Source organism: Cicer arietinum, chromosome 6 (assembly GCF_000331145.2).
Source record: "Cicer arietinum cultivar CDC Frontier isolate Library 1 chromosome 6, Cicar.CDCFrontier_v2.0, whole genome shotgun sequence".
Lineage (NCBI taxonomy): Eukaryota > Viridiplantae > Streptophyta > Magnoliopsida > Fabales > Fabaceae > Cicer > Cicer arietinum.
This window is the reverse complement of record NC_021165.2, coordinates 58,009,908-58,070,749: the sequence shown is the minus strand read 5'-3', so window position 1 is coordinate 58,070,749 and position 60,842 is coordinate 58,009,908. Positions and strand designations below refer to the sequence as shown.

General features: G+C 29.3%; 3 protein-coding genes across 7 annotated transcripts in view; 1 reads left to right on the top strand and 2 right to left on the bottom strand.

Moving 5' to 3' along the window:
• The first annotated feature begins 16,340 nt into the window (after positions 1–16,340).
• Positions 16,341–20,499, top strand: LOC101508064 (uncharacterized). Its single transcript, XM_004506499.4, has 6 exons — positions 16,341–16,560; positions 16,650–16,858; positions 17,511–17,745; positions 18,682–18,767; positions 19,199–19,290; positions 19,888–20,499. Exons 1-6 carry the CDS (start codon positions 16,486–16,488, stop codon positions 20,127–20,129), a joined length of 939 nt encoding a protein of 312 aa, XP_004506556.1. The 5' UTR covers positions 16,341–16,485; the 3' UTR covers positions 20,130–20,499.
• Positions 20,500–27,086: 6,587 nt separating this feature from the next.
• LOC101507321 (uncharacterized) lies at positions 27,087–33,540 on the bottom strand. Of its 5 annotated transcripts, XM_004506498.4 has the most exons (11): positions 33,274–33,540; positions 32,564–32,654; positions 31,415–31,517; positions 30,361–30,464; positions 29,605–29,673; positions 29,288–29,403; positions 28,912–28,966; positions 28,652–28,772; positions 27,914–27,964; positions 27,698–27,792; positions 27,087–27,510 (listed from the first exon to the last, which is right to left on the bottom strand). In XM_004506498.4, the coding sequence occupies exons 4-11, from the start codon at positions 30,454–30,456 to the stop codon at positions 27,409–27,411; spliced, it is 705 nt and encodes a 234-aa protein (XP_004506555.1). In that variant the 5' UTR covers positions 30,457–30,464; positions 31,415–31,517; positions 32,564–32,654; positions 33,274–33,540; the 3' UTR covers positions 27,087–27,408. The 5 variants fall into 5 exon arrangements, with proteins under 5 accessions (XP_004506555.1, XP_012572921.1, XP_012572920.1 ...); XM_012717467.3 differs by lacking the exon at positions 32,564–32,654 and having other exon boundaries at positions 33,274–33,498; XM_012717466.3 differs by lacking the exon at positions 33,274–33,540 and having other exon boundaries at positions 32,564–32,907.
• Positions 33,541–60,115: 26,575 nt separating this feature from the next.
• Positions 60,116–60,842, bottom strand: part of LOC101506993 ((R,S)-reticuline 7-O-methyltransferase-like) — a 7,110-nt gene continuing 6,383 nt past the window's right edge. The window contains exon 3 of the mRNA XM_012717470.3: positions 60,116–60,706. Within this exon, the coding sequence (XP_012572924.1) occupies positions 60,407–60,706 (300 nt within the window). The 3' untranslated portion in view covers positions 60,116–60,406. The remainder of the gene's footprint in view (positions 60,707–60,842) is intronic.

The window sequence follows — 60,842 nt, the reverse complement described above, 5'->3', positions numbered from 1 at the left end:
TTATATTCATATTAATTTATTATATATAATATTATAATAAAGTATTAATTTTGAATTTAAAAATTTAATTTTTTAATATACTTAATATTTTGTGGCGGCCTAAGCCCTCACAAAATATTAATTTTTTAATCCGGATGATCCTTTGTGGCGGCCTAAACCCTCACAAAGGGAATCATTTGTGGCTGTCTGGGCCCTCATAAAGGCTGAATTTTTTAAAATCAGCTTGTCCTTTGTGGCGGCCTTTGCCCTCACAAAGGCAGGTTTTTGTGGCTGCAAAGGCCCTCACAAAGGCAGCATTTTGTGGCTGCAAATGCCCTCACAAATGGCAACGTGTTTTACAAACTTTGTGGCTGCAAAAGCCCTCACAAAAGTTTGTGATCAGCTTATTTGTGGCTGCCTAAGGCCGCCACAAATAGCCCCTTTGTGGCTGCTATTTGCCCTTTGTGAGGGCTTTTGGCCCTCACAAATTCCTTATTTTCTTGTAGTGTCTGTGTGAAAGTCTTATGATTATGAGCATGCATTATTCTTTACTCCACCAGCATATGAGTCAAGAACTGACTCCATCAACTTTGTTTTCTTCGATTCTGATCTAAGTTGTCTTTCATATTTTGAGCTCAAGATGTTGGGTTCGATTACTATCGTGTCAAAAATGGTGGTTGAGCATACTAATCTTATACATGTTACATTTCCACCATACTCAAATATGATATTTGACCCAAATTGAAAATATTTGATTCTGATTCTTTGCATAAATTTGAGTTTCAATCTTCTTTTTTGTGTATCGTTGTTTGCAGTTGACCTAGAAGAAATCTTTATCGCCGATAAGATTTATAGTTCTTTAGTTGTGATGTGATTAATTTGTTCTTTTCATTCTTTTTTGTATTTTGTTTGGAAAAAAAAAAGGAATATTTTGTATCTCATTGTAATTCAAAGTCAAGTTAAAAATTATCTTACCTTGAGCTTGTGAGGGACTATTAAGATTAGATATTTTAGTTACTAGTTTAGTTGATTAATTAGTTGGTTAAATTTAGTTTGATAATTAGTTTGACTTACTTAGCTAGTTGGTTAAATTTGAGATGTGCTCTATAAATAGAGTTATTGTATTCATTGTTTTAGTATTCTTGTAATCATTAGAATAAAATATTCTAAAAAATACTGATCAATAATGTCTTTTTTGTGGATTTGGAATTTATATACTCATGAGAAGATCAAAACAATTTATCTGGTGTGCTTGTCGTCAATCCTTTCCTACTCTTTTCTATGCAACATCGCAAGACCTTGAAAGTTGGATTTCGTACCCCACCAATTAAAGCTATACCCCCAAATTGTTAAAAACAAAAAATTATCCTTTTAATTTTCATTCAGTGAATGGTAAAATAAAATTACTCCAAAATATGACCCCCTCAACCAAATATCCGGTAAGTAACATTTTTCCCTCAAAAATTTAGCACACAATTTATAACTACCAGAAATTTTGTTTTTACAAACGACGAAACACATACAGGAAGAATTTGAAAGGACGTAGAATTGATATGCAACATCTGTTGAAGTTATTTGAAGTTGAGAAGTATGCTTGTTCGAGTAGGACTCATGGAGACTCCAACATTGTGAGGGACATGTTTTGGACGCACCCAGATTCCATAACTTTGTTGAACATGTTCCCTCTTGTATTGATCATGGATATCACCTACAAAACCAACAAATATAGATTACCATTGTTTAAAATTATTGGTGTAACTTCAAATATGTTGACATTCAACGTTGCATTTGCTTATATGGATTGTGAGCGTCAAGAAAACTTTTGTTGGGCATTGGAGAAGTTAAAAGAGTTGTTTGTTTCACACACCTCATTTCTTCAAGTGGTCGTGACTGACATAGAACTTAATTTAATGAATGCAATTGATGTTGTATTTCCATCTTAAAAAAATTTACTTTGTCAACTTCATATTACCAAAAATGTTAGATCCAAATGCAAATAATATATATTAAAGAAAGATATGCATGAACCCATTCTTGAGTTGTGGAGGAAAATTATTTATTGTTTTGAAGAGAAGGAGTATGAGGAACTTTTGCAAATGTTTGAGCAAGCATGTGTCGATAATATTATTTTCTTTGACTATGTCAGAGACACATGGTTGAGTCCTCACAAGGACTGATTTGTTGAAGCACGAATCAATCAAGTAATGTATCTAAGAAATACTATGACTAATAGGTACGTCATTAAAACTTTGCATTTTGTTTTATATTTATATTTATATTTATATATAATTAAACATGCATGATATAATTTTTATTGAAATAATATCAAATCTTTTTTATGTTTGAATATTATGGTTGAGTCTGCTCATTGGTCATTGAAGAAATTTTTGGGACACAGCTAAGGGGATTTCTGTAAGGCATGAAATGGTATAAATGACATGTTGAGGTTCCAAATTATAAAGATAAAAGATTCATTTGAGATAAGTAAGGGTCGCAAAGAGCATATGCACAACAATTCATTATATGAGAATTTGACTTGGATTGTATCAAGAAAGCTTTAACTGATATTGTTCATGAATACAACAGAGCCAGCTATGTCGATAACAACTAAGTTTTGTGTTGTTGTATACTTAGAAACTCTCATGGATTACCTTGTGCTTATAAGTTAGCACAATACAAGTTGGAAGGTTTTTCAATCCCATTGGAGGAAATTAACTATGAATAGTGATCAAGAAGAAGAAAAGTTGGAAAATGATTCATAGTTGAACATTACACCAGAGATGAATATAATTTGGAAAACACTTAATGTTACTGGAAGGAGGGCATTGAAGAGCAAGTTGCATGAAATAACATATCAAGAGACAACGTCAATGTGTGCACCACCAGATAAGATCAAAACAAAAGGTGGTGTGAAGATGAAAAAAAGTAATAAGTTGAAGGGATTTGACGTATATTGCGACCCTTCATATATTGAGCATGTTGATGCATTTTATTCTGATAATGCAAATACTCAAGCCTCTTAGCAAGAACCCAAGAAAGCATCCTAACAAGTCTCCCAGCAAGCATCCAAACAAGTCTCCCAACAAACATCCAAACAAGTCTCTTAGCAAACACCTATGACGAGTCAAGTTCGAAAATATTTGGACAAATTTCCTCTCTAATTCATCCAAATATTGAGGACATAGTTAATTTTAAAGAACGAAATTGTGGATATTGTGTTATTGTTGCTTTACTTGGCCATAGTAAAGAATATTGGAGCATTATGCGTCGATAGTTGTATACAGAGATTAAGTCTAAACCTGATTTATATGTTGCATTATTCAAGGAACGTTTGCACGAAGTGACAACCTCTTTACTTGTAAATGATTTGGGAAACCAACCCAACGAGAAGTGGATAAACATTCCATATATGGGTTACGTGATAGCAACAAAATATAATATCATTCTTGTAACATTGGAAAAAACTTTTTGTTTGATTTTTTTTTCCATTGATGGGTGCACACAATGGAGACATATCACATAATCGTATTATCAACATTGGTATTGTTGATGAAAGTCATTAGGTTCAAGTTAAATTGAATCAACATGTCTGTTACCTCCACTTGCATGGCATTGGAAGAAACACTGTAGTGATGAATCTACATCATGGACTATATAGCTTATGCAGGACGTATACAACATTGGAGATCATTAGATTTAGAACATACATCAGATTATATATATATATATATATATATATATATATATAAGTACCTTAGTGACGAGTCTACATCATAGGCTATATATATATATATATATATATATATGTTGTTTTCAATTAGTTTATTTCCCATGCAGTTCGCATTCCTTTTTGTAGCAAAATTCATTCACGTAATATACAAAAGATTAAATCATTTCAACTTTTAACAAAATAAATCTTAAGCAATAGAACAAAGTCTGAATAATAAGTCAATCAAGATAAGTCTAAATAAATAAGTCTGAATAATAAAATAAGACAACAAAAATACAACTATAGTACTACTAATAATCCCCTCATCTAGATATGTATAAAGCTCTCTCTAATAAGACACACACATCTCATCTTCAGAATCTAATCTATGTAAATCTAAACTCTGCTGAATAAGACCACTCATTAGTTGACACCGTGTATACCATTCACCATGACTAGGACCATCATCGTGACTAGGACCAGCATAATGACTACGACCATCACCAAAATCATAACTAGGACTAGGACTAGTATCAACATCATAACTAGGACCATCATCAACATCTGCAGCAACGTAAGGGATTATCCGAGGATGAGATATCCAGATATAGTAATCCAATTTTCTATTTGAGCAGGTAATACATATCTTATATCAATGAATTTATCTTGCTTTTTTCCATTTGAAACAACTTTCAAGACACGTCTATCCTCTTTAATTAAAACAACATACCATAAATTATAATCTAAATATACAATTATTTCATTAAACTTTAATGAACTATACTATAAATATATTAAAATATACATATAAATTATACTATAATCAGCTTTGTATAAACTAAACTATACATATCCTATGTTTGAGTTTCTAAAATCAGCTTTGTAATAACCTATACTACAAAAATATTAAAATATACATATTATGCTATATTATAATATGCAATAAAATAAATTATTTACTAACATATCCATTTCACACTTTCACTGCATTGTGGTGGTCATAATCCTTAAGGACGGAATGATCGTAAGGACCTTCAGGACATATAGGTTGTTCAGGATCCTGATGGTGATGCTCGTTATGCTGGTGTTGTTGATCTTGTTCATCATCAAAGGCAAGGATCTTGCTAAAACTCATGTTGAATATTATAATCCTCCTACTGCATTTCTTCGTTCTTTTTTCTCCTTTTCTCAACGACAACTCTCCTATTTGATTGTGTAAGAGGTCGAACTCGAGAATGTTCAATGCTGTTTTTTACTCCTCTAGTCCTCACTGAAAAAAATATAAAAAAACAAAAAACACAGTTCCAGAAATTTCAGTGATGAATGAAATTTTCGGTAGTCACTTTCAATATTTGAAATTTCATTTCTGAAATTTCCGAGAGTTTCAACCGAAAATTTGAAATTTTTAATATTGAAAAACAATTACCGAAAATTTCATAAACGAAATTTCCGGTTAAGATATTTTGTGAGTAAAACTTACTTTTCCAAAAAATACAAATGGTGGGGTATGATGACACTTTTTATTTTTTAGAGTCTTATTAAGGCTATTTTAAGATAAATTGAGAATACAAAATTCAACTTTCCAAAACTTTGTATCCTAATAGCCTTGGTAGATAGTTCTAGATGTTTGACTAATAAAGAATCTATTTTATACTTTGTCGGATATTATCTTTATACAAAATGTTAGTTTGATAATAAAGTTGGTCACAATCATAGTTAATCATTTTAATTTTGACAAATTTACTATGACACTACATATACATTAAGAGACTGTATAATCTTTCGATTTATTTTGTTTAATATAATTACTATAGCAAAATGGTGTTCTAGCAGGTCCTGCTAGTAATTTATTCCTAGCTGCTCTTTGGTGGAGTTGGAGGAATAGAAACATCGTTTGTATGAGAAGTGAAACCATTCAAATGTTTCAAGTGGTAGCAAAGGTTAGAACACGTCATGTTTCCCTCATCTCTGTTTGCTTCCCTAAATTGCCACGTGTTGGTAGTAATGAAACATTACATTTATTTATTTGAGGAGTTGTAGCGTTTAAGGTAAGAAGTAAAATAGTCAAAAAATTAGAGTTAAAATTCTCACAAAGGTGTAAAAAGATGTTAACATAATTAACTATTAACAAATTGCCAATAAAAATTAATTTTTTTCTTAAAAAAAAATCTGTCTATAGAAAAATAAATATTACATTTATTTAAAAATATTAATTTAAGCAACATAGTTGATATGATGTGCAGGGTTTTGGATGTCTCTTAGGCCTGTTTACACCAATAGAAGGCCCAGCTCTGGAAACAGTCTTGTGGCTGTCCTCTTATGTCAAAGGACCATGTGTATCAGTGCCTCTAAAGATCACATGCTCAAAATTTTGGAGTCTCCCTTTTTAGATTTCTAAGAGTTTTTTTTTGAGTAAATTTTGTATGATTATAAGACTATATATAATTTTTTTTAAAAGCAAAAATAGAGTGTATAATGATCATAATTAATAGGCTAAATTACATCCGTGGTCCCTTAACTTAATTTCAGGTAACGTTTTAGTCCTTTATCTTTTTTTTTTCCCGACTTAGTCCTTTATTTTAATTTTAAGTGATAATTTGATATTTTATGTTTTAAAATTTCAACAATGATATCCTTTTTTATACAAAAATTCAAAAAAAATTTCAATCAAAACTCATAAAATTAATTATATTCTTCAATGTAATACAAATTTCATCAAATTCGTAACGCAAATCTTCAAATAAACTTATATTTTCATACTTTATTTGATATTTTTAGGAATAAAGGACTAAATCGGGAAAAAAAAAAGATAAAGGACTAAAACGTTACCTGAAATTAAGTTAAAGAACCACAGATGTAATTTAGCCTAATTAATATGATATCTCAACTATCTTAGTATCCAAAATATTCACAAGGATAAAACTACAATAAACACGTACAAACATTTGCAAAATCAATGTTTAGGAAGATAAAAAATATTTCTGTTTGAAAACATCATAAATATTAGAATGAAAAATATCACATGAGTAACTGTTAACAATATAAAGTTCTAAATTAGCAATTTCATCCACACATTAATTCTCTTCCTTAAAAATATGAGATATAATAAAACTAACTCTTTTAATCATCTTAATATAATTAAGCCATCTATTTCTAAAAGACCAAAGAACAAGGATAGTATTCTTTAAAGCTAGATTTGTAAACTCTTGGTCATATTCAATCCATAGAAATCTCCACTCATTCTTGAAAGCTATTTCAAAAGCAATCATAACTTTTATAAGCTCAACATATAGTGCAGTTGTAATATCCAAATTCATAGCAAAACAACGAAGAAGAAGCATAACTGACTCTAAAAATACATCCACAAGAAGCAAGACAAGGACATCTAGATGTAGCTCCACCAGTATTACATTTAACATGATACTCTTTGGGAGGCACCTGATCACTTCCTTGATAATAGACGTTTTAGGAGGATAAACTCCAATTTGAAGGTACTTGAGAATTTGAAACTGTTTAATAGAATTGGAGATTGTACTAAAAGTGTGATTAACAGATAAAGATACATTGACAATAATTCTAAATATAAATTATTTAGACACATTTATAAAAATACACATATTTAACTTTTTCAATAATAATAATAAAATTCTTTACATTTTCTTTATTTATGTGTGCCTAAATATTTTAGATTTGTGGTTCTTTATGGGTGTTACTCCCTTGAGCTTAGTTTTCCTCGTGTTTTTCCTTTTCCTTTTACTTCAACAATGTACAAAAAAAACTTCATTTTAATCAAAACAATTCTGCAAAATTCAATTCATTCAAAATCTTGTTTCAAAAAATTGTAATTAGTGAAATTTCCAAGGGTAAAAGGTGACAACATATTATTATTAAGTTTTCGTTCAATTGACAAACATCGATATTATTAGATTGGACGCATTGTCTCGAGTTTGAAAATGAAATATTAACAATTGAATATGAATTTATAGTAATATTTATCATACCTTCTAAATACAAAAAAGTGACAAGCAACATCTTTTTTAAAAAATGATTATTACATTTGAGTGATATCCCAAACAGAAATAAATTATCATTTCAAATAATTCTTACATACAACATCAGATGTTTAAATTTTTTAAACAATTAAACCCTTACACAATTACCACAGATTGGGTTTTGACTAAAGAACTTATTTGAAATTTATATTCTCATAAACATACTTGACCTGAATTATTAAAAGGAATAAATCCACAATTAGTCTCTAAATTAACACTATTTTATTAGTTTAGCCTTTAAACAATTAAAATCAACTAAAATGTCCCTAAATTATTTCTACATCCATCAAATTAGTCCATCTATTAGTTATTTTTGTTGAGTGACCGTTAGTAGTCCCTAAACTATTATCATACTTCAAAATAATCCTTAAACTATAATAAAAAACAATAATTTAGTCTTTTACAGTTCAATATTTTTTGTTATACACCTTATCTCCTCTCTTCTTTAATCCATAACTCATCTAGATAAAACAACATTTGTATTTAATTTTTACACTAATTTTAAATTGTCATATTGGATATACGATTAACAACCAACAAAACCACATCGTAAAATTATATTTTGAACATAAATGAATGTGTATTTGTTATCTACAATGCGTCACCTAGAAAGTCATCCTTAGTATTGAAGGTTAAACAAATACAATAAAGGATGTGTGAATTGTATTTTAATTGAAGTAGCAATTTACAAGAAAAGGAGTTTGAATTGTAAATTTACCTATTTAAAATTTCCTGAAAAAAATTAACTCAAAATTGATCTTGGTTGTAAAAAGCAGAAAACAGAGAACGTTCTTGGTTCTAAAACTAGAAAATGGATAACGTTTTTGGTTAGTTGAAATTAACAGTTTTAGCTTATTTATTTAACTTGATAGTTGAAAGACTGAAAGTAAATAGATAAGGGACGAGATATGACACACATATATATCTTGGTTCACCCAATATGGGCTACGTCTAGTAATCATAAATGTGAGATTTTCTACTAAGTGTTCAAAGCAAGAACGTTATTGGTTTTCACGCAACTTTTGCAGATCAATCTTGATCTTGTTACAACTTACTACCTTTCAACTTAGAAATGGTTTCCACATATCTACTTTTCAATCTTTAGAAAGGATTTACACACTACCTTTCACACACATAAAAGGATTTTTAGAAAAACTTCTCAAGCTATTTCAACACAATAGTCTTGAGTTTACAATGGGATGATTTAAAGGGTTTGACAGAATATGAATATGCTCAACTCGTGTTTGAGAACTGATTCTAATTTTGGAACTCAACAGTGATTGAAACTTATAGCTAATTGAAAATTGAACTAAAAGATGTTTGGTAATCTCAAAGAATTTCGAATATGATTGTAAATGAAGTATTGTTTGCTTTCTTAAGTTCTAATTTTTCCTTCATCATGAAGCCCCTTTTATAGGCTTCAAGAGAGCTTATGATAGCTCATTTTTCCGTTGGGAGTTGTCCAGCTGTCATATGGCAGTGAATGGATAAGATCAATCATAAAGCAATAATGTTCTTGGATTTGGACAGTCTTGCTTTTTGAAAATCAAGAACGATTTTCGTTCTTGCTTTGTGGTAACTGACATATGTGTGAAGTATTATTCATGCTTTGCAACATATGTACAGACTGTTAAAAATTGCATCATTGTTCTGTCCAAACATGTCAATTTTTATGCTTCTTTCTTGCTTTACCTTCAGAGAATGATTTTGTTTTAATGACGTATGAATTATAGTCTTTGCCTTGCCTCTTGGAGTGATCTTCATGCTGAAATCTATCCTTGTATATTTTGAAGAACATACTAAAACGAATCTGCAAGTTCTGAATCTGATCTGATTACTTTTTGAAATTCTAGAACTTATGGAGAACTTTCTTCATTTTCCTTTAAAAAATGTCAAGAACGTTCTTCATTTTTCTAACTTGGTTTTGTTTCTTCTTTATTATGATCTATTTTGATTTTCTTGGTACCTATCTTGATTAACAAACTCAAGCAAACATATCAAATACCAACATGCATATAATCATAATTATAATATTAATTACCATTTGTTTATCATCAAAACATTAATTTGAGATTTTATCTCAACATATATCACAAAACTAATTTATCCTGATTCACCGCCAACATGATAGCTATGTTCAATCTCTTCTCTCTAAAAGATTTAATCCACTAAATGAAATTGATTTTCACAAGCACTATAACATCTACTAATCACCTAACTATGTTATAATCTTTCAAACTTCTAGCTTTGTACTGTCAAGCTTTTGAGGTTGCAGCCACTGCTGGTGAATTTATAGATATCAAAGATTGTGGTGCTTCTGAGTAACTCTTCCAAGAGGATTTTGTATTATAAACACTCAATAAAAACACGAAGGTTATCTCAAGAAATTTTTCTCTTTTATGTATACAAGGAATCATTACAATGAAATTTAAATCATTTATTGTGTATGTTTGAATTGCGGCTCGAACTTCTTTATATAGATAAATTTGAAGTCATTAGGGTTTTCGACCGTTGCAAAAATTATTGCACAAATCTCTAACAACATCTAAGGATCGTACAATTAATTGGATGTCTTGAATCTTCATATTTATTGTGTGTTCTTTCTTGGCTTTATGATGATTAAATGTATCTTGATCATTAAGTTAGGAACATCAGAGGATGTATGCATCAAAGGATCACATTGTTGTGGATTCTTAAATCAAAGGATAACTTCTACTAGAGGATAATAGATTATTTTGACTTGAGTTAGTTGAGAAATAGAGAACGTTGAAGTGTTGACTTCTTATTTAGTTTGCACTCAAAGGATTAATTTTTTATTGAACGTTGAGTAGAGGATCGGTTTTGGTTTTAGTTGTGTTTAACAGATGTAGACGGATCTTAGTAGGCATTAAGGCACATTGATCAGAGTAACAAAATGGCATGTTGATCAGAGTCTTGGCAAGGTTATATAGTGGAAGAATGAAAAAGCGTTTTATATTTAGATGAATATTATTAGACCTTTTGTTGAAAAATTTGCACATCTTAAAAAATTCATTTAAATATTATGTTGAGACAAAATCTCTCTCAAATGGTTTTAATGATAACAAAATTATTTAAAAGATTATAATTGTGATTAATGACTAATATGTGTTTTTGAGTGAATTCATATTAGAAAACAAATTACTCATCATGAAGATAAAAAGGAGAAAAATATGACTGGAGGATAGATATACATGAGGATGAACCCTTAGGAGGATGAACCTTCAAATTTGCAAAATATTCATCATCACTGAAACAATGATTTTTAGTCATAAAGAGAAGATAAATTAGTATCAAAGAATAAATAAATAAATAAAGCAATTTAAACAATGAGGTATGAGACCAGATTTTACATGTACGAGGATGGACTGTACGAGGATAGACTGCAAGAGGATGGATCTATAGTCTACATCATCCTTAGATGTTGAAAATGATCCAACACATCATTCTCAGATGTTGAAAACGACCCAACATATCAACATACATAAAGGTTGTACCTAACAAGATAAAAATATAGTCTTACATGTCTATAAGAATGAAAGAAGAAAAGGATTACTCATGTCCAAGTTTCTATGAGGTTTGAACCTCCTGTACGAGGATGGACTGGATTAGTCCAAGGACAGCTGGATGGAAATTCAGTAATTATGATGAATGACCTTGGACCTTTTAATTAAAGTCCCCAACGATCATAAAGTGTTTAACACATGGAAAAAGCATCACAAGATCTCTATAAAAGGCAGAAAGCTCTTCAGTATGATATACACAACAACATTGCATAAAAAGATCAAGATACTAAAAGCTATAAAGAGCAAGTTCCATCCTTTCTTTATACTTTCTATAGTCTTACACAAGGTCTTTGAAATATCTTTTAGAAAGTGTAAGTAAAGAGAAACATCATACTCATATAATTTTGTAATTTCCATGTGAATTACACTTGGAAATAGTTGAAACTTGTAAGAAACAAGGTTGTAAGCTTGGTGAGCCTAAAGAATACACAAAGTATAACCAGCCTCTGTGAGAGGTTAATCTGTTTGATCCTTAGTAAAAACTCACAAGTGTGTGAGGACTGGACGTATCTTTCATTGGGTGAACCAGTATAAAAGTTGTGTGTGTCATCTTCTATACTTTTTCTTTTATTTATTCAGCTCAAATTTAAAGGCTTAAATTTTTATCCTCTTACTCTCATCCTCTCAAAGGGGATAGTGATTCAAAACACATGAGAAAATTTTTAAACAACAATAAAGGATGTTTGAATTGTATTTTTATTTTAAAAACTTTTTCGTGAAAACAAGTTCTGATTAGAAACTTAAAATAATTATAACAAAAGTAAGGAGATAAGGAAGAGATATCATAAAACTAATTTATCCTGATTCACCACCAACACGATAGCTACGTCTAATCTCTTCTCTTTAAAGGATTTAATCCACTAAATCAAATTAATTTTCACAAGCACTAGAACAATTGCTAATCTCCTGACTATGTTATAATCTTTCAAACTTCTAACTTTGTATTGTCAAGATTTTGAGGTTGTAGTCACTATTGGTCAGGTTACAAATATCAAAGATAGTGGTGCTTCTAAGTAAGTCTTACAAGAGGATTTTGTTTTATAAACACTCAATAAAAACACTAAGATTATCTCAAGAACTTTTTCTCTTTTATGTATACAAGGAATTGTTACAATGAAATTTCACTCATTTGTTGTCTATGTTTGAATTGCTTCTCAAACTTCTTTATATAGAGAGAATTGACGCCATTAGGGTTTCTAAATGTTGCAAAAATTATTGCACAAATCTCATACAATTGTACAATTAATCGGATGTCTTGAATCTTCACATTTATTTTGTGTCCTTTCTTGGCTTTATGATGATTCAATGTATCTTGATCATTTAGTCAGGAACATCAGAAGATGCATGCATCAAAGGATCATATTGTTGTGGATTCTTAAATCAAAGGATATCTTCTACTAGAGGATAATAGATGATTTGGCTTGGGTTAGTTGAGAAATAGAGAACGTTGAAATGTTGACTTCTTGTTTAGTTTGGACTCAAAGGATTAATTTTTCATAGAACGTTGTCTAAATGATCAATTTTGTTTTTAGTTGCGTTTAAAAGATGTAGACGAATCATAGTAGGCATATTGATCACAATATTGACAAGTTTATATAGTGGAAGAGTGAAAAAAACATTTTATATTTAGATGAATATTATCAGAGATTTTGTTGGAAAATTTGCACATCTTAAAAAATTTATTTAAACATTAATGGTTCTCACATATATTTTGTTATCATCAAAACAAAGATTAAGGGTGTTGTTTTTCAAACTAACTTGATTCTAACAAGTTTGTATCTTCACCAATTACTCTAAGATAAAATGAAGAACTATTGTCTGTAATTTTGAAAATGAGACACACGTTTACTATTTTTTCTTCTTCTAGTTTATTGGTTTTTTTTGTTTTTTTCTTTCTTTCTATTTTTAACTATTTTTCTGGTTATTGTTACTTTGTTTGAGACCAAGATGTAAAATTCATTTGCACTATTTAATCATTGTAAATAAAAAGTTATAAACCCTAATGAACCAAAAATTACAAACTTAAATCTAATCGAAACATTAAAGTCATTAAGTAAATATCAAATAGATATAATTGTTCTTATGGTCCCTTAACTTAATTTCAAATAACACTTCACTCCTTTATCGTTTTTTTTTTCTTTTCGATTTAGTTCTTTATTTAATTTTAAGTAAACAATTTGATCTTTTATGTTTTAAAATGTTAACAATGTTATCATTTTTTACAAAAGTTCATCAAAATTTTCAAACAAAACTCCTAAAATTAATTATTATCTTCAATTTAATGCAAATTTTATCAAATTTATAACTCAAATATTCAAATAAACTCATATTTTTATTCTTTATATTTTCAAATTTTTGTAATTAAATTAAGGACCAAATCGAAAAAAAAAAAAAAAAATATAAAAGACTGGAGTGTTATCTGAAATTAAGTTAAGAGACCACATGAGCAATTGTGTCTCTTGAATATTTAATATGACAATTTAAAATAAGTGTAACAAATCAATATAAATGTTTTGTCTCTAAGATGTGTTAGGGATTAGAGATGAGGTGCTTAACAACAAAAAATTGAACCTTGGAAAACTAAAAACTAAATTGTTGTTTCTTATGATAATTCAGGGATTATTTTGAAGTATTTTTATAGTATAAAGACTTCTAACAGTCACTTAACGGATACAATTAACGAGTTGAGTTAATTGATGGATGGAGAAATAATTTAAAGATCTTTTAATTAATTTTAATAGTTTAAAAACTAAATTAATAAAAAAAAATTAAATTTAGAGACTAAATTAGCTGTTTATTCTATTAAGATTTAATCTTTAAAAATTGTTTTTATAAACAAAGGTTCAACGATGGGATTAGACATCCAACACACTTTTTTACATGGGCATCTAACAAACCTTATCCTATAGGCTATAACAATATGCAAGAAGAATCTCTCATTAATTAAATGTTGGTGTATGCAAAAAAATCAATCTTTAAATTTACATAGAGAGGCTGTTGTTAGCAAAGAAATTTGGATTCACACCTATTAGATTAAATACATAAAAACATGCATTACAAATATGGTTCGAGTGTGTGCCATAATATTCTCTAAACCGGTGACCCGCATAAAATTTATATATTAACGAATAAAATTTATTTGAAATCTTTGATCTTTTTGAATAATAGTTAATTTCATTACAATTAACCACAAAAGTATCAATATTTCAACTTTCAATCGAATAAAGATTTTTGAATTTTTATTTTGATATTTACACATTTGGTATGCTTTGAATGTTGAATTAGTTAGATAAATTAGTTTGTAATATTTTATGATATTTGATTTTAAATTTTTCTGAGGATTTTTAATTTAGATATAATTATATTTTGTTATTTATTAAGTTAAAGTACATATAACATCTACAAGTACGAGTACGAATATTGAAGTTTGTACAGTTTTTTCAACTCCGATATAATTTGTTATTTATTGATAAAAAATTCTTTTGTATGCAATTTGTTTAAATCTAATCAAATATTTGAACTTAATTCTAATTTTAAAATTAATTTAATTCAAATTTAAATTTTAAATAAAATCTTGATTCAAATTTGAATTAAAACATAATAATAATATTTAAAACAAAAGTTAATAATACTAAATAATATAATTTTGTTCAAAATCTTAAATTTAATTTTTGTTATTTTTATCTAAATAAACTTAATTTGTCATTATTATGGAAGTTGACTATTATCTTTCCGTCTCAAAATTCGAAAGACAGATGTATTAGTATTATATGCATATTTTTTTAAAAAATAATATAATTAATATTGAAACTAAAATGTCAAAATATCTTTTAGATACAGTATATAAGTTTTATATTTAAAATATGATATTATTAGAGTATAGTTTATCTCTAAAATTTGATTTAGAGTATTTTTAACACTTTCTTAGATTTACTCCTTAATTTAAAGATTATATATATTTTTTAAATTATAAAATAAATCTTATGGTAAAAAAACTTTCTCCACAAAGAAATATTATTTTCTCATAAAATATATCTCATACATTTTCAAAAAAAATAAAAACACATAAAAAGATATCTTTCAATTTTAATTCGACCGATAAATACTGATATTATTAAATTAAATATCATATTTTAAATTTAAACAAAAGATCTTACAATTATATTTAAGTTTCTGATAGTAAATATATCATTTAAAAAAGTATTAAAAAAATCTCATAAATTAACTCATTAAATAAAATAAAATTAATTACTATATAGTTACATATTTTGGCTTATTTCCGAGACAAGTTTTGTGTTGTGACTTTCTTGACGCGGTAATAGTTATTGACTTCTTGCTTTGTTGTGCACCCATTCTCTTCATTTTCATCAATAATAAAACACTTCCTTCTTTCTAGAAACAACAAACTCATTTTTTCCCTCTTTAGATGTTTCTCAACTTTTTCTTTCATTTCCTCAATCACAAACATCATTCCCAGGAAACACCTTTTTCTTTTCACTTTCACTCAGACAACACCATAACCTCATAACTCTCTTGCATTTAATAAAAATCCCAAAAAAAATATAATTTAATTCCCTCTTTTTTATTTTATTTTAGCTAGACTATTTTTTTTTTACAAGGTTTAAGGTTAAAGCGTGAACGTGTTAACCTTTCTTAAAGGTTTGAAATAAAACAGGGTGGTAGTAGGTTTGAGTTTTCTTCAAGGTTTGGTTTTTATTTTATTTTTTATTTTTTATTTATTTTTTTTATTTTCAACATTGACAGAAAGAGAAAGTTTCCATTTGTTACGGAATAATTTTTGTGTCTAATGCAGAAAGGGAAATATTGTGTTTTGAATTCATAACATTGCTTTTTAAAGAGACAGAGTAGATTGAGATTTTTCCGTAGAAAAAAATATGGGTATCTAAATTCTAAATACTACAAGTTTTTGACTCTTTCTTCTAAAAGGGTCATTTCAAGATTTTTTTTTTCTTTTCTTTTTCAATTTCTATAATTTCTCAATCTCTCTCACTTTTTTTTCCCTTTATTTGGGTTCTCATTGTCTTCAAAGTTGAGATAGAAGCTAAAACTCTTTCTCAAGTTTATTTTTCTTCTTTCATAAAAAAAAAAAAAAAATAGTTGATTTTTCTTATTTGATACTACGATTTTTGATAAAGGGTCAATGCAATCTAAGTCTAACCTTGATTGCTTCCTTCGGTGTACAACACCTATGGTACCATCAAAGTTTCTTCAAGAGGTGTGTTTTTTTGTTTGTTTTATTTTAATTATTTAATCTTGAATTTATTGTGTTCCATTATTTATTTTATTTTATTTTATTTTTTACAGCATGAGATTAAAAAGCTTAATCGTTTATGGAATCCATGGGATAGAGAACAAGTTGAATATTTCACTTTGGGTGATTTATGGAATTGTTTCAATGAATGGAGTGCCTATGGAGTTGGAGTTCCAATTAGTTTGACTAATGAGGAGACACTTGTGCAATACTATGTTCCTTACCTCTCCGCAATTCAAATATTCACCAGCAATACTTTTAGGTATTTTATTAATTTCTATATAGTTAAATAAATCTTTTTCAAGAAAATGTTATTTATTTTAGAGTTTCACCGTTTTAACCCTTAATTTTTTTTTTTTTTTTCATTGATTTCGTCGATTAATGTGTGATCACTCATAATTGTTAATATCGTAGATAATTACAATCAAATATGATTGATGTGATTTCAATTACGGGTATGTTATATTCACTAAATCATAAATAAAAAATTGCATACAAGTAAAGTGTATTAAAATTCCATAAATTTGGCATCAACATCGCTTATGCGGCTTTAATAGTTGTCGCTTTGTGTTTCTAAAACATCAAAATTCATGATGTGCATGATAAAAAAATTGTTAAAAACTAGAATAATTAAAATCAAATACAATTTATGCAGCTTTAACAACCATTATTTTTTTCCTTTTAAATATTAATGTTTTGTAATGAAATGCACCCATAACTTACACTCAAAGGCAAACTTTTATGATATTTGTGATCAATTAGTTTTATTTTTATTTATTTTAACTCTCTCATATCCAAAGAGATAAGTAAAGTTGGATTAAAAATTATGGTCATAATTTTCATCTATGAATTAAATTTAGGGTGATTTTATATAAATTTTTTGATTGGATGGATTTGAATATGTGTGTTTTCAGGGAAGAGATTGAGTGTGGTGATTGTGAGACAAGAGATTCATTGAGCTTGAGTGATTCTTACAGCGATGATAGTGAATGTGATAATAAGCAATGGAGATGGGATGCAACAACTTCATCAGAAGAAGGAACAATTGAACAAGATAGTCTTTGGCATTTGAATGATCGATTGGGTCATCTTTATTTTCAGTATTTTGAAAAATCAACTCCATATGGAAGAGTTCCTTTAGTGGATAAGGTAACTTCTTTTTGTTTTTTTTAATTAATTAATTTTTATCATTTCTTTAATCTAAAAGCTTAGACACAATTTTATATTTATATATGACTATTTTTATTTTAATGTTCCTAATAGGATAAGAATCCATAGATTAGTAGCAATAGGGAATTGTGTATTGTTAAGGGAAAACTGTTACTTTGGACTTTTTAATGTGAATCCATAAAACTCATTTTCCTTTACCTAATAAATTGGCACTTTCTACTCTCATGTTGCTCTTATCTTTTTCTTGAGTGGAAACAGGAACATAATATACATATTCTCTTTCCTTTCTTATTTTTTTAGTATAATTAATATTTTACTTATTTGGGGATATGTTCTTGGATATGGATTTGCTGCACACATTTATATATTTAGTGTAAATTTTAAAAAATTAAATATTAAATGAAATTTGAACTATTTAATTTTGATTCAACATTTACTAACACGTTAATAGTGTGAATTTGCTTAATAGCAAATTTTTATTTCCAAATTTTTTCTATTTGATTTGATTACTAGTTAAGTTTTTATATTGTTCGAATATTTATGATTTCCTTTAAACAAAAGACTAAAAATACCATCTTAGGATATGTTTGATTATACTTTTTAAAAACAGTTTTCTATTTTTAAAAATTAACAAAAATAAAATTTATTTATTTTAAGCAGTTAGTCTTAAAAAGCTAATGAAACATACTAATTAGTCACCCTAGTTGTGTTTTTAATAAATAAATTGGTCTTCACTCATTAGTTGTCCAAATTTCGTTATGAACTTTTTTAGTTAAAAGTTTGTTCTCGTAATTTCAAGAACTTTTTTTTTCTCCCATCTTGTAATCAAAAGTGATACATATCTTCAAAATTCAAGACAAAAAAAAAAGTATGAATTAAGATTCAATTGCTAACAAATTTGTTGGTCCATTTCAGATTAATGGGTTAGCAGAAAGATACCCAGGATTGATGTCACTTAAAAGTGTTGATCTTTCACCAGCAACTTGGATGGCAGTTGCTTGGTAATTCTTTTTCTCTTCTTGTCTATAATTACAAGTACTTCTTGATGATTCTTTTCTTTCTTTTTTATTTTTCATTTTTCTATAATTAGTATAGTTATGATGGTTAAATTAGTACATTTGGATTCCACCCAAAAAAGAATTAGTACATTTGGATTTGATCAAAGTATGTACTTATTCTTCATGTTTGGCTATTCTAGTGAATATGAGCATTTAAGGAATTATTTTTACTTTTTTCACTCTATTTTTTTATAAATTACATGTTTTTAGAAGTATACTTCTAAACAAAATATTTTGTCTAAAAATGTAGTTAGGGGAACACAAAATTCAAGTTTTTTTTCTTCTAATGACATCCAAAATTATATTGAGGTGTAGAAAATTTATCTCATCATTTGATTGATTGATCAAAACTCATGGTTAGTTAATATTTTCAGGTACCCAATATATCATATTCCCATGGGAAGAACAGTTAAAGATCTTTCAACATGCTTCCTCACTTACCACACACTTTCATCTTCATTTCAAGGTATGCCTTCTCCATGTTTGACATTAGATATATATTGTAAAGCATTCACATAATCACAAATATTAGTTGTTAGATTAAAATTGAACGTCTCATACGTTAAGTTTAAAGTCAATTTGATGACATTAAATTACAAACCATTTAATTATTGTCCAAAGGTTGAGATTTCTTTATTGTCAAACGGTTGAGATTTCTTTATCGTGTGACTATTTAAATCAATATATATTTCACATATACCATTATGTACAATTATTATGTCTCTTAGATTTCCACATATTTTTGGTGTGGAAAAAGAAACTGAATTAAATTAAATGGTTCATATGTTACGCTTCACTATATTGTAAAGTAAAATAAAGTCAATTGGATGAAATCATACTTTACAAGTCATTTGATTATCATCCAATGGTCAAGATCTCTTAATTGCGTGTCTTGATTTAGATCAATATATGTTTCACTTCTACAATTATGTATACAACTAGTATGCCTTTTAGTTTTTCGCACTTTTTCGGTGCGGGGAAAAAGTATCTTCAAAAACCCACTAAAAAATTAAATTTTAAGTAATGTGCACTAAATGGAACTTGTGCTTAAATTTTTGTATAGATATGGACCTTGATGATGGAATGGAAGGAACCCAAGTGAAGAGGAAGGAAGGTGAAGGAATCTCTCTACCACCATTTGGTTTGGCCACATACAAGATGCAAGGGAATGTGTGGGTCTCTAACAAATATGGTAGGGACCAAGAAAGGCTAGTTTCACTATGGAGTGTGGCTGATTCATGGTTGAAGCAACTAAAGGTCCACCATCATGACTTTAATTACTTCATGGGCATTAGGCATGGGTAAAACAGATTATTGCACTCCTACTAGTACTTTACAATTTGACCTCTTAAATCCACTTTTTGGGATATTTGGTTGTTGAGCCCTTGTTTGGACCATTAATATTTTGCATATTATTTTAGAGTATGTGTGAGGAATGAGGACTTTGGTAGTTGTTTAACATTTGAGAGCATTTTAGGACAATCCCTTGTGAGATTCCAAAGAAAGTGAATTGACTATTTTTAGTAGCTTATTGTCAAGAGGTCTTATTGTGTAGAGAGTTAGTTGAGATTTGAGACTTCAATATGGGTTGTCACTTTGTATGTTGACCATGATTTTAGTTAATGGATGAAATGAGATATGTGGCATATTTCCTTAATTGCCACCTTACAATTGACTATTGCTTGTAGATAGATAGATAGATATAAGCATTCTATTATACTATTACTAGCTAGTAACATTTCATTTCATTGTTTTCTTTTCATTTTTTAAATTTTTAATTTTTAAATATAATAAACTTATTAAGAAAAAGGAATCGTTAAATTCCTTAAAAAAAAATCTCTTTTGTTTTTAATATAAACAAACTTTTAACTACTTTCCTTCCTTCAATCAACCAATTCTAACTTTTATCAAACGAGTCTTGTAAATATAACTAACCATCTTAATCTTGTTTTAAAAGATAGAAAATGAAATTTAAGTATCCAATTTCATAAATATATAAAATTAAGAGAATTTAATAAATTATGAAAATTATTTTGTGAAAATGGATAAAGAATGTTCCGATGGAAATATTTTGTTGAACTTACATCAAATCAGATGTTTAAAGATTTAATATATTCCATAAAAAAATAATGTATGTTTGAAAAGTCATATTTTCACAATGATAATTTGATGATAACATGAGTTAAGTTAATTTTTAATTTATGGTATCTACATTTTGAAGATTAATACATATGGAGATGCAAAAACGACAAACCAATGTACATTTAAAGATACATTTAAGAAAAATAAATACATTCATTAAAAAAACACAACAATACAAAAAGAATCAATATTAATATATTCAAAATATAAATTATTTTACTGTTAATTCAATTTTAATCAAAAATCAATTATTTTACCCTAAAATCGGACACTCTAAGACTTCTTTCATCAATCTTTTCATTTTATCTCTTTTGGCTTAACAAAATGTCTAATTCTCAATGCATTTCTTGAGTATATCCTCCTTGGAGTTGTAACAAGAGCTTTGTTGGATTACCAAAACTTTTCTCCTCTTCCTTGATGCTGATTCCCAAATTTCAGGCATGGGTGATCACTTGGGTTATACTTCACAATAGTAAATTTAAAATGCTAATTTCCCAAAATATTACAAATGATCAATTAAATTACAATGTTGTCTCCATTTCTAAATATTATTTTAATAATTCTATCAGCGAAAAATAAATCATGGTTGAATAAATATAAATACCAAATCGTTGTGAGTTTAACTTTTATCTATTTTTAGTGTAAAAAAAATACAATATTAATCCATCACAATGAATCATGTTTGTGATTTTAGTAGTAATCAAAGTAAAAATCAAATATTTTTATTGATTCAATAATTGTAATTCACAACCAACTTAAAATATATTTATATAATCCGTGCATATAAATTAAATCCTATTTAAAAATAAATAAGTTATTTTTGTTCACTTTACTCTCTAATCATTTCAGAAGACTAAATTCATTTTTTGATGAAAAAAAAGAAACTGAATCCATTTCTTTTTATAGCATTTGAAAAAGTTTTGACTGTAAAATTTACGTAAATTCTAAAAAAAAGTAATATTGATTTTATGTTTTGAATTTAAATTTAAATTTATTTTATTTATTAAATTTATATAGAAATTATAAGTATATATTGTATAAAATAGATTTCATCTATTTAAAATTTAACTTAAAATCAAATATGAAACTATAACTCATTTCGTTCTAAAATGAAAATTACTTTAGAAGAAAAAAAAAGTTTTTCAAAATAAAAGTTATTTTTTTTCAATTTTATACTTCACAATAGTAAATTTAAAATGCTAATTTCCCAAAATATTACAAATGATCAATTAAATTACAATGTTGTCTCCATTTCTAAATATTATTTTAATAATTCTATCAGCGAAAAATAAATCATGGTTGAATAAATATAAATACCAAATCGTTGTGAGTTTAACTTTTATCTATTTTTAGTGTAAAAAAAATACAATATTAATCCATCACAATGAATCATGTTTGTGATTTTAGTAGTAATCAAAGTAAAAATCAAATATTTTTATTGATTCAATAATTGTAATTCACAACCAACTTAAAATATATTTATATAATCCGTGCATATAAATTAAATCCTATTTAAAAATAAATAAGTTATTTTTGTTCACTTTACTCTCTAATCATTTCAGAAGACTAAATTCATTTTTTGATGAAAAAAAAGAAACTGAATCCATTTCTTTTTATAGCATTTGAAAAAGTTTTGACTGTAAAATTTACGTAAATTCTAAAAAAAAGTAATATTGATTTTATGTTTTGAATTTAAATTTAAATTTATTTTATTTATTAAATTTATATAGAAATTATAAGTATATATTGTATAAAATAGATTTCATCTATTTAAAATTTAACTTAAAATCAAATATGAAACTATAACTCATTTCGTTCTAAAATGAAAATTACTTTAGAAGAAAAAAAAAGTTTTTCAAAATAAAAGTTATTTTTTTTCAATTTTAAAGATAACTTTAATTATTTATTTTTAATTGTACCATTTAATTATTATTATATACACTATTTTCTAAACAATAATTTTAGTTTATATTTATGATTATGATAATATAAAGTTAACCAATAATTAATAAACATAGTATAATAAAATTATTATTTTTTAAAATTTTTACATTTTTTAATATGTATGTATAAAAATCTTAATTGATATTAATTTTGAAACGGATGGAGTAGAGATTAAGACAAGTCACATAAAGTCATAAACAATGTGACACATAATTGTCTTCCATTTTGCCTAAACCAAACTGTCTTCCATTTATAGTTTTAAACATCCTATTTTCTCCTTCACAATACTACTATTTGAAAAGAGCAGGTTGTTTTCCACTTTCATGTTACTATGCTAACAAAGCGACAGATTTTATTTTTTATAAAAATCCAAAATGGGACATTAGAGTTAGAGTTTTGCATAGTCAAACCAAATTAGATTTTGCAAGACTTGTGCATACAATGTCTAAAAATACAAAGCATAAACTTGGTAATTGTTATATTTTAGACATGAGCATGATTTTTATGAAAATCTAACGTTGTTTATGAAAATCTAATATGATTTATTAGTCTACTTAAAAAGAATTATTATATAATAATATTTTTAAATAAGTAATTAGAAACATCTTTAAATGAGTTAATGAAATCAATATTTTTTTTAAATTCAACATGATATTTTAGAAAATGAATTTTATATATGACAACTCACTTTAATTCTATTTTATAATAATACATTTAAATAAATTAAAATTTTATGTAAGCTAATATATTTTAATTTTCAATTAAATTTAAAAAAAAGACTTATTTTCATCTATTTAAAAAAATATATAATAGGGTCTCATTTAAACCTTACACAAGTTTGTAAGCCATTTCGACCTGTCATACATATTTCAATGGAATAAATTGCCAATTTTGTAACCACCAACCACCAACAATCCCATCACCTTTTCAATCACAGACACATGGGTTCTAGTCCTCAAAAGTCAATGCATCACATGAAATTGTTGTTTGGCACTTTGACTTGTTTTCATACTTTAGATTGCATTTTATCCTTGACAAGCACTTGTAATCCTTACACTTGTTTTGATCTATCTAAAAAAGCAAGCACTTGTAATCCTTGATAGGCTAGAGATGACAATTGAATTCAGATTTTATTGGCATATGCATAACTCATAATAGTTAAAGTAAAACACAACATTACGAATATACACTCTTAAAATTATCTAAAAATTGAGTTGTATTAGTGGAGTAAACGGACACTTTAATACCGACCCGCCGTACACATATACATATAAGATTATGTATATGATTTTAATTTATTTTATGTTTATTGTAATATGTACATTTTTTTTATTTTGCCAAATTCTACCGGTTCTTAATATTTTATGAAATGATTTGAAATACTTTTTGGTCGTACAGTCAAATTATAAATAACAGATGTGGATGCAGATACAAACACTCACGTGTCGAAAGGATACAAAAATAAATATTAATGTTAGTTATTGCTCGTAGATACGAATTTAAAAATAAAAATAAAAAGGTATAGCGACGGATACTAGTGCGTTGACAAGAGGATGTGGATTGTCGGTGTCTTAGACACGTGTATAAATTAACTAATTACTCTATACGCCTAAGTGAATATTAATTACAATTAATTTATTTATAGACATTATTTTTCTATATTTTTCTGATACAATGAATAAAATATTAAACTGTTAATATTTTATTTATTCGTTATTTTATAATTTTTATCTCAAAAATTATTTTGTTATTTCAATTATAATATATCTTCTGTAAAAGAATTTTTCTTATCAACATACAAAACCTACTATAAAAAAATATTACTCCTAACATAATTAATCTGGTGCATCACTCGGATACATCATTTAATTTTTTTAGATTAAATAAGTTTTTATTTTTAATAAAATTTCACAATTTTGTTTATAATATATATAAAAAATTTCGTCAATTTTTAATCTATTAAAATTTTTCATTTTTATTTTTAATCGTTGATTTTAATCTAACTATTGCATATCATTCAAATTTTTTAATAATTATTTTCATTAATGTTTAAAACACTATAAGAAATTTTTAACGAGTGATAAATAAAATGTAAAGTTTTAAGTATAAAAAGTTTAAAAATTCATATTTAATTCATCATTTGTTAAAGAAATTTAAATTTTTACAAGAAAGTTGTTAAACATGTCCTGAATATTACTAAAAAAAGTTATTTAAAAAATATATAATAGTTAGATTAAAATCAGATATCAATAATAAAAAGGTTAAATAATTAAAATTTGACGAAATTTTTTATAAGAACTAAAAATAAAATAGTGAAATTTATTGAAACTAAAAAATTTAACTGTTTTTTTATTTTTAATTATTTTAAGCTATATTTTTTTGCGAGTCTAAATTTCTTAACAAAATAAGCAATACAATAATTTATCCAAACTGTTCCATCCCTATTGCCTTTTTTTTTTGTGGTCAAATTTCAATTTGCAAGTAATGTTTTTGTTGGCAATTTTATAATTGTGTTGTGGAAAAGTTTGAATTCTATCTATCACAAATATACGTCACGAGTTCTAGCACAAACATTAGATGGAATACCAAATATAATAAAATGGTATGATGATATTAGATGGAATAAATGCAATGTGTTTCTAGTGTCGTTCAAAAACATTTATTTATAGTAAAAGTTTAGAGAGATCTATTCTTCTTCATTTTTCAAGATAAAATGGAGACTCTTTAATCAAAATTACAAAGGAATCAACTACTAAAATAAATATTAGTTATATCATGACATCAAAGATTGTCACAACCCAGTGGCAGGTGATCAAACAAATGAATACCCGTAAGTAGATTAAGAGAGTAACTTGCAAACCAGTAAGCAACCTAATTTATAAATGTGTTTGATGTTGACATGTTGTTACCTCATCGTAAGGTGGTTGATGAGAGTAATGATTTATGCTTTCATGAAAAGGATAAAATAGTTTTAACTCATTTCATTATACGAAAAAATTCTTTTGTGAGCGATTCTAATGTATTGAGATGGAAAGAGTTTTTAGAGTATGTTTACTTTTGGTTTAGTTTTCTTTTCAAGTCTATACTTTCTCATTTGATGTTTATGTGTACTTTGCTATGTATTTCGGTTGACATATGGATCTTTATGACCCCAATCCAATTAGTCCAAGTTACAAATGGGGTTCGGCCGGATCGGCCGTTTGTGCTTTGGGCCGATTTGATTTTCGAGGAAAAAATGAGGATTTTATTTGCCACCGCTCACACCACTCATCCCTTAAGACATATTAAAAGACTATTTTACTCTTTTATTATAAAAATTTTAAAAAACTTTACTTCTAACTTTTTACTCCTATAAATTCAAAAATTTAGCAACCATTTTTTACAATTTTCAAAACTTTTGATTGATTATCAAACTTTCAAAATAGAAATTGAGTTAATTTTCGAAAATTTTATTTTATTTGAAATTTTTTATATGTATTTTGTAAAAAAAATTGATCCTTTCAACTTTAACAAAAGCTTCGAAATGGATAATTTTTAAAAATTTCAAATTTTTGAAATAAAGACATTTCGAAAGTTTCAAAAGCCAAAGCTCTGAAATGTAATTATACACTTCTAAAATTTACAATTTTACTCAAATATTTTAAATGTAAATTTTATTTCAACGTTTCAAGTTTAGGAAAAGTGAGAGTAAAAAAAATCAAATTTTTATATATAGTAAAAAGGATAAAATAGTCTTTTAATGTATTTTGGAGGTACAGGTTCGGGATGGCAAGTAGAACAATTTCTTGATCTCTTCACTGTGAAAACAAAATAAACGCTCTTTCTTTTCTAAGTCCAACCCACTAACAAAACAAAACAAAAAATAGAGAAAAAAAAATGTAAAACCTAGAACTAGAAGACACAATTACTACCATCAATGACTCAGCACTACAGCAGCATAATCAACACTATGCAGTAACACTCCTCATGTAGCAGCAACGAAGGATTCATCACCAATTAGGTGATAATGTTCTCATACCGGAACACATTTAAATACATGTTATAATCAAACTAAATCAACTAATGTCTTCCATAATTGTTGACAGAAAGTGTAGCAAATGCATAAAGGTGAGATTATGCAGCTATAAGTGTTTGTGTTAGCATAAACTAAAAAAAAACAAGAGGAAACAAAAGAGGTGTGCAAAAGTTAATCTCAAGATTTTGAATCCAATTAACTTTTTATTTACAATTTTATTTTGGACTCTTAGATTAGATAGGTTCCCATTTCTCATCAAATCATCAATTGCTCCTCAACAATAAAATAAAGTCCCTTTCAAAATTCCCTTTCATTGTTAGTTATAAACAACTTCAAATTAAGGTGACTCATACAAATCCATTAAGAGGAGTGAATCCCTGAAGTTCAATGAGCATAGACATTGTAATGGAATTGTCTGCAATACTCACAAATTTGTGTCCCTTGGGAATTTGTTGTTATGGACAGAAGAGGTAAAGATTAAAGCTATTGGTACAACAGATTGTAAGCAGGCAAATCTTGTATTCTGTTGATGTCTTCTAAGGATAGCTCTCTCTCCAATTGCATCCTTGTTGTTTGTAGAACCTCCTAAAGCCAGGGAATCATTTTGAGTCAATAAATTAAAGTGCATTATAAGAAGGACTATAGGAGGATAATCTGAAGAGGAAGAAAGGAAAACTATAGGCCATTTTATTTAGAAGGATTTGTCTCAAAATGAAAGTCATTTTCAGTTTCCAATGTAGGAAGCGTGCAAGAAGAAAGAAAGAAAGAATACGTTAAAATTCATGTAGGAAGCATGCATGGCCAGCCATTGTGCATCCACCATCTCGAAAGCTATACAGTATAGAACATCAAATGCTTCTTCATCTTCTGCGGTAACATGAAATAAAACTTATAAGAATTTCAAGGGCTAATACATAAAAAATGAATTTGGATTGATCAAATACATGATACCATATAACAGAGATAGATTAAGATGTTCCATGCTTACCTCCTAATAACTTGAGAAAATTCATGCCAGGACGACATCGAGGCTTTCCTTCTAAAACATTCAGTAGAAAAATAATTAGAAAATGTAATTTGCTTTAATGACGTTCTGATAAAGAGAAAATTGTACAATTACAAAAGGTCATCCAAACTTCATTTACCAAATGCAATGCATATCATTACAAGAAACTTCATTTACCAAATGCAATGCATATCATTACAAGAAACTTCATTTACCAAATGTTCCATAGATAAAACTTTATAAAAAGAAAGCAATGTTCAAAGTCGTCTTGAAACTATACAACAAAAATCAAGCCTTAAGTAGGGTCAGCTACATAGATCAAACTAAGGCATGACACCATAATGTCTCTATCCAACTCATTAATCTTCAAGTCTTTCTTTATAGTTTTTCTAGGTCTTTCTCCGCCTTTAACGATTTTGACTACCCTCCATCTAATATACTCTCCTTACTAAAAAATCTACAGGTCTCTTCTCCACATGTCCAAACCACCTAAGCCGATTTTCCACCATCTTTTCTAGGATAAGTGCTACCCCAACTCTCCAATGCTATCACTCTTAATCCTATCTCGTCTAGTCTTTTCACATATCCTACATAACATTTTCGTCTTTGCTACACTTATTTTAATCTCGTGTTGGTTTTGAAACTATATCAACATGTTTTATAAGAAAGCATATGATATCCTATTGTTATTTTAGTTCTATAGTCACATTGAACACAAACCTGAGCATAAATCCAACATCTGTATCAACATAAATGATATATTAATGCCAGCAACAGCAAATGGATATTCCCATTTATCTCGCGTTCCATCTTTCTTCAACAACAGCCTGTGAAAAGATGCCTTCATTTGAATTTCCATAAAAATTAGTAATAACTCATCTTTTTCTGCCAACATAAATATCAAGAGAAACTAAAATGAGAGAGCACATAAATGAAGATCAAAATTTTTCAGGCATGCAAATTAGAAAACACATGCGTACCGGATATTTCTTCGCGAAAAACAGCAGATTTTCAAGGGAAATGAAGCCACATCCCCTGAAGAAATCAGTTTATTAGATTTACTACCTCTGAATAGAAATTTTTGAGGTAGTCGAAATGTGAAACATAATGCCGCTTTCTTAAAGTTTGTGCAAGTTATGAACAAGTGCTTTTGTTTAATGAGTTTACGAAGCATAATCACCGATCCGAAACTATCAAGCTGCCATGTTAAGGATTTTGAATTCGCTGTGAAAGATATTGAGAAAATTTGTACAATGATGCCCTCGATCTCTAGTCCTGATAGATCTTATCTTAAAATTTTGTTTAAAATTTGAAATGAATTATAATAAATAAAAAAATCATAACATATTTGTATACCTAAAGTCAGTTGATGGATTAGCACCTTGCCATCCCATATCTTTCCATTGGTCAGATATCAAGCCTTTCAGAGAAACATTAGGAAAGGAACATTGCCACAAAGATCTCAATGATTCCTGTTGAATGTTGATGATATTTTTAGATAAAGTTAGTATGAATATAACAATTCAAAAGTGTTTTCAATTATGTTCCTTTCTTTTTTATTGACCTGTGAACAAGAAATGAAGCTTGTATTTTCGGAATGATTACTAAGAGAGGACTTTGGGCAAAATAAATAGAAAACAAAGAAAGTTAGCTTCATGAAAAAACAAAAGTACTTGATGATCGAGGCGAGTTTCATCGTACGGAACTTGCAGCCGTTCGTGAAGCCGTTGAAGTCTTTCCTCCTGACAGAAACATGAAAACAAGTTAAGCCCACTGAATCTAATAAAGTAAAAAACTTACTCAGGTAAATAATTGCAGATTCTGATTTCCTATCTAGTACAAAAATTAAATTGTTGAACCAATTAAAATAATTTTTTGCTCTTTCAACTAGTATCAAGTAATAGAAAAAAGTCTGTGTCTAGTTTCATGGTGGCGTAGAGAGTACCGAAATTGATTTTGACTCTTCTGAAACGTGATTTTAGCAAAAATACAAATATTTAGTAACAGCCAAGAAAATCGATTTTAGCTCTAAAATCTCTGTTTGACTAGAAGCCAAAAAAAAGTAGTTTTAGCATTGGTTGCAAATATTCACACCAAGTTTGATACCAACTTGGCTTTCAGAGTAAAAACATCAAAACATAAATCATTTTACTTCAAACACAATTATAACCAAATAAAAGTTAGAAATTCAATTTCATACAAAAAAAAACTTTAATGAATCAAATACACACCTAAGTTGTTTGAAGGGAACATTGTTTTGTATACTATTGACAGCATATGGAGGATCATATAAAGGATAATCAACACACAAAATCAAAATAAAAATTCAAAAGAAAATCAACACTCATGAATATAAGTAAAAAGTGACTAAATCACACAGAAAATCAAAAGAAAAATTCAACAAATCACCAACTTCCATTTCCCTTTACCTCAAGAGGACTCAAAGGATAGTCAATAAACTTATCATTCTGTTTAATGTTCGTGCGGTGAAAGAGTCCTCCTATCCATGATCGTGATCCAACCATAGCAGTAGCTATGTGCAACAAAATACGGATCAGTAATCGAAGAAACTTGGAGGATAAATAAAATTATATAGCACAGAATCATCAAACTGCAATTTTGTTAAGTCATTGTTAGAGACTCTGTCACATTAAAATTCAGAACTGAAGTATGTTCTTCTAATACACTCTGCATATTCTCAATGATATGATTGCTAATATATAAAATAGAATTAGAAGATGCATTCCCTTAAATTTACTTTTACAATAATGTCCTAAAAGTAAGAAGTCCCAAACAAGTAAATAAGTTTGTTTTTCTCAGTTTGTAAAGAAGCTTTTGACTCTAAAATTGATTTTTTAACCTTCAAATTTATTGTTCAACTCACTTTTACATGAATGCATTCAAACATAATCACTTTCATTCAATTCACTTTAGTGAGAATCAATTTTACAAAATCTAATCATTCAAAATCAATTTTTGTCACCACAACCAAACACACTTCATGTTTTTTTGTCACACTTGTTGGTAGGCTTGCAAAGCAAAGTTTTGTTTTTCGTGTGGACCCTCAATATTTGAAATTCACATAAGACTCGCTAATCTAAGTCAAGCCCGATTGACCTATATAAGCGGGGGGAAATCTCCCAAGACCTATTTTTTCCACTCACGAAACTCAAACTTGAGACCTTATTTAAAAGAAACTTTGATGTGAATAAAAAGAATAACTTCTTATATATAAACTCCAATTGTTAACAATGCTCCTGAAATTAAAAGGCCAAACTTAAAAACGTATCTAATTGATTGTTGATAGATGTAAGTAGGTAGCTATATCACCATATTTAGAAGTATAATGTCCTAGTGAAGGCACTCAAATCTGTTAAGTATTTGACAAAAACTTCCTGCAATTTCTTACAATGCGCAGTAATCCTTCATATTCTCATTGAAACAACAGAAGACAGAGATATCAAGACAGAAAAATGTACTCACAAAAACATTGAGTCAACTGAGTTATTAAGTGAGTGGAATTATGTGACCATTCCAACTCTTCATCTTCCTTTCTATGTCTCCAATAAATCTCATCCTCATCAACCTGCATTTGAAATTTGAAAGCATCCTTAAGCAAAGAGTAATAGCAAAAATAGAATATGAACAACTGGTGAATCTACCAAAACCACAAAGATTTCAATTTCATGCATATTAGATATTAATTATAACTTTCTATCTCAAAGTGCTTAAAACAGTAGGTCAGGGAAGTGAAGGAAGAATTAAACTTTGTGATAGAAACCAGAATTTACAGATTGAAAATGGAATTCTATTGAATGAAAGTGATGAGCAGCAAGCTCTACAATGGTGAAATCAGCAAGAAAAAGAAAACAACCAGAGTTCCAAGAACTCCTACCAGAGCATAATCTGCTCCTAATCCAGAGAGAGACTCTCCTAACTGCCTAACAATATCTTTCTCAATGCTTTTCTAACTATCCTTCCCTCTCTTTTATAACAGAAATCTGTAATAGAATTATGTAAAGTCAGTGAATATACTAACTTACTCTTGTTCTCTAATCAACCTATCTATTGGGCCAAGGCCCAGTATCTGGTGTCCTATCACTTTGAGTGAAAGAAGAATGAACTAAATGAAAAATAAAAAAACACCTAGAAAACAATTGAGACTAGGGTTTTAAATAAAGGTCTGCGTAGTCTAGGCTGCAACATAAAGGTTTCTGATGTTGCCGAAACCGCAACGCAGTCGTGATTGAGACCGCATAGGTCACATTTGACTGCAATTCTCCATGATATCTAGGATCACGATGCGATCACAACCGTTACCGCAGCCGCTATTTAAAACCATTCTTGAGACCAAGGAAGCACTAACACAGACACAAACATCGAACATGACACTAATACATGATCAAATTTTTCAGTATTATATCCGAAGGAAAACATCATTGACAATGAGTTTATATGAAAAAACAACATTGAATTTACTTTATGAAGAGAGGAGCAAGAAGGAAAACATCTTTTGCGCTTCCTCAATCTCATGAGGATGAAAAATCAGAGAAAAGGGTCTTTCATTTCATCCTTTTTTAACCAAAACCAGAAAGAGAGAAAACAAATATATTTTTGAAAGAAATGGGTCACCTATGATTGTACTCAATTCATGCCCTCCAACAAATTCAACTTCCCCATCATTTCCACTGTGTTTTTCCACTGATTTTCTCTGTAACAATTACTAGAGAGAGAGAGAGAAACTTAAGTGGCAATGTATATAATTGATGGCCAAATTAACCTGAAGCTATATAAGACATGATAACATATGTTGAAATATAAGCACAAACATAAAAGAATAATGAATTAAAGGCATCTTTTTTGTTTTATTGCTTAACTTTATGGTGTAAAAAGATGAAAAAGAAGAATTGAAAAGTTATGAGTAGTGCGGTGGGTGTTCCTGCTCTGCCAGCATTGTTTTTGTGCTTTTTCTAGCTCACCAACTTTACATACAAGACAAACATGATATCCTTTGGATCAATCAATCTTGCAGATAAAAAACACTTAAAAGCTAACAGCATTCACAACCACCGTGATAAAGTTATTGTTGTTGAAATTAAATGATATAAAATTATTGGAGTGAATGAGACTAATTTAGTAAAAAAGAAATTAGGTGCTTATTAACAACAAACATTTCAAAATTATGTGTCCATGTAGGACCGTATAAGCAATCAAATGTGTAAACTACTAAGCTTCATTGTGAATGCTCTAAAACGTAGAAATAATACAAAACCTCACATCGATAAACATGGTCTCTTTTACGGTGGTTATAATAATTGAATTAATAAAAATATTGAAAATACCTGGTATGTTAGGGACGATATGTAAAAGAGAAGTGTGAAAATGAATGAAAGGGAGCGAGCAACTGGCCGGAGAGTAGAGGGAAGTGGTGGGGCCAGAAAGAAGATGGAAGCAAAGAAATGGCATTTTGTTATTGGGAATGAGGAAAGTTTTGCAATGAGGAGAAGGAGGGAAGATTGTTGTGATGGTTTGGTCTGTTTCTGTGGCACTGGAAGCCATACATTTTCCCCAATGCTAGCCTATACCGTAGTTCTCGCTCCTGCTACAATTTCATTGCCTTTCTTGCCTCTTTATTCATTAATCATTATTATTCATGTCTTTTATTTTCCACTATTTTTTTAAAACTCTCCATATTCTTTTAGTTATTGTTTAGTATATAAAAATAAAACATTTTGCATTTGAAAATTTGGATAATATTTGTCAGATTTTTTTTACAAAAATAAAAGTTGTTTTTGTATTTATTTACTGTAATAAAAATTATTTTAAAAAAATATTTATACAATAATTTTTATGAAAAGATACTCAAAATAGTTTCTTATTTGAAATAATTTTATATTATTACGAGAATCTATTTTGTTTTTTCAAAAGTTGTAACAAATACAAGAAAACTACTAAAAGTGGTTAATTTTAAAAAGTGTAAAACCAAATTCTTAATTGGTTCAACCAACGGGATTTCAATTTAATTACATTAAAATAATTAAGTGATTGAACTTAAGTGGTTAATGAATTTCAGTTAGAGACAAATCATTCAGAAGAATCTGTGTTTGAATCTTGATTGAAACAATTATTTAGTTACCTATCGTCCAATCTTCAAAACTCCGAATTACTAAAGATTCATTTCCCTAAGAACTATGGATTAAAACAAAAAATATTATATTTCAAATGAGGTCGAATAAATAAGTCAACTAATCGGTTTCCAATTCAACTCGCAAATCTACATCTAGCTTGGGAGATGTGAATATCATATCTTCAAGTTAATAGTTATTCTCGGGTGGTCGTGAATCAAGTTAAAGGAGAATATCAAGCCAAAGAAAAAACATTGATGAGTTACTTGAATAGGTTCAAGTTAGCCACATTCCTTGAGGTAAAAATACAAAGGTCGGCGAACTTACAAAGCTAGCCAACATGGAGGCGTATAATCACCACAAAGCAGTGGTTTTCCAAACCATATAAACAGCTAGCATATCAAAATTAGAAATTTATGTCATCACTATCTATCTCACATAAAAAAAAGATATCAGGGTATACATCTTAAATTACAAATCATTTAGTGTTTTTTGTCCATAAGCGCTATAAAAGACTTTTAAAAATTAAATTACAAATCATTTACATCACTTGTTCTATAAGCGCTATAAAAGGCTTTTAAAAATTAAATTACAAATCATTTACAACGTTTTTTGTCCATCACTTGTTCTATAAGCGTTGTGAAATGCACATATAGCGTCTTTTACATAGTCTTTTAAAGTGTTTTTTATATAGTCTTTTAAAGCGCTTTTTGTGGAAGCGCTGTAATAGGTTAGGTCTTTTAAAGCGCTTTTTTGGAAAAGTGTTGTAAAAGGGTTTTTAAGTAAAATGATAATAAGATACCGTTTCATTTTCCTCTTCATTACGTACTCTACATCTTCGTTACTCTCCATATACTGACCTTCTTCTCCCTAGTGCAAACCCTCTTCACTATTATCTCTACGAACCCTCTCCATACGGACCCTACTAATACTCTTCTAATTAATGCGCCTTATTCTCATTAGGGGTGGGAATAGGCCAAGTCAGGCCAGACCAAGCTTTGAAAGGCCTGAGTCTGGCCTACAATTAATTTTTTAGGCCTAAGCCTAACCTACGGCCTATCATAGGCTTTTTTTCGGTTTGACCTGACCTTTTTAAAAGTCTGTCCTGGCCTGGAAGCCTATTTAAAAGCCTTATTCATATTAAAACATTTAAATGCTCTACTCATACCACATGATGCTCTCCACATACCAATATCAATATACATATCTATATATATTAAACAAAAAATAATTTTTCTAACAAAATAATTTTAAAAAAATCTAAAACAAACATCCTTTAAACCCTAAAATATAATTTTTGGTTTCAAAGAATATATATTTTTTTTTTCTGAAATAAATGCACCCATTATTACCTCTCAAAATAATATGGAACGACTACTGAGTGGTTAACTAATTGAATGACTACCGAATATGGAACGACTATCAAATATGGAACGTCTGCCGAATATGGAACGACTATCAAATATGGAACGTCTGCCGAATATGGAATGACTACTGAGTGGTTGCCTAATTGACAGAATTTAAAATAAGAAATAATATTATTAATATAATAATAAAAAATAACATTAATAAATAATAAAATATTATAGGCCGACCTGTTATGCCTAATAGGTTTTTTTTATAAGACTGAGTCTGACCTATTTAAATAAATAGGCTTTAAAAGTAGCCTGAGCCTAGCCTTTTTATTAAATAGGCCAGGCTAGGCTAGGCCATAAGTAGGTCAAGCCATAAGCCTCTAACGGACGACCTAGCATATTCCCATCCCTAATTCTCGTTGTTCCCTGTCATTTCTACTTAAGCGAAGTCGTAACCCTAAACTCAGCGATTGTTGTTGTCAGGTATTGTATTTATTAATTTGTTTTCGTCACTAAATTGAATGTTGAACTTATGATGCTACTTAGACTACTGCGTGTTGAACTTGTTGAATTTATACTGAACTTATAATTATAATGTGTGAAATTTGTAGATAAATGGATTCCAATAATGATTTAGATCGTCAAAATGATGAAGTTGTTAATACTAAGAGTTATGAAAACGAAGTTAAACGTACGACAACTATTATGCAAAAGGTCATCAAAGCAAGAAATAATGGAATTAAATTTGAGGTATACTATACTTTGTTTAGAATTTATTTTTTATCTTTTTTGACAACATGCACTTACTCTATGAGTTTATTAGGTGGGATAGAATCAAAGTGGTCAGCCAATTGAGTTCAACAGTTCAATGATGGTAAGTTACATTGGTGCAGTTATTCGTCAAAATATCCCAATAATAATTGATGATTGGAGAGATAAAGCTTTGAAGGATGCTAAAGATATATTGTGGAATAATATACAAGTAACTTTTTTACTCCACTTTTTTGTTACTTAGAATTTTTTCCATTGAAATACTTTTACTCAAACTCTATCTTTATTTGATTTGCAGTCGGCTTTTAACGTTGATGATGTGCGAAAAAATTATGTGCTTAGAGTTGCCGAAAAAATACACAGAGGATTTAGATATCATTTTTCAAAGTTCTACTTAAGAGATCGTGATGGAAATTTGAATGTTGAAGCTCCGAAAATATACAAACACTACATATCAATTGAAGAGTGGAGTGCTTTTGTAGATAAACATGCATACCCTGCTTTTGTGGTAATATTAATTTATTAGCATTTTTGTTTTATTCATATTCATAGCGTATTTTTTTTTATATAGAGTATAAGTACGACAAATCGCGAGAGAGCAAAACAACCAATGTATCCATACAAAAAATCGCGTATGAGGTATGCACGTTTAGAGCAAAAAATGGTAAGTTGAAGTAGCTAAAATATCACTAGAAATGGAGTTGAATAGAGATATTGGAGTTTTTATATTTTCTTTTGAATATGTATCCTCTACGAGAGGATTAAGATCAGAGTATGATAATTTAAAAACTTTAATAAACACTTAAATATAGGGAAAAGAGTATAGAGAATGACACACCAAGATTTATATTGGTTCATCCAATGAAGGCTACGTCCAGTCCTCACCAACTTGTGAGTTTTTACTATGGCTCAAACTGGCATGTCCTCTTTACGAACCTCTTTTCGAAGTGTATGTTCCTAGCCTCACCAGGCTTACAATTTATTTTCCTTTTTTTATTACAAATGTTTCCAAGTGTAGAGCAACTTGGAAATTACACAATAAACGATTGATGATTAAAGTATGATCTTTCTCTTTACAATAACTTTCTAAGAGGATATTCTAAAAGATATAGTTTAGGACTATAGAAAGTGTAAATAGAGGATGTGATTGATCTTCTTAGCTTTGAGAAAAATAATATTTGTAAGTAGTTGTTGTATTTTGAGTTGAAGAGATCACTTCCTTATATAGAGTTCATGAACCTCTATCTATGAACAAAATGACTTTGATCACCATTGGACCTTTGAGAAAATGTCCAAGGTTCTTGGTGTGATTTACAATAATGCCATCCACCTGTCCTTGACAATATGACCTCAAGAGGATGAGTTTGCAATTCATCCTCTAATTGGAGGTTCAACCTCCCTTGAAAGTCGTACATGAGTTGTCTTTGTCTATTTTTCTTTTTCCAAGCTTTTAGGGTATGTCTTTTCATGTTTGGTGACACCTTTTTCCTTTTTGACTTTTCCCTAGGTAAGAGAGGTAAGAGGATGAATATTCATCTGTTCATCATCTTCTTATCGTTAGCTTCTGACTTGTATCCTCCTTTTCTTGAATTGTTTCTCTCATAATTGTTTGTTCTTAGTTTTATCTTCTTCTTATTTTGACATGGATTCATTGCTTCTGTGATATTGTATATTCTTTAAATGGTTCATCCTCTTTGGTGATTCATCCTCTTGAATGTCTATCTTCCAAGTTAAAAAACATGTTGGATTAAATCAATTTCTTCTTCTTTTTATCAAGATGATGAGGAACTTGTTTCTTAATTTGAATACACTCAATAGCACATATTAGACATTTAACATAATCATAATCATTTAAATAATTTTGTTATCATTAAAACTATTTAAGAGAGATTTTTTCCCAACATAAGTAAACATCACTTTTATCCAATATGGTAGATTATAAACTATAGTTTCTAACTAATATTTTTATTATCTCTTAACGAATAACTTCAAGAGACGAAAATCCAATCAACCATTAGGTCGTCATATTTTGTGGAAGGAGGTTCGTTTGAATAAGGATAGACTAGTTGATAATGAAAATGTTCAACAAGTGATAGAACAATGTGTAAGTATATTATCACTTTAATATTTTTTAATATTATCTTTTAAAAATGATATTGAACTTATCTTTTTAATACTACATGTATTTTAAGAGAATCTAGAACAATGTTCTGAAAATCCAGAGGAGAATAAACAAGTTAGTTGCAGGGACATACTTGTTAAGGTATTTAATGTTCCTGAATATTATGGTCGTGTGAAGGGCAAAAGATTCGGTGTAACTCCAAAAATATATTTTTCACATGAGAAGCATACAAATCCATCTAATGGGGAAGTACTAGATAAGCTGAAAATCCTAATAGAGCAAGTTGCATTTTTGGTGAAAAAGAATAAGAAAAAGCAACTTCCAGTGTGTCAACATAAAATACAACTAGAGAGTGAAAATGATAGTTGCACCATTGGTCGTAAAAGTCTTCCAGAGTCAATTAATTACTTAATGAAATAAGAAACTCATTCAACCTAGTTATCTCACATACTTATGTATTAACCATTGATTTAGGGTGTCTCATCTTGCGTGTTATATTTATCCTCCCCTACTCATCGCATGGTTGGAAAAGGAACATTGTACAATACCTTGGGAGAATTATTACACCATAATCCGATCCTTGTCTGCCATGTAAAAGTTTCACCTATGATTACTTTAGAACCACTTGCACCATTGCCTATACCTAACAACGATGGAGATATGAAGTTTTTGGGAGAAGCAATAGGTAGTTACGTGGCATGACTCAAAAATCTTGTAGGCATAGATACAATATGTTTAATTTCTATGCATGTTTAATTGTATAATTAAGATTGATTATGTTTAATTGTTGATTTTTCCGCTGTTAACTTTAATTTCACATTTATTTAGATTCTTACATAGTCTAAAGGGAATGATAAGAAGATTCCTCACAACAAATTAGTTACTTCACCAGAAAAGGTTTGACATATACATCAATTATATATGAAATGATTAGCTTACTATAATAACTAACAAACTGATCAACCTCATTTTTTTCATCTTCAAGCAAAACCTACCGAAAATGTTAAGAAAGTTGATTCAAAAAATAAATCCGCCACACCGAAAATGCAGGTTCGTGGTAAAATATTTATTCAATCACTAATTTATTTAGTTGTTTCTCCTAAAATCAATCTGCTTCTCCTAATCCTAAATATATTTCTCCTAAATCTTCAAGAAATCCGCCGCACCACAAATGCAAGTTCGTGGTAAAAATAAATCTGCCAAAATTCAAAAACTGGATTGTGGAAAATAAGTTGCTTCTCCTAAAATAAGTAATCCACGCCTTTCTCGATTTGAGTCATATCTTGACATACAAGCAAAAATGAATATAGAAATCAATTATGCACGTATCATACACATGGAGAAATATATTTTCGGAAATGAGTATGAAGAATTACTTGATAAAGAGAACATATATGAACTTCTCAATCATAATGAGTTGAGTGTTACTGTCATTAGCATATACATTGGATAATGTAAAATACTTTATTTAAGATAAAATTACTTTTAATTGCATCACTGCCACATTTATTGGTAATTAATCTAATTTTATATTTTCATTGAAGGTATTTGTATAAAAAAGTTGGTGTGCATGCGCAATTTGACAGATAGATTTTCATTCTTATCTCCCCATAAGCTATTCATGTTTAAACGTGATCCAATTAATGTAAAAAAATATGTCGTTGATATACTTTTGGAAAATAAAGAGAAGGATAGTTGTTCCTTGCCCCATATAATTCAAGATAATTATATAATCTTTATCTATATCTTTTTTAATTTATGATACTTTATGAGTTGTGTAAACAAATTTGTCAACCAAATTTGTGTTGTTGTAGGCAACATTGGGTGTTGTTTTCTATCAATGTCACATCTGAAATTATATACTATTTAGATTCACTACACAATCATTATAATAATCACTCAGATATAAAGAATATCTTCGATACATAAGTAATGTTCATTTACTTCTTACATATATAAATAATGTGTTTGGTAATTGAATAATAATCACATTTATTTGATAGTGTTTTACAAGTTTTCTGCGCTCAAATGAGTGCTAAAATGTCGCAACATAAGTCAAACAACATCACATAGATTCCATTAAAATTTCACAGAACTTAATTATATGACATTAATATTTCATTTACAATCAATGCATAAATATTTTTTGGCATACATGTTTTATTTTATAGTGCCCTCGCCAAACTAACAACATATAATGCAGATACAATATATTGCAATTCATGAAGGAGATTGTTGATATGAATCAAAATATAATTCAAGAAACAGTACACTATTTTCATTATATTTTGATTTTCATATATAAATTGTATATATATTTGATTCTAACTTATTTATGTTTAAATATTATATCGCATTTTACTTTAACAACTTCAATTCAACATACTCTGAAAGTGATCTAACTTTAATAAGGAAGACTGGTGTCAGAATGTGATCGAACTAAAAGTTATATAATTTGTAAATATGTGAGTTTCACATTGTAAACTATTATTGTATATTTTTGTATGAACTGATCATTATTCTAATTAGTTTATTTTATTTTTTGTTACAGTAGGGTAAAGTAAGAAATTGTTGAGAAATTGGCATGCTGGAAATTGCTACTGACATGATATTGTTGTTGTGAATATGTAATTGATATTGTGAATATGTTGCTACTGATGTTGATAATAGTACTGATGTAATTGAGCTTGTTATTGTGAATATATAGTACTGTTGTAATTGAACTTGTTGCTGTGAATACATATTGTGAATATGTTTGAATTAAAAAATTGCAATTGTGTCAATATGTATTTGATGAATATGTTTTTCGAAAAAAATTGAAATCTCATTTAAAGACAACGCTTTTTTAAAAAAATGTCATTAAAGACCTATTTATACAAACCAATATTTTACATTGTTTTTTAGAATAGATTTACAACACTTTTAAAATGTACCTATTACAACGCTTTTTTTGAAAAAAGAGCTATAAAACTAGTATAAGAATGCACCTAATACAACACTTGTTTAAGAAAAACGCTGTAAAACTAGTCTAAGAGAAACATTTTATATTGCTTTTTTGAATAGATTTATAGCGCTTTTTAAAATATAGCTATTACATCGTATTTTTTATTTTTAAAAAAACGGTGTAAAATTAGTATAAGGATGCACCTATTACAATGTTTTTTTAAGAAAAGTGTTGTAAAACTAGTATAAGAAACGCGATATATATGCACCTATTACAACGTTTTTTTAAGAAAAGCGCTGCAAAACTAGTATAAGAAGCGCGCTATATATGCACCTATTACATCATTTTTTTTAACTGTAAAACTAGTCTACGAGAAGTATTGAGCGCTATATATTTATACCTATTACAACATTTTTTTTTTAATTTTAAATAGTGTTGTTGTATCTTTTAACAATACTAAATACTACATCGCTTAAAAATATTGTAAAAGGCTTAAAAAAGTACTGTAAAATGTTATTTTCTAAATGGATAGAGGTCAAGCCTATATCCACTATTACTGCCAAAAGAATATGGAAGTTCATATAGAAAGATATATTTGCCGAAATGGCTATTGGACTCTAGAATGTAGTTGAATAGAGTCCTAACTTTTTAGAGATTTATAAAAACATAGAGTAAACTTTTCATAAATGTGATGGTAAAGGTTAATTTGTATAAGAATATTCACATTGGAAAACTTAGAGATATGCAATCAACTCAATTTTGATAAGATAATTTAGACACAAAAAATTTGTTTGATTGATTCAATCAAATTAAGTAAATGTGGAGTTGCACTTAATTTGAAATGCAACAACAATATAAAAACTTATAAATAAAAAAAATCAAATCACACAGATTTTATGATTATTGATATATTTAAAAAACGGTTGTTCGTATCAATTACAATAAAAAGAATTGTGTTTGGCACAAAATTCAATCTTGGAGTGTTAGGTCTCTATCAAAGGTGGGGAAAGAAATATTTATGAAAGCAATGGCACAATTAAATTCCATCATACTATATGAGTGTGGTCCTAATCCTTATCCCACGTTGACATATGACATTGAAAAGATGTTGAACTCTTACTTGTGGGGCACTAAGAGAAATGTTTGAATTGGTTAATATGGGAAATGATTTAATCTCCGTAGTAGGCTTTCGTAATCTCCGTAGATTTAATCTAGCACTTCTTTGGAAGCAAGGTCGAAACCTCAAAGTTAAATATTTCCCTCCAGGGGATTTCTTGGATGCACTTTGGGTCATAATTCAAGCTTCATTTGACATAGTATCATGGCTTCTCAAGATCTTCTACGAAAAAGGTTACTGATGGAGAATAGGAGATGGGTATCTCATCAAAATAAGAATCGAGCCTTGGATTCGTCATCACCAAAATTATAAGCCATACATACACATGAACGGAAGATACATCTCCCTTAATGTTTGTGACCTCATTCACTTGGAATCTAGAACTTGCAATCTGAATATGCTCTCAATGGTGTTTGATTTACAAGAGGTACAGTCCATTTTACGTATCCCAATGTATCCTTATCATCATCAACAAAAGCTCTCTATAGAGGCAAAATGAGAATATTCAAAACATAATATTCTCACTTGTAATTTTTTAAATTTAAATACGTTTTTAGTTATTGTAAAATAGTTTTACTTTAATTTTAGTTCCGATAAATTTGGTTTTTATTTATTTTTATCCTTGTAAAATTCAAAAACTTTTAAAAAGGTTCTTTATGTAATTTTCTATTTTATTTTATAATGCTAATGTGTCTCAATTTTGATTACGTGACAATATAAATAAATGATGACATGATTTAGTTTATGTTGACCCATTATTTATCATTAATAAAAACTATAAAATATTTAATTAAAATTTTAAACAATTATTTTATTTTAATTATAAACTAAAAACCATAAACTCATTTATGGAGTTAAAATTCAGAAACTTCATACATAAACTCAAGACGAATCTTCAATCTTAAACAATTCACGTTCAGTAAAAAAGAATTCAAACACTTCACACATAAAAATTAAAATTTAAAATTCATTTCTCTATTCATTCAACCCCTTTTTTTTATTATTCATTACCAACAATCCTTTGCACATCACACCTACATCTTCATCAATCCATGAAAATTATGACTATTATTTTTGTGAATGTATTATTGACCAACTCACTTATTCAATTCTATAGTGCATATTGCTAACAACCTTATGTTTATAGTTGTAATAATAATAATAATAATAATAATAATAATAATAATAATAATAATAATAATAATAATAATAATAATAATAATAATAATAATAATAATAATAATAATAATACCGTGTGTAATGACCGTTCATTTGATTGACGATTGTAAAGTGTCAATAACTACCAACTCCTACAATATTTTTTATAAAAAAATTATGATGTAAATAAAATATTTAATATTTTATACATTATAGTTTAGTGAAAAAATAATTTTTATTGGTGAAAGTATAATAGGGATATTTTTGTACCTTACTAATTATAAATCTTTCTTTCTTTCCTTTATCACTTCTACCAAACACCAAATAATCAACTTACTTTCCACTCACTTTTCTCTTATTTTCTTTCCTTCAACAATCTTTTCTCTTAATTTACTTTCATGATCCAAACGAAGTCGAATGGTGGAAGAAACAAAGAGACTTGTTGCAATGGTTAATTTATTGAGTTTTGACAGATGATCTGCGAGTTCAAAACCAAAGAAGTTGGAAACATTTGATATTGTGTTGTTAAGCAAAACTCAAGTTTTAACTCTGAACTCATTCTTCTTGTTGATGTTAGAGTACAGTTCAACCTTGCATCATGATCAAAGCTATTCACTCATCATATGGGTAGGGGTGAGAGAGATGTGGTTGTTTGAAGGTTATGGATTTGATGATTTTTTTTTAAATTTTTAGATTGAAGGAGAGGTAAACTTTTGGATTCGAGATTAATTTTCTTTTAATTTAAATGATTAAATTAATTGTTACTTCGTTTTTAATAATTAAAGGCTAAAGGTTAAAATGTTTACTTAATAACTTAATTGAATTACTTAATCAATTGTTTTTATTTTTAAAATAAATAAGAAATATTTGGTTATAAAATAAAAAAAAAAACACATAAAAGACCTTTTTAAAAGTTTTGAGAATTTGCAAGGGTTTAAATTAAAAAAAATAAATTGGTTGGGATTAAAATCAAAATGAAGTAATTTTGCAAGGACTAAAAGTATATATATAAGCTAATTTTTTATACCATTTTAAAACAATATAACATAATTTTTCACTTCCAAACTCCATTATAGAAAATATAATGAATATCAAACAATAAAAGTAAAATGATTAAAGAAAAAAAAATCACATCGTGATTTTATATTGATTCATCTACTTAATCCTTGCATGAAGAGTACAGTCAGTTCCCATTCAAATGATGAAGAGTTTTTCTCTTTATTATAATGAACATCTAAACCCCTATAAACCAGATTTCTTGAAGCAAGACGAAATATAAACCATTATTTTCAAGAGGAAGACAGCCCCTCCAATCTTACAAGATAAAAACCTCTAGAGTTACTACCACTTTAGAACTTGAAAAGACACATATTTTCAGACCTTCAACGTGTAGATAATCGAAATTCTCTCAATTGCCCACATTTGAAAAAATCACTCCAACAAGTGATACCTCACCCTTGTTAATTATCGCTTAATAACTCAAAATCACACAAGACTTGAACTATAAATTTTTTTAATCTTGATTATTATCTCACATGAATGAATGATGAGGAATAATTGAAAGTTTTCTTCCTCGGAATTATATAACATATCAATATTTAAGGAACATGAGTTGGTTAGTGAAATTACAATGCATCATAATTGATTTGTAAATATCAAAAACTAGTTATGTAGATTGTGTGAATCAACTTACAGTCTTCTGAATTGATTCATAAGATTCTTGAAAGCTCAAAATTTGATTCTAAAGCAATGTGAGTCAATCCATATGTGTGTGAGTCGATTCACAAAACCTCTTAAAACTTGTTTATTCATATGTCAGGTGAGTCGATTCAACTGTCACAAATAACTTGTTTGCATGCAAATGTCTTAGTGCACGTCATTGTTGTGTTTTGAGAAAATGATTTGGAGAAAACAGAGTTGAGAAAATGAAGGGTTTGTTGTGGTTCAATTTACAACAGAATTTTTTATTTTGAAGAGAAAATGGAATGATGATTTGAACCTTGGGAAGGAGAAGAAATTTGGGGGCAGAAAGTCACTCGATAGCGTGTCAGTACCCTTTTTGAAGACAAGAAGACACATGAATTAAATGCCAAGATTTGCCTTTTATGGGCAAGAGAGAAAGTGATGACGCAGGGGAGAATGATGGTTGAAAACGGAGAATGATGTCTGGAAAACATAGATTGATTATCGTTCTCCGTTTTCTACAGAAACATATTTTAACTTGAATTTTTTGGGGTTTTTCACAATTTTCAATTTTTCTTTGATGAAATTGAAACTATCCTCAACTAGAGGCTTTGTAAAAATGTCAACTAGCTGATTTGGAGTATCAACAAAGATTAATTCAATATCTTTCTTGTTAACATGATCACGAATAAAATGATGTTTTATTTCAATATGTTTTGATTTAGAGTGCTAAATTAGATTTTTAGATAAATTGATTGAACTAGTATTATCACAGGAAATTGGAATGCTTGAGTAACTTACAGAGAAGTCTTCAAGTTGATTTTTATTCCAAAGAACTTGTCAGCAACAGTTTGCGGCTGAGACATATTTAGCTTCGGTGGTTGATAAAGCTATTGTACTTTGTTTTCTACAAGACCAACTTATCAATGCTTCACCTAAGAACTGACATGCTCCACTAGTGCTTTTTCTTTCAATTTTATCTCCAACATAATCAGCGTCGCAATATGCTATAAGATCAAAATGAGAACCTTTTCTATACCAAAGACCAATATCAGTAGTCACAACAAGATATCTAAAATTCGTTTTACTGCAGTTAAATGAGATTCCTTTGATGCTGATTGAAATCTAAAACATAATCCTACTGCGAATACTATATCAGGCTACTGGCAGTTAAATAAAGCAAATAACCAATCATTCCTCTATATTTCTTTTCTGAAACAGATTTTCTATTTTCATCTTTGTCTAATGAAGAGGATAAATGCATGGGAGTAGACCTAATTTTGTATTCATTCATTTTGTACTTAGTTAACATATCTTTAATGTATTTTTCTTGAAAAATAAAAATACCATCTTCATATTGTTTAATTTGCAAACCAAGAAAATACCTTAACTCTCCCATCATGCTCATTTCAAATTCACTTTGCATGAGTTTTGAAAATCCTTCACACATTTTTTCATTTGTTGATCCAAAGATGATATCATCAACATATACTTGAACAATAAGTAAATAATTTTTCTCAGTTTTCTTGAATAACGTAGTATTAATTTTTCATCTAGAAAATCCATTTTTAATTAAAAAAGAACTTAATCTTTCATACCAAGCTCTTGGTGCTTGTTTTAATCCATATAGAGCTTTGGTAAGTTTCAAAACATGATTTGGTTTTGATTGATCCTCAAAGCCAAGAGGTTGTTTTACATAAACTTGTTCATTTAAGAAACCATTTAAAAATGCACTTTTAACATCTATTTGAAATAATTTAACAAGCTTATGAGATGCATATGCAAGAAGTATTTGAATAGCTTCTAACCTTGCAACTGGAGCAAAAGTTTTGTTGTAGTCTATACCTTCTTGTTGGTTATAGTCTTGAGCAACTAATCTTGCTTTGTTCCTTACAACCTTACCTTCTTCATCTAATTTGTTTCTGAAAACCCAACGTGTACTAATGATTGTTTAATCCGTGGATCAGGTACCAACGTTTATACCTCATTTTTCTCAAACTGCAGCAGTTATTCCTTCATGGCCTCAATTCAAGATTGATCAACTATGGTTTCTTTAATTGTTTTTGGTTCAATTTGAGATATCATTGCCATGTTTTTTTCATCATTCTTGAATAATTTTCTTGTTCTAATCCCATCAGTTGTGTCTCCAATGATTTGTGTTTGAGGATGATCTTCAATTGTTCTCCAGCTTTTTGGTGGAGAATGAAACAAAGATTGTTTATCAATCTTTGTTTCTTGCAGATTGTTCTGTTGTTGCAAACCAGATTGAACTTCTTATTCCTCATCTTTTTTACTCATATCCAAATCATCAAACTCAACAAATAATATATACATACTGATTTCTACAACTTTAGTTCGTATATTAAACACTCTATAGCCTTTAGAATCAGTTGAATAACCTAGGAAGATTGTTTTGTCTGATTTTGCATCAAAATTTCCAAGAACATCTTTGTTGTTTAAAATATAACAATAACATCCAAAAATGTGAAAATAAGAAATGTTTGGTTTCCTGTTTTTTCAGATTTCATATGGGGTTTTGTTGATGATTTTTCTTATGGTTACACGATTTAAAATATAACAAGAAGTGTTAATAGCTTCAACCCAGAAATGTCTTTCAACATTAGATTCTTCCAAGATTGTTCTTGCCATTTCTTGTAGTTTTCTATTTTTTCATTCAACAACTCCATTTTGTTGTGGAGTTCTTCCACATGATAGATTATGAGAAATGCCTAGTTCATCAAAAAAGGTTTTAAAAGAGACATTTATGAATTCTCTTTCATGATCACTTCTTACAGAAATGATGTTGGATTCTTTTTCATTTTGTACCTTTTTGCAAAAGGTTTTAAATGCATCATCTTTCTGTTTTAAAAATAATACCCAATTGTATCTTGAGAAATCGTCAATAATAACGAAACCATATTTTATTCCTCCTAGACTTGTTGTTTTGATTGGCCCAAAAAGATCCACATGAAGCAATTCAAGAGTTTTGTTTGTAGTGAAAAAATCTTTGAGTGAAAATTGCTCTTGACTTGCTTTCCTTTTGTGCAAGCTTCACATATTTTATCTTTATCAAAATTGAGTTTGGGTAATCCTCTAACAAGATCTAGTTTTGAAATTGTTTTCATACTTATATGTTCATCCCTTTTATGCCATATCCCTTTATCTTTATTGATTGACATAAAACATGATTCATCAAATAGTTTTTCAAGATATAGGACATATAAATTTTTCTTTCTATTTCCATAAAAGAAGATTTCTCCAATTTCAGTTTTTCTGATTTCACATACTCTTGGTTAGAAAATAAATTCAAAACCATTTCACATTGCTAACTTATGCTTAGAAGATTATGTTTCAAACCTTCAACATATTGAATATCAGTTATTTGAGAAGAGTTTGTCTTACCAATAGTTCATTTACCTTTCATTTGAGCTTGATTGTTGTTTCAAAAAGTAACCGATCATCCATCTTTCTTGATGAATGACATGAAGTAGTTTTTATCTCCTGTCATGTGTCTTGACAGCCACTGTCCAAAAATCAAGACTTTCTCTTGACATTTGGAAATCCAACCTGCATAAGATGTTATATCAATCTTAGGTACCCATTTTGTCTTGGGTCCTTGAGAGTTAGTTTTAAAATTTTTATTCCTCTTAAGATAGAAGATTTATTTTTTATGACCAATTTTGAGACAGTAGGAGCATTTAATTGTTGATCTTAGAATTGACTTCGTAATTTGGGTTTTAAAAGGTGTTAATCTTGATTTTGATGCAATTTTTTTGGAGAAAGTTCTGCTTTTATTTCAGAACATTCTCCGTTTTGAAAATAGCCTAGTGAATGTTCCCCTTTTTGCAGATTTCTCAAAACTGGTTCAACTTTATTTGCATAATGATCTTTCTCTTTGAAAAGCCTATAGCCTTTAATCTTTTCATCTGTTTTCTTAAAGTAGCAAGCAAATTCCATATGTTCAAGTTTTTTACAATATGAGCATCTAGTTTTACATTTTTCTTCCTTTCTTTCTAGAACAAAAAAGTTTTCATACATTTTTGTTTTTTGAGTTTGATTAAAACCAAGACCAGCTTTTTTGAAACGTTTATGTGGCTTTAATAACATTTGACAAGTCATTTTTAAGAAGATCATTTTCAGTTTTAAGGAGAACGTTCTCCATTTTTATTGCAGAACGTTCTTGACATTTTTTACTTTCAAAATTTTGTTGATGTGTTCCTTTAGTTCTTGAATGATATTGTTGAGGACATTTTTCATAGCCTGAGCTTTTTCCTTTTCTTTTTTTTTTCTTTTAAAGAACTACATTTTTGAATAAGAAGGTTTGAATCATTTAACAAGTTATCAAATTATTTTCCCATTTGTTCACATAAATAGCAAGGTTCAAAATTTGTTACCTCATTTTCTTCTGTATTTGCCATCAAACATATGTTGGCTTCCTCTCCTTCTTCTGTATCTGATTCTTCTGAATCATCCCATGTGGCCATCATTGATTTCTTTTTGAAAGGAAATCATTTTGGTGGCTTTTTATTAAAGGGACATTCTGCTTTGTAATGTCCTTATTTATTACATCTAAAACATGTGACTTGGCTCTTGTTCACTTCTGATTTGGGATTTTTGTTTTGAAATCCCTTTTTGATTTGATATTTTATTTTCATCATTCTCTGTATACTTCTAGTGAGAAGAGCAATTTCTTCATCAACATCTTCTTGTCCAGTTTCATTTGCTTCCTCCTCTATTTGCATTGTGACGCTTTCTTGAGATGCCTTTAGAGCTATTTCCTTTCCTTTCTTGATTGGTTTGTCTTCTTGCAGCAATACTTCATGGGCTCTTAAAGTTCCAATTAATTATTCCAATGGAAGTGATTCAAGGTTCTTGACCTGGCTTATAGCTGTTACCATTGGTCTCCATATGATTGGAAGATACCTCATGATTTTTCTTACTCTATCTTGTACTGAGTAAGCTTTTCCAAGAGAACACATTTTATTCACTATTGTTGTGAACCTTGAGTATATTTCATCAATAGTTTCTCCTTCTTGCATTTCAAACAGTTCAAATTTTCTTATGCCAATGTCTATTCTTGTTTCTTTGACATGGCTTGTTCTTTCATCATAAGTTTGTAGTGTATCCCATATGTCTTTAGCCGTTGAGCATTCATCAATTCTTTCACTTTCTTTCCTGCTCAAAGCACACGATAAGAATAATTGAGCTTTAGAGTTTAGGAGTACCTTAGTTTTATCGTCAAATGTCCAGTCTGCTTTTTTATTCACATCAAAGGTTTAATCATTTTGATCAACTTTTGGTATGAAATCTCCATCTATAATGATGCACCACATTCCTGTATCTTGAGATTTTAGAAACAGCTGCATCTTATTCTTCTAGAAGTAATAATCAGATCCATCAAAAGTGGTCTATTTGATGATCGTCCTTCAACAATGTATTTTGCTTTCAACATCTTTTTCCTAGATCTTTACTCTAGCACTTGTTAGGTGTTTAATCTTTTTAGAGGTCGAGCTCCTGAAAAAGTTCCTATTTAAAAGTTCCTGAAAAAACTTAAGAATTTAACTCAAGAATGATCTTGGTTAAGAAAACATAAAACGGATAAAGTTTTTGGTTTTTACCAGATAACGGAGAACGTTCTTGGTTAGCTTAAAATCAGAAATTCATTATTTGTTTTTAACTTAAATGATTAATCAGGCTTAATAAATAAGGAGATAAGAGAAAGAACACCATACACAGTTGATTGAATCATTGCAAGTAAGAGATAAGTTTCGAAAGTCAAAAACTTGATAGCGTTTCAGCAAGTGTACTGAATCGTTGCAAGTAATAATAAAACGGTAGTACCAAGTGTCGAACTCAAGGATTGCATTTTACTATCGAATTATATTTAATTACTAAAATTGAACAAAAAGTTCCCAAATTGATTGAAACAATATTTAGAATTAATAACAGAAATAAAATTGACCTTTTATAATAAGAAAAATATCACGGATGAGTTTCACTTGGAATCCAACCTTGGTGTCTAATTCGATCTTAGTTATTGAATTCCTTTATTGAATTATTACGGAATTCTCTTTATTATTCTTGCCCTAATATCTTAGTGACAAAACCTTTAATTCCAAAGTAATCTCTAATTCCTTAGTAGATTTAAGATTAGAATTAAGCATTACCGTATAGGAATTCTCTTTTTAAACTACTGCATCTGCAACTAATTTAATTGGTTTCATGACCTACATCTATGTCTAGACTACAATTTATGAATTTCTCATCTCAAGAATTCGTAAAGTCCACTTCCATTTCAAAATACAAATCGTAGAACATTTTAATGTTGATCAAGCAATAAAAAGCATTAAGCACAGAGATGAGAAAAATAATTCAATAAACTCATTCATATAACTTGAAATCAAATCATAAAAATAAGGGTTTCATCTTGTTACACTCATCCCTAACAAATATGGTTTAGTTACTCATGACAGAGATAGAAAAGATAGAGATTAGAGAAGAATTACAAGAATGATTCATGAATGATCCTTGATAAAACTGCTCCAATTCTGTTAGAAACGGTCGTCTTTGAGTTTCTATGCTAGGGCACAAGTCCCCCAACTTCCAAAGAGTCAAAAAGATCCCTAAACAGTGAAAAATTACGTTTTTATGAATGCTGAAGCGCGTCGCACTCCCTAGGTGCAGGATTTGCGTTCCGGGCGCGCTTGGACAGTGCTGAAAGGCAAGAAATGCGCCTCAGGCGTAGCTGGCACACTTCAGGCGCATATCATTTACTGTCTGACGTATACTGCATTTTACGCCTCTTTCGAGTCTGACTTTGATTCTAGTGTTTTCAAGAAAGTTGTAGATATGGATCTTAGCTTTCATTTGCACTTGGTTTGACTCCAATTGGACATCTACAACTCCAGATATGGCTGAAATACTCTACATAGGTCATGTTGATTTCTCACCAAAATTCAACACTGCACTAAAACAAAGTAACAACACCAAACTCCGAAAAATCCCTACTTAATCAAGCAAATAATAACATAAATATTTCATTAAATCAAAGAAATAAAATTAATAAAATATATTAAATAACTCCTTAAATTAACTAATGGTTAAAGATAAATACGACTAAAATCAATGAAAAAAATGCATATGATTAAGAGTCATCACAACCCCAAACTTAATCAATTGCTTGTCTCCAAGCAACAATTAATTTCATATTTGGTACAGTTAAAAGCAAACTTAAACTCAATTTCTCAAATCAAATCAAACTCAATTTTCAAAGTTCTAGCTACTACAAAACATTCATCATGCTCCATGGTTGCTTACAAAAAAACAACACAATTTGTACACTTTAGTGTTCATTCATCAAGTTCAACTCTCCCTTCACACAATCTCACCAAAATTTCTCTCAAGTGTTTAGAAAGGGTTGCGAATTTATCACTCAAACCCGAGAACATGCATCACGCTACCGTAGGCTTGAAAAAATTCTAGTCAGCAATTACAATGCAGCAAACACGTACACTTTTGCAGGACTTTCGGGTTGTAATGGGGATTAGGTAAAGGTAAGACATTTTGGGATAGTAGGCTTTACTACTTGGAGTTAGACATACATTTCCAAATTATTCTACCATTTTTTAATTTTCTTCACCTTTTCATTCTGGAGATTCTCAAACATTGACAAAAGAACTAAGAAGATATTATTTACCAAAGTACACAAACTAATTTTTTTTTCTTTTTTTTTTCTTTTTGTGAGAATCACCACCCCAAACTTAAAAGGTTGCTATCCCATGAGAAACCTCAAACTTAGAACTTTATCAAGACAATAAAATTTTTTTTCTACCTAACTCCAAGTAAGGTGATTTAATTAAAGTCACGTGTTTGGCTTGTAATATGACTAGTAACCGAAATAAAAGGGCAAGACACAAAAGGGCTAGCAAAGGGTAAAATTTTCATAGGGTAGTTAGAAAGGCTCAGACGACCAAACAAAATTGTCTCAATGTATGCATAAATTACAAGTGATGCAAGTCTGAATTAGTGCAAGCTCTAGAGGGATAACACATGTCTAGATAATCACACAACAAAGAATTTAAGTGTTTAGGCTCAAAAGCTCACAGCTATGATAATAAGAGAGAGTATGAACAATCAAAATAATGTCAAACATGCCACTACAAAATTTATTTAGTTTCTTTTTTTTAAAAAAAAAAAAATGCGAGTGAGACTTCGACAACCAAGGAGTAATCGACATTGCATGAATTAGTGAAACTTATCAAATTGAGCAATGATATGAGCAAAGAAATAGAGTTCAAATTTCAAAATCCCAAACATAAAACTTAAGATCAAATGCAAGTTGTTAATTATTCTTCATCATAGTGCACGTTTACACACAATTAGAAAGAGACAAATTCACATAACCAAAATAAGAGTGCAAAAAATAAAAGTTACCTCTACTTGTGGGTTGCCTCCCACAAAGTGCTTCTTTAAAGTCATTAGCTTGACGCCTCAACTATTGTCAAGGTGGCATATATGACAAGAAGAACACGTCATCCTTCTTCTTCTTTTTATTTGGTAGAAATTCCATGAACTTGAGAAATAAAAGATGTTGCTTTCATGTCCTTCTCAACTAGACATTGATGAACAAGGCATAGATTGAATCTCGAACTTTATCAATCTCTTTTTTTTTTCCTCGTTTGTCTTTTCCTCTTGCTTATCTTCTTCTACCACAACAATGAAATTATCTACAATCCTCAACTACTCCTCCATCTTCTCAAACTTAACCACTTGCTCAAATAACCTCTCACATCGATTTTCAAATCTTTCAATTGAAACCATGTTATTCTTCATGAATTCAACCAAAACGTCCATAACGTGAAAGTCTTTGTCATCTAATTCTTTGGATAGAATTTTTGAAGGTAGAATTTGTTCCCAATTGATCTTTTTAATGTAACACTCGTCATTTTCTGTGACTTTGAAAAAAAATAATTCATATTCTACTAGTTCGGCAAAGTACTCAGTACAATTTCTATTCTTATGTGTTTCTCCGCAAAAGTCACACCTGAGAGGCTGCATAGGACGGATCTGCGGGTGATATTTAAAAAATGTATAGCTCAAGATTTGCCCCTCAATCATGCGACATATACCCGATATAAGACAAGTATCACACTCTTCATATAATTGTAGTAGAATATCATCATTATAATCTTCCATGCTCTACAGCGAATAGTTATCTCAAACAAAGAAGAGACAAACCATTAGACATGACATTAGCAAGTTCAACAAATAAAAAAATAAAATAAAATAAAATCAAAAATTTTATTGCAGAGCAAAAAATTTCAATTAAGTAAATAAATTAAATTTAATAGTGATATGACAATCTCCGACAGCGGTGCCAAAAACTTGATAGCGTTTCAGCAAGTGTACTGAATCGTTGCAAGTAATAATAAAACGGTAGTACCGAGTGTCGAACTCAAGGATTGCATTTTACTATCGAATTATATTTAATTACTAAAATTGAACAAAAAGTTCCCAAATTGATTGAAACAATATTTAGAATTAATAACAGAAATAAAATTGACCTTTTATAATAAGAAAAATATCACGGATGAGTTTCACTTGGAATCCAACCTTGGTGTCTAATTCGATCTTAGTTATTGAATTCCTTTATTGAGTTATTACGGAATTCTCTTTATTATTCTTGCCCTAATATCTTAGTGACAAAACCTTTAATTTCAAAGTAATCTCTAATTCCTTAGTAGATTTAAGATTAGAATTAAGCATTACCGTACAAGAATTCTCTTTTTAAACTACTGCCTCTACAACTAATTTAATTGGTTTCATGACCTGCATCTATGTCTAGACTACAATTCATGAATTTCTCATCTCAAGCATTCGTAAAGTCCACTTCCATTTCAAAATACAAATCGTAGAACATTTTAATGTTGATAAAACAATAAAAAGCATTAAGCACAGAGATGAGAAAAATAATTCAATAAACTCATTCATATAATTAGAAATCAAATCATAAAAATAAGGGTTTCATCTTGTTACACTCATCCCTAACAAATATGGTTTAGTTACTCATGACATAGATAGAAAAGATAAAGATTAGAGAAGAATTACAAGAATGATTCATGAGTGATCCTTGATAAAACTGCTTCAATCCTGTTAGAAATGATCGTCTTTGAGTTTCTTTGCTAGGGCACAAGTCTCTCAACTTCCCAAGAGTCAAAAAGATCCATAAACAGTGAAAAATTGTGTTTTTATGAATGCTGATGTGTGTCGCGCCCCCCAGGCGCAGGATTTTCGCTCCAGGCGCGCCTGGACAGTTCTGAAAGGCTGGAAATGCGCCTCAGGCGCAGCTGGCGCGCTTTAGGCGCACAACATCTGTTATCTAACGTATACTGCACTTTACTCCTCTTTCGAGTCTGAATTTGGTTCCGGTGTCTTCATGAAAGTTGTAGATATGGATCTTAGCTTTCATTTTCACTTGGTTTGACTCCAATTGGATATCTACAACCCCAGATATGGCTGAAATACTCTACATAGGTCATGTTGATTTCTCACCAAAATTCAGCACTGCACTAAATCAAAGTAACAACACAAAACTCCGAAAAATCCCTACTTAATCAAGGAAATAATAACATAAATATTTTATTAAATCAAAGAAATAAAATTAACAAAATATATCAAATAACTCCTTAAATTAACTAATGGTTAAAGATAAATGCGACTAAAATCAATGAAAAATATGCATATGATGAAGAGGCATCACATACACAGATGTATCCTGGCTCTTCAAACTTGGGCTACGTCCAATCCTCACAACTGTGAGATTTTCCACTAAGTGTTCAAAACAAAGGACCTTCTTGCTTTTACAACACCTAGCTTAGATCAACCTTGATCTATTACAAACTTAATTTCTTTCCACCCAGAAAGAGATTTAATCAGGTCACCTATCAACCTTGATAGGATTTCTTACAATCTACCCAAACTATACTAAACTCTTATAGTTTGAGTTTTACAATAATGATGAGATTGTATTGATAGAATCTAATATGTCTCAACTCTTGTTTGAGATTCGATTCTTTTTAAAGAATTCAATATAATAATAACAGAGTATTGAAAAATAATTAGAACTGATTCTTTCTTTAGAGAGTGAAAATTTTAAGTATGAATGTGAATGATTTAATGAGACTTGTTAGCACTTGCACTTATGCGATTTCCCTGAGCAATGACCTTCCTTTTATAGGCGTTTTAGAGCAATTAATAATGGTCAAAAGAGTTGTTGGTAGTGCTCTGTTAGTTTTGACCAAAAACAATATATATGAATAAAAAAATTCCAGCATTTTGAATACTTTTGAACTCTATTAATTGGGCTGATTTATTTGTTCTTGATCAGATTTCTCTTGCGTTTCATGATTCTTTATACTTCACATATATTTGTTGATGTCTTTGCTTCGATCTGGAGTTTTGATTCTATCAAAACAGTTTAGAGAATGATGATGAACTTCTGTAGAACTTTAATGAGAATTCTGGAGATTGTTAATCAATCTGGAGTTCTAGTCTTTGAACTTTATGGAGAATGATGATCAATCTGGAGGTGCAGTCTTGATCATTCTGGATGTCTTCCTGATTAATCTAGATGTCTTGTACAATTCAAGATTGTTTAACTCTCTTGACAGTCAAGCTGGAAAAGGTTCAGACTTGTTTCAACTTGCTTGATTCATGACCTTTTCTCTTTGTGATTAGAGTCGTTTCTTTAATTAGAATGGATCCTACTTGATCCTTGTTAAGTACTAATGGAGATTGATTGATCTTGAGGCTGTGATGATCAGTCTTGATCCTGGAAAACATTCTCCCTTTTCACAGATTTTGTCCAAAATGTTCTCCTTTCTTACTTGTTCAGTTTTAATATTTTATTGTTGATTTCTTTGATTTGCATGAGTCCTATCTTTGAATTAATCCACTCAAAAGCACAAGTTAAATTAACATAACACTTAGAAACATAATTAACATTATTAATTAACCTTTGTTTATTTTCATCAAAACTTAATTTGAGAGTTTATCTTAACAATTGATAGGCTGTAAATGAATTTTGAAAAAGAAACAAAAACCCGATGGATTTGTTGATAAATATAAGGCATACCTAATAGCTAACATTTTAGACAGAGAAAAATATAGATTTTTTCGACAATTTTTCACCAGTCACTAGAACTACATCAATTAGAGTACTAATTTCACTTGTTGTTATTCATAACTTGGTGGTACACCAAATGGATGTGAAAATTTATTTTTTAAATGTTGACATGGAAGAAGAAATCTATATGGAACGATCTGAAGGCTTTGTGATTCATGGAAAAGAAGAAAAAAAATGTCTAAGTTAGATAAGTCTCTATATGGTCTTAAAAAAGCTCCTAAACAATGACATGAAAAGTTTGATAATTTGATTATATCGAATGAGTTTAAACTGAATGAAAGTGACAAATATATTTATCATAAATCTAAAATGGCATTTGCACTATCATATAACTCTAAGTATATGGCTTACTAATATTTGGCTCAAACATTCATGTTGTAAATATTGTGAAATCGTTGTTGTGTAACAACTTTGATATGAAAGACCTCAAGGAAGCGAGTTGGAATCAAGAATACTAGGTCAGAAAAATGAGTTTCTTTGGATCAGTCCCATTATGTTGAAAACATCTTAAAGAAATACAATTACTTTGATTGTAAACTTGTTTGCACACCATATGATCTAAGTGCACAACTTTTCAAAAATACTGGTGACAGTGTTAGACAAACTAAATATACGGACATCATTGACAGCCTCATCGGGTTACATTATCAAAAAGACCTGACATTGCCTACATCGTTGAACTATTGGACAAGTTTACTAAAAGACCTAGTATTGAGCATTGGTATACTATTGAGAGAGTCATGAGATACCTTAAAAGGATTGTGAATCTCGAGTTACATTATCAAAAAATTTATGTCATCCTTGAAGGATACATTGATGTTGATTGGAACATTTTATCATATGAATCCAAAGCTACCAATGGCGATATATTTAGCATAATTGGTGCATCTGCATCTTGGAAATGGAATAAACAAACGATATTGGCTCAATCCACTATAGAGTCTAAAATGATAGCACTAGCAATCGCTAGTGAAGAAATGAGTTGGTTGAGATGGTTGTTAGCAGAGATTCCTTTATGGAAAAAACCAATGCCAATTGTGTTGATCTATTGCGATAGTACCGCAACTATTGCTAAAACTGAGAACCGTTATCACAACAGTAAGAGACGACAAATACATTGTAAGCACAACATAGTTAGAAAGTTACTTTCAAAAGGAGTTGTTAGAATGGATCATGTATGCATGAAGAAAACTTAAAAAATCATTTGACGAAAGGATTAGCTAGAGAGAAAGCTTTAAATACATACAAAAAGATGCGAATATTGCCTATAGATCAATGAGTCTCTCATGATGGTAACCCGATCTAAAAGACTAGAGATCTCAAAAATTAGGTTCAATAGGTAATAACAAGTCGTGAAATGATATGAGATGAACGTGTTATTATAAATCGTATAAGCATGATTCATGTAGCAATGAAAGGATGAGGTAATAGAAAATCTTAATGAGATATATACTCTATGTGGAGTGGAGTCCCTAGCTACAAGAGTACTCTTGATAGACTCACATATGTAAATGTGGAAGTGGGGTCGCTTCATATAGAATTTTGAGGTATAATCCCTAGAGCAATACTAGGATAGACGTGCAAGACCATTAATGACGGACTTTTGAGAATGCACCATATGAAAAGGTTGTTTGATGTCAGAGATAGAGTTCAAGATTAGGAGTCACTCTTATTGAATCTGAATCTTACTTACTATGCAAATATTCAAATCGAAAAAATACATATTTGTTTATACACAATCTTATAGAAGCATTTGAAGCTATTACAGAAATATTTTTTTTTAACTCAAGTGGGGGATTGTTGGAAGTTAAACACTAAATGTGGAAAATTAGAGCTAGTGTTGTGTAAATTGAAAAAAATTGAAGAAGTCTCACGTATGAGGGATATCACAAACTAGTAGTGTTTATAATTACATTTGAGGTGTGCTCCAAAGGATACCCAATTTTGTGAAGGGGAGAGAATACACTCAAATTGACCACCACACACGCGTGCGCTAACGCCGCCTCTGGCCCGGTCGGACGGATCAAGTCAAGCTTGGACTGTGTGGTGTATTATTTTTTAGAACTCGAGAAATTTAATATTTATTTTTCAATGTGTGCGTTTTTCTCTCTGGAAATTTTTTTGACACGATTTTTTGTGTTGACCGAGTGCTCCTTTCAGTTCCACTTTTCCTCGTCAGTTTTCACGTGACTAAGTATTCCTTCAATTTTGTAGGTCAGTTTTTTGTGGACTGATTCATCTTCAGAGAACTAGTCAAAAATCACTCTCGCAAAATTTTCTCAAATTAGATACATAATTCCTCTATAAATCCAAAACTCCGAAATAAATATGAGTTTGATCTCTTCTCCCTTTTCTGCTTCGTCCCAAATTTTCGTTTGGTCCCTTTATCGGAAAAACTTGTTCCTTCAAATTTTTGAGTGGTCATATTACCATATTACAAGTGACATTAATCGACATATTTAAATGGTGTAATTGTAAAACGGTTTTCTACAGTAGTGAAACTGATACAACGAGTTGTTTTATTTATGAGATATCGTGGTTGATAGTTTGTTTTGTATAACTTTAATGGCTGAACCCAATTGAATAATATCTTGATGGCTAAAAGTTATTTTTCAAACCAGTTTTTTAAAACTCAAAAACAAACTGATTGTTAATAATTCACTCTCACACTAAAAGTTATATATGAAATTAGCATAGGATTAGTGTAATTGAAAGAAAAAGGGAAGAAACAAAAAGTTTCACACCAATTAATTAATAATTCATGAAACTGATTAACAATAGTACTACATTCTCAACACTCACACAACACAAGACTCTGCTGTCTGACCTGATGGAACCAAAATCCCATTCACGAATCATAGCTTAATTAGAGTGACCCACCAACAATGTTTATTCAAATTATCATACAAAAAGGAACACTTGTCTAGCATAAACCAACAACAAAACTCCCATTAAAGCCACACATAACACGAAACCATATCATAAAACCAAAGTAACATCTCATGAATTCAGATTATTAGATTGGAAACGCCTCAATAATTGATGGCAGAGCATTGATTTTGATGATGTTGTAACGAGGGAATCCTGTCTCTTTAAAGAGATATTTCCAATTCTCTTCAGTTCTTTCTTTACCACCAGCATTGTGTGCAAGAAGCATCATGTCAAACGCGATTCCTGTGTCAGTAAATGGTTCATCACCTTCTGGGTCTAAAACATGGTCCACAATTATGACTTTTCCTGTTTTTTCTGGAATTGCTTTTCTGCAATTCTTCAAAATCTTTATGCAATGATCGTCACTCCAATCATGAAGAATCCACTAAAATTTACCAAAACAAAAAACAACAAATTGTAAATTGTTAAACATAGACCATAGATATAATATGATGTAATTATCGCATTATAAACTTGTTGAACTAAGTAGAAAAGTTTAGTATAATGTATTTGAAAGAGTG

What these genes read in the sequence shown, in the direction of transcription:
- LOC101508064 (XM_004506499.4), top strand. Translation starts at nt 16,486, where the DNA reads ATGCAATCTAAGTCTAACCTTGATTGCTTCCTTCGGTGTACAACACCT. An exon ending in CATCAAAGTTTCTTCAAGAG is followed by an intron (nt 16,561 to 16,649) that starts GTGTGTTTTTTT and finishes TATTTTTTACAG; the next exon opens with CATGAGATTAAAAAGCTTAA. An exon ending in ACTTTCATCTTCATTTCAAG is followed by an intron (nt 19,291 to 19,887) that starts GTATGCCTTCTC and finishes ATTTTTGTATAG; the next exon opens with ATATGGACCTTGATGATGGA.
- LOC101507321 (XM_004506496.4), bottom strand. Translation starts at nt 32,464, where the DNA reads ATGAGATTGAGGAAGCGCAAAAGATGTTTTCCTTCTTGCTCCTCTCTT. An exon ending in TCAGTTGACTCAATGTTTTT is followed by an intron (nt 30,465 to 31,414) that starts GTGAGTACATTT and finishes TGTTGCACATAG; the next exon opens with CTACTGCTATGGTTGGATCA. An exon ending in TTTTCGCGAAGAAATATCCG is followed by an intron (nt 28,773 to 28,911) that starts GTACGCATGTGT and finishes ATTCAAATGAAG; the next exon opens with GCATCTTTTCACAGGCTGTT.